The 71,405-nt window shown below is 41.7% G+C and overlaps 4 protein-coding genes, 1 long non-coding RNA gene and 1 pseudogene across 10 annotated transcripts; 2 read left to right on the plus strand and 4 right to left on the minus strand.

Annotated features, from left to right (window-relative positions):
• Positions 1-813: 813 nt before the first annotated feature.
• Positions 814-19,449, plus strand: LOC115673586 (protein HUA2-LIKE 3). The gene is made up of 17 exons (XM_056314519.1): positions 814-1,251; positions 2,020-2,096; positions 6,657-8,729; positions 9,497-9,956; positions 11,311-11,419; positions 11,533-11,645; positions 11,878-12,065; positions 12,154-12,643; positions 12,796-13,228; positions 13,326-13,489; positions 13,724-13,824; positions 16,778-16,871; positions 16,993-17,069; positions 17,188-17,249; positions 17,710-17,828; positions 18,832-18,999; positions 19,125-19,449. Exons 1-17 carry the CDS (start codon positions 1,126-1,128, stop codon positions 19,155-19,157), a joined length of 4,887 nt encoding a protein of 1,628 aa, XP_056170494.1. The 5' UTR covers positions 814-1,125; the 3' UTR covers positions 19,158-19,449.
• Positions 19,450-20,049: 600 nt separating this feature from the next.
• On the minus strand, positions 20,050-25,732 carry LOC115673566 (uncharacterized). Of its 5 annotated transcripts, none has more exons than XM_056314686.1 (9): positions 25,713-25,732; positions 24,900-24,965; positions 24,343-24,508; positions 23,315-24,087; positions 23,039-23,215; positions 22,840-22,956; positions 21,951-22,130; positions 21,805-21,851; positions 20,050-20,425 (listed from the first exon to the last, which is right to left on the minus strand). In XM_056314686.1, the coding sequence occupies exons 2-9, from the start codon at positions 24,945-24,947 to the stop codon at positions 20,161-20,163; spliced, it is 1,773 nt and encodes a 590-aa protein (XP_056170661.1). In that variant the 5' UTR covers positions 24,948-24,965; positions 25,713-25,732; the 3' UTR covers positions 20,050-20,160. The 5 variants fall into 5 exon arrangements, with proteins under 5 accessions (XP_056170661.1, XP_056170662.1, XP_056170663.1 ...); XM_056314687.1 differs by having other exon boundaries at positions 25,684-25,731; XM_056314688.1 differs by lacking the exon at positions 25,713-25,732 and adding an exon at positions 25,543-25,677 and having other exon boundaries at positions 23,042-23,215.
• An 11,648-nt stretch (positions 25,733-37,380) lies between these two features.
• On the minus strand, positions 37,381-37,773 carry LOC115673587 (1-aminocyclopropane-1-carboxylate oxidase homolog). Its single transcript, XM_030595799.2, has one exon. It carries the CDS (start codon positions 37,771-37,773, stop codon positions 37,381-37,383), a length of 393 nt encoding a protein of 130 aa, XP_030451659.2.
• A 1,117-nt stretch (positions 37,774-38,890) lies between these two features.
• LOC130138876 (1-aminocyclopropane-1-carboxylate oxidase homolog 1-like) lies at positions 38,891-41,423 on the minus strand. Its single transcript, XM_056314310.1, has 3 exons — positions 40,822-41,423; positions 40,376-40,697; positions 38,891-39,464 (listed from the first exon to the last, which is right to left on the minus strand). Exons 1-3 carry the CDS (start codon positions 41,406-41,408, stop codon positions 39,207-39,209), a joined length of 1,167 nt encoding a protein of 388 aa, XP_056170285.1. The 5' UTR covers positions 41,409-41,423; the 3' UTR covers positions 38,891-39,206.
• A 1,441-nt stretch (positions 41,424-42,864) lies between these two features.
• Positions 42,865-45,827, minus strand: LOC115669091 (1-aminocyclopropane-1-carboxylate oxidase homolog 1-like; annotated as a pseudogene).
• A 1,474-nt stretch (positions 45,828-47,301) lies between these two features.
• LOC130138999 (uncharacterized) lies at positions 47,302-48,064 on the plus strand. Of its 2 annotated transcripts, none has more exons than XR_008817242.1 (2): positions 47,302-47,359; positions 47,445-48,064. It is a non-coding gene; the product is annotated as an uncharacterized LOC130138999 (long non-coding RNA). The 2 variants fall into 2 exon arrangements; XR_008817243.1 differs by having other exon boundaries at positions 47,302-47,348.
• Positions 48,065-71,405: the final 23,341 nt, after the last annotated feature.

Here is a 71,405-nt window from a genome sequence, read left to right on the forward strand (position 1 = left end):
TACCCTTCCGGCTGTCGGCCGTGCGGGGGTTCCTGGGTCATAAAAAAAAAAAAAGCTAAAGCCATCCTAATTCTTTCATAAATTTTTTGTAAGTCTAATAACTTTTCAAATTTTAATAGGAAAATTTTAATTTAAACCTCAAACGAAGCGCTCACTTAAAGTATTTGATCATGCGAATTTTGGTATTTTTCAGTCCCTTCACAATGCAATAATTATCAAAATAAGATGCCTCCTACGCCTAGCTCGACCCCAACTGATCCACAATTATTTTTTGGGTTAGAATTCAAAATCACAATTGGTAGTAAGTAATTTTAAGAATGTTTGTCTTCGGAGTGATCATTACTTTTCACTCGTGAGCTTTTCGAGTGTCAAGACATACAACATTTTGCTTTTTCCGATGTAAAAACTTAATACCATTAAAAATTATCGTATATAATTATGTAAAATTTATATATAAATTGGGATTTATATAATATTTGGAATTGTGAGGGGAAAATAGGAAAAAGAGTTATTTTAACTGCTATCCTAACTAATTAACGTTAAAGATTCACTGCAATCGAACTTTTTTTGGTTTTTAGCATTTGAAGTTGAACTGATCGTTTAGATACGTAATCCTTAGTCGGTAGGTCACGTGCCATCGGTGCGCAGTATCTCTGACCACCTCCTGACCGTTCCATCAGCACCCGGGCGCACTTTAGCCGTCGCCCCCACGCGCCTTAACCTGCGCCCACCGGCGCACTCTAGCAACCACGGGAGAGCCGAACTCATATCTGTTCTTCCACTAATCCCATTCTCTCTCGTTTCTCCATCTCTCTCTCTCTCTCTCTCCCTCGCTCCTCGAGCTCTCGCTAGGGTTCCGAACGTACACAGTCACTCACTCTCTCTCTCTATCTCCTTCTCCCTCTTTCTCTCTCTTCGTGATTGTACAGTCCCTCGCCGCGGTGGCCGCGTCCTTCAATGCCTACAATCGGCGCCGCCGCATCGTCGCCCGGGGAATTCAGGCTTCGTCTCGGGGGCGGCTTGGCGGTGTCGGCGCGTTCGCGTGCGGGATTTCATGTGAATCGAAATTGCGTGGCTTAATTTTGGTTTTGGCGCCGCCGCCGCCGCCACGAGATTCTTCTTCCGATGGCACCGAGTCGCAGGAGGGGGGCGAGCAAGGCCGCCGCCGCCGCCGCCGCCGCTCGGCGGCAATGGAAGGTCGGCGATCTCGTGCTTGCGAAAGTAAAAGGTTTCCCCGCTTGGCCTGCCACGGTATGTGCGCTCCACTTTTGTGCATGTTTTTGTGGATATTTATCTGAGAATTTGTGGTTTTTTGATGATTGCGGAGCTGAGAAAAGATGCCATCTCTAGGGTTTTTAGGTGACTTTTGGCATGCATAAGTGTTGGGGAGCCTTTTTTCTCTTGTATGAGGTGTTCCGTAGCTGGCTAAGTTTGTTTAGGTACCTCAATAGTTTGAGAAATTGAGTTCGATCGATGGGATAGGTCAAAAGTGTGCTTGATTAATATCTCTGGCTTCAGCTGGTGTTCTTTAATCATCTCGCGATTGTTGACGATTTCCTTTCAGCTCATATGATGTGTTCAGTTCAAATTGTAGGAATCTGGAATAAGAAATTCTCATATCTGGGCTAACTTTATATTGTAATAGTAAGGTCAATTGCTAGGCTAGTAATTCTTCTCGGCTTATTTCATGTTGGAGGTCCATTTTCATGTTTACATCTGATGATGCATGTGGTTCCTGTTTCTAGCCTGAAATGTCTTGGAGAAGTATCCGTAACTTGTTTGTTTAGAAGTTGAGAATGTCTGTGCTATGTCTCTGAACTACCTCGTGTTATAGGCTAAATGGCCCTATTGATGTTATGCCCATACAGAGGATTCTCCTGCTTGTGCAAAGCATTTTTTTACCATAATAGATCTTCCCCCTGCCCTTCTGTCTTATCTCTTTTAACTGCCTTGCACTGTACATGTACAAGTAGTTCTTGTCTGGACTCCAGTTAACTAAATTTTACTTTCATTGCGCAGGTAAGTGAGCCAGAGAAATGGGGCTATTCAGCAGACTGGAAGAAAGTGCTTGTATATTTTTTTGGAACCCAACAAATGTAAGTTTGAATGGACCATGTCAGTGATCTCTATAAATTGGTTCACCATGTTTTATATATTCTCATCTTTCTGGCACATGTGCAAACATTTGTTCTAGTTTTCTGCATGATGCAACCTTTGCCCTGTGAAATAGGTCACAAATTTGGTCAAATAATTAACTAGACTGAGTGGTAGATTGAGAGTCTTCAGAATGAAAGTTACGCTATTTCTGATTGTTGGAAGATTATATTGTTTCACTTGAATTGCTATGTTGTGGTGTTGTATTGGCTAGAAGTTAACAAAGGGGAGAGTTTATGTAATTGACAATTATGGTTCCTGAGGAATCCCTTATCTTCATTTCACAATGTACTTCAGAAGGTGAATTGCCATTAAAAGCCACGTGTTGTCACTGACGTCCCGTCTATTGAGAAGATCTATCATTTTAGATAAAAATAAAACCTCCTACGTGCATGCGCATGCGCAGGTGTATGTGTGTGTGAGAGAGAGAGGCTCAGAGCTCTTGTTAATGAGTGCCACTGGCCATTTGTTTTCTATTGAGATGTTGGTGGATAGGGGAATGGATTGATATGTTAACTTTTTGAAGAAGCCTTATTTGGTTAATGGCTTTGAGCTGCTTAAATAAATCAGGCATGTTCTGGAGGCGGATGAGTCTCTAAGCATGCTATGACAATAGCGCATGGCTGCGTGTGCAGTTGGATATTTGTTTTTGTTTTTATTTTGGGGGGCAGGGCGGGTTGTTGTGCGGTGCCAATTGAAGGAATTGGTAAGTTGAGCATTTGAGAAGATGAGGAGTAATCTTAAGGTTTTCTGTTTGTATGGCTTTCTCTTTTGGCATCTAGAGCTCCTCTATTCCCCGCGATTTCTCACTTTGTTCTGTCTTAGTTTCTTTCAACGGGTTCTGTCATCTGTGTATTATGTACTTGATTGTTACTGACATTTCCCAGGAGGAATGTGGGTAAAGATTTCAGATGTTTTAATTAATGTCCAGTCTATGAAAAGTTGCATTATCTTCTCATACTTCCTTTTCATTTAGCTGCAAGATGTGAAAAGAAAAGTTAGCGCAATGATTCTTGTCTATATTAGAGCCATAGTCATTTAACGGTTTGGCCTAAGAATGCTATGCATGCTCCTTTCCGAACTTTATCCAACAAATGAAGACACCTTCTTTGTTCCTCAAATTAAGTGGAACAAAATTAAATTAGTTATGACTCTTGAGAGTAGTTGATGGGGATTTGGAGGTCTCAAATTTGTTGTTGGATGGTTGTGACTGGTGGCCTTGAGGGATCCTTTAGGCTGGCTGATCAAGCTGAAAGTTTGCATTTTGATTTGTTAGAGGCTAGGGAGAGCTGATTAGTGTCTAGTTAGGATTAACCACATAGATTGTTGGTTTGATTATGCAGATGAGAAGATACATTTGAGGTTGGAACTTTGGTTTTGGTTTTTCTTTCCTGTTTCTTCCTACTACTCTCGGCTGGGTTTTTTAATTGTTGGTATATTGGTAGAGCTTCTGCCGACATTGGCATCATACAATGTCCTTTTATGTGCCATTTGGCTCCTGGGTTAGAAATCATATGAGTACAGATTGGAGTTGGTAATTAGAGATGCCATGAAAAAGGTTGAAATGAGGCCGACTTTCTTGGGGTAGCCCCTTCACATCTTTGTTTCAGAGTGGATTTGGTTAGTCATTAAATGATGTTTGGATGTGTATTATTTGTATGTATTCCTCTCCTATATTGCTATAATTATGCAATTTGCTCTATATTTCTCTATCCCCTCCAAAAAAGTACTTTACAATGATGCTTGTGGTAATGGATGTAATATGCTTTTCAATATCTTTTTATCACAACTTTGACTCAATTTTTGGTAAACTTCGGGAAGATAGAAAGTTGTTAGTCTGTTTCTATTTAACAAACAAGAAGAAATCAATTTACTTGTTTACTTGAGGAATGGAAAGAATGGCGAGCTACGTAAATCTCACTACTTTATCCACAGATTTTCAGGGGAGATTAGAAGGGCAATGGAATTTTTCAGTAAGAAAATTATGTTTCTTGTCATATCTATTTTTGGTAGGATCTAAAGCTTCCATCCTTAAGTTGAAGAGAGAAGGAAAAATTCCTTATTTCTTTTGTCGTCTTATTGGGTAACTGGAAATTGGTTCATAAACTACTTAATTAAAAAATGGCATGTTCAACAAAACATACCGTAAGATCCTGCTATATATTCCATTTTTGGTAGGATTTAAAGCTTCCATTTCTTAAGTTGAAGAGAGAAGGATAAATTCCTTGTTTCTTTCGTCTTTCCTAATTCTATAACTGGAAAAATGGTATCCTAAACTACGTATACAAAAATGAATATCCTGTCAAAGCTTTTTTGAAAAGACCAGTGAAGGCACTATTTGACTTTTTTTTTATATATCTTCAGCCCCTCAAGTCTCAGTCACTTGATATAAAACAATGAGCATAGCTTCTGTTTCTAGGCGTAGAACCAAATTGTTTTCACCTTGTGTTATGAAAATATTATTATAGGTTCTTTGTCAAACATTCCTATTCTATTTTGATGAATTCTAGCACTTTGATTCCACTATTCATATCTCAATTTGACAAGTATGTACTTTTTGTGGGTAAAACTCCTGTAGAAGGATGAGTAGTAAGTTTTTCCATAATTCTACCTCAGCCTGCTCCTTCTTCCTGACTTGATGTATATGCATACTACTGCACTGAATTTTTCTTTGTGGACCATATGGGGTCTCAATTGCTTGTACTTAGTGAGCAAGTTATTTGAATGGATCAGCTTTGTTAGTCATAAAACCTTCTCCTAGTAGGGAAGTTTTGTGGGTGGTTGGAATTTTTCTGTGGGAGTGAAATTTTGATCTCCTTGTTTATAGTTTGCCATAGGCAACCTTTCAGTGGAGTGGTATTGATATAAAATTGACATTGTTTCTCACACTTTATATGCTGATTGATTCATCTGACGCGAGTATGGTACAGTCTTTCCAGTGCAATAAAACTTTTTTGACAACGGCAACTATTGTTACAGTTAGCTATTTAGAAGAACCCGGGAAAAGGATATCATGTCAGAAATTAGTCTGCGGTTATAATAACAGGGAAGGGAGGAATTAGAGGAACATGACCCTGGCAAATTGAAGGCTTGTAGGAATATATTCTAGACAAGGGAAAAGTTTCATTGAATCTAATTTGTATTGTGCTCTGCTTTATGTTCAGAGACACTGTTTTTAAATGGTGAACTGTGAATGAAAAGTTAGTTTGGTACAAAATCTGTGTTGTGGGAAATGCTCATGCATGGGTGGACCTAAAGATATGGATATATACAGAGATGGCAGACAAGAGGGAATGAAGTCATTTTGATTTAGATGAGAAGTTGGGGGGCCCAAGGCTTTGGCAATGGGGGTTTTGTCTAATGGGGAGCTAAGCATCAGTAAGCTATTGTGTATTGACTCCCTTGTTCCCTTTGGTGCAAAGGATGGGATGTTTCGGTCTTGGTTATGTAGAAGATTATTCCAAAAGCATTTTTTGGGTTCAATTCATATTGTCAAGTACCTCAAATTTCTCTTAAATGCATTTGGCAAAAGAGTGGATACACACCCCGAGTGATGATTACATTTTATGAGATTATCGAGAACATTGCCTTTTACTTGAATGATCGGCTCATTATCTACAGATATGCTTTATTTGCTGAACCAACCGTTTGTCTTACTTTGAGTGGTACCTGTGACCAGATTCCCTTTTCTCCAATGCAGCATTTTATTGGGATGTCCTTTTAGTAAATTTCCATAAAAATGATCTAGGCTATAGTTCGTCTGATTCTTAATGTCACATAGGACTTTTTTTTTAAGAGTGCTGCTACTAAAATGGTACCTTTTATTGGAAGACTCGTGGTTCCACTTCCACATCACTGATGGATGGTAAAATATTATTTTCTTCTGACTTGTGGTGGGACACGAATTTTGTGTCTTCTGCCTTGAAAAAAAAATTACCTGAACTTAGGGAAAAGTTTTCTAACTGTCTTAAGTTTGGCTATGCTTTATGGAACAAACCGTTGGAAGCTTACAATTGGCAAGGAGATGATGATTCAGGGTTCTACATGAAGAAACAGCATTAGAAATAAGTTGATTGAGGATATAGGTTTTAGTTCATTGTTCTTGGATAGAGTGAAAGATTAACATAGGCGGGACTTAAAAGTATGTTTTAAGGCTACTTTGAAAGCTCACGCTAGATTGTAACTTTTTGTGAGTGATCATGTCCTCTAAGGGGGCATTGTTATTATGAAAACTAGAAGCGCTAAAGAAGATTTAGTGTGAATCTTGTGGAGGGATATGGTACAAAATAGAGTGCGACTGTTTTTCTATTGTATCTTTTCTATGCCCTTTAGGTTTAGTTGGATTGTTTGGTCACCTGTTCTATCCAATACACACACACACACACACATATATTTTAAGAAAATAGCTTTGTATTTGTTCGTACTGAGTTTTGATTGTTTCTTTTTATTATTATACATTTGTTGTAGTTTATTGGGCTTTGAATTGGATTTTTTCCCTGTAGAGCATTCTGTAATCCTGCCGATGTGGAAGCGTTTACAGAAGAGAAAAAGCAATCTCTTCTTGTCAAACGTCAGGGCAAGGGTGCTGATTTTGTACGAGCAGTTCAGGAGATTATAGATAGTTATGAGAAGCTAAAGAAGCAGGAACAAGACAATGATTTAAAAACTGAAAATGAGTTTGATGCGACAAATGGAGGGAATACAGTGGCGTCCTCACCAGACTTGCCATTGAAGGATCTGACAGGAGCTGCTGCAGGAACTTCCAATTTTCAATCAAAATGTTCAAATGAAAAAGTGACAGTAGAAAATGAGCAGAATCCGTCTGGTAAGGATGACATAGGTGCAGAAGTAGATAATTTGAATGATACACGAGCATCAGAGGATCAAACTGATGATGGGGCAGTCACTGAAACTCGTCCTCTATCAACTTATACTTTGAGAAGGAAATCAGGGAGGTCGCGCTTGGAGAGTTCTATTGCACAAGGAAGAGCACCTTCGGCTAGAAGGTCTAGAAGTTCCGCAAGGTTGGAATCCTCTAAACATGACAATTCTGTGCCATGTGAAGACGGTGAAAAGATTGCTGGGGTTCTGTCGTCAACTACAGTCCATGAAGGTTCCATGAGAAAGAGTAGACGAACAAGGAGAACTCTAGATGTTTCTAAAGGGAGTGATATGGATTCTCCTACTTGTCCTCCAAATGGAAGCATAGATGACAACGGCTCTGAAATACTGAGTATGGACTCAGATTCTAATAGTAATGAAGGCAGTGCTGTTGATTCTAGTTGTAGACCTTTGCACTCTGAGACTCCGGTTGAATCCGTGGAGGGAGATGTTGAATTGAACAAAGGGCTTGACCTCAAGATAAAGGCTGTTGTGCTCAGAAAAAAAAGAAAACTAAACAGGAAGCGAGCACTCAATGATGGTACTGAACCCACTTTAAATGACACGGAACCTTCACATGTTGCAAGTAAGGGCACTGGTCAAAATTCAGAAAGTGCTCCTGATTGTGAATGTCCGAGGGAAGATGGAGATGAGCACTTACCCTTATTGAAACGAGCTAGGGTACGCATGGGCAAATTATCAACTGCAGAAGCTGTCATTAATACCTCTTCTCCTACAGAGGAGAAAGTATCAGCAGAAGGTACTGCAAATCCTCCGGTGCAGAGCAGCTCGTCTTTAGATTGTGACGATGTTGATCAACCAATGACAAAAGAAGCTTCAGATGATGTTTCACCATCAGACAATTGTATACAATCTCCGGAATTCAGACATCAACCATGGAAAGATACGACGAATCAGTCAAATGTTGGTTCGACAGATGTTGAAGCTGCTTTACCTCCCTCTAAGCGCCTTCACCGAGCTCTTGAAGCTATGTCAGCCAATGTTGCTCAAGAAAGTCCATCTTCTGATGGCGCATTATTAGCCACACAAAGTTGTTCATCTGTTCGGAGTTCTCCTCATTTAGCGATTGAAAGCAATGTTAGCAATGGTTCTAGAGTGCCTCCTTCAGATTCTTTGGGCAACCTTGCTCCTAAGGATCATGTTCCTTCATTTTCTATTACTTTAAGCCCCAAAGGTTTAGAAGAAACTGCAAAGCTTAGTCAAGAATCGGACAGTTTCCATCAAAATATTGAAATCCAAAAGCAGGAGGAAGTTGTTGCTAGTGATGGAAACTGTCTTGATGGAAGTGATGCTTGCATTTCACCGTCAGCTAATCTGGTTGCTGCATCTGCAAAGCAAATTCAATCTGTCGGGCACATACCCCTTCGAGCTGAGGTGAGTGCAGTTACACTGAGATCAGATAACGTCTTATCAGAACAACCATTGCATAGAGAAGATGAAGAGAATGTTGCCAAGTTTGATTTACTGAACACTGGGGCCAACAGTTGTGATAAGCTGTTCAGTATTTCGGGTACTTCTGGTAGTCTAGATCAGGCCATAGAGATTGAAAGAACTGCTGCAGTCTTGTCCAGTCATCGGGCTGAAGAGCTGCGGCAGAGCTCAGAAGACTTTAGTTGCAAGAATATGGAGCACACGAAGTCTGAAGATGGTGATAGCTGTCATGTTAATGGCATGTAAGTTCTGTAACTTTGTTTTCTGTCTTTTTTCGAAAGGTAGATAAGGGAAGGAAGCTTTTTTCTCTCATATCATATAATGATGATTATTTACCTGTCGAGACAAACCTTACTGGAGTGCTTGAAAAGCGTAAGATGTGGCTTCTCGAAGATAAAGTGAAAAAAGCAAATTAATTAGTTGAATTTAGTGCATGAACTTGGATGATTTGAGTGAAATGTGCTCATCATAGGATGCTTATGCTTGTCTGTCACCGGTATTTTTTGTCATGGTTATGAAATCTTTTAGAGAGGTAAACCTATTACAGATTATTAGTGCAGCGGAACAATCTCCTGGGGTTCCTCCCTACAGGGCCTGCCAAGAGGGTGCTTCTTTCTTTTTTTTTTCTTTGGGAGAAGAGGAGCTGAAAAGGAAAGAGAAAGAGAGAAGGGGGTGGGGGTGGGGGGGGGGGGGGGGGGGGGGTGGTTTGTTCTGCTGTTATGGTTCACATGCGCGCACACTTAGGTTTTAGTGCATGCATCTTTCTTTTGTCCAATCTGTAAGTCTTGCCTTCTGATCTGATCGTGCATGTCTCCTTGTCTCTTCTGCAACTTTAACTCTAGTTTTTCATCTGCTAACTGGTATGGCATGCTTGGGTGCAATGCTTACCTGCATGAATTTTGTTCATGCGAATGCATGTGCTTAATTCCTTATTACTGTCTTCCATAATCTGCTGGGCTCAATGTCCCTTTTGATATATTTGAATGTCTGTTGTTGCTTTATCTATTAGGTATATTGCATCTGAAGGCCGACATAAACAAGCTCCCAAGGACAAAAATAATGCCTCTTTTCCTAATGGTCACTTATCTGACAAAGAAAACTCAATTGCCTTTTCAAGCGCTTCTTCGACTGATAGACCTCAAACACCTCAGCGAGCATCTCCACCAAGTTCCGCATTGTGCAATATGTCCACCTCAGATAGCAGTAAATTTACCCTAAGTAATGGAAGTGCAAGCCCTGTGGTCAGTTTGCCTCAGAAAAAAGCTTTGCATGGTTTAGCTGATTGTGAAGGCAAACTTGAGTCCATGACTCAACAACCAAGATCTGTGGGTAAGGGGAGCTCTTCAGATGCCCACGCTTTGCTGTCATCTTTTGAGGCTGTGTTGCGAATCTTAACAAGAACAAAGGAGAGCATTGGCCGAGCAACACGTGTAGCTATTGACTGTGCAAAGTATGGTGCCACTACTAAGGTGAGTTCTGATATTGATCAACATTTCTTGGTTCTTTGTGTTAGCCTTTTGTTTTAAGAAATTTTCCTTCCCGCAAGTGTTGTAAAACTTCTCATTCTAATTAGACTTGTCAAGCCAATAGGCATGCGGCCCTGCTGGTAAAGGGATTGGGGGGGTGGGGACGCTAGTATCACAGATGCGGGGTTCGACTCCTACGCTCTGCAAGAGGCAGAGCAAAAGTCAGAGAGCGAGGAGAGTTAGAGATAGGATAGACCCAAAAAAAAAAAATTAGACCATTCAAAATGGGTTGTAGACCCATTGCATAACCCATATATGATGGGCTTAGTTGTTATATAGGTTAGTTATATTAAGTAAGTAGGTCATAAATGGGTTTAAACATAATATGGGTGTTGAATGAGTCATAAATGGGTTTTACAATTTACTTAGATCCAACCCACCTCTATGACTCTCTCTTCATTCTCTCTTGCCCTCATTCGATCTCGTGTTCACTTACTCCGTACTCTCACCAAAGTATGGGTATGAATTTTCCTAGATTGGGTTAAATGTGGAAGTGTTTTAATAATATTGGTTGGGTCGGGTATAGATCATTATATTTGCATTGCATGGAAATGGGTCAAAATGGGTTAAATTGGTCTATTTGGGTCGGACCATTTTTTGCCCAGCCCGCCCGCCCGCCCGCCCGTTTGATGGGTCTAATTTTAATATATTAGGTTTGTTGACCTTGATCACAATCAGACTAATATAATGTGACAATATTCAGGATTGAGCTTTGTCTGTATGAGTTTGAGCTCTTTATTGTCCCAAGCTCATTTTGTGGAGAAGATGTGTATGCTGGATTTTCCTTCTCTAGAGTTGTTTTGTCAAGGCCTTGTGTTCCTTTCCTGGTGGTTTTGTGGGTTGGCATTGAACGATCTTATTTTAGAGAGTTAGAAAGAAGAAAATGAACAGACCTTTTTGTCTGTCTTCCCTTTAAATATCATATCTATAGTCCGCTTTGGTGTAAGATTTACAAAATATCTTCTGGCCTTCCATTGTTGCAAAGTTTGGGAATCATTTCAAGAAATTTCACACAGTGCGGTCATTTTAGAGTGCTACTGATATAAATTGTCATTGTGATGATAAGGAAATTACTCCCTTCGTTTTGTGTAGCATATAATGTACGGTGAATTGACTAGTTGAAGCCGTACACAAGTATAAATATTTTGACCTATTTTTGATATAATTTGACAAAACTTTTGTTTGTCATGATTAATTTGTAGAGTTTTGTCTTAGAGTGAAAGAATGATGAAATGAATAATTTTAGTTGTTTTATAATTTTTAGGCGTATGAATATCTTACTTGACTTCTTTGTTAGGTGGTTGAAGTGCTAGCCCGTAACTTAGAGAGTGAATTGAGCTTACACCGAAGAGTAGACTTGTTTTTTCTGGTCGATTCTATAATGCAGTGCTCCCGAGGTTTGAAAGGTAATGCCTCTATTTTTGTCACAATTGAACTTCCACAGTTCATGCTTGAAAAGTCAACTCTGTTTCTTTGTAAAATGAACGTGGTGAAGATTGGGTTGATTTGAATTTCTTAGGTGAGGCGGGTGGTGCATATCCATCAGCTATCCAGGCACTGTTGTCACGATTGCTGGCAGCTGCTGCTCCACCTGGAAATACTTCACACGAAAATCGAAAACAGTGTCTTAAGGTACAGGATTCTTTCTTTACTTGTCTTCTTTCCCCTTATGATGAATCTGAGAAAGGCTTGTGAGTTTCCTTCTTTTTTGGTCTAATGGCTGGGGGCTTTGGGCAGATGACAGGGGGTGTCTCTCTTGTTCCTTTGCCCTGGCAACCCCTGCTGAAGATGGGATTTAGTGGCTGGTTTGTTCGTATAGCTGTTTTCTTTTTTATGTTCTACCTATGGGTTTTATGCATTCTAGGTTTTGAGACTTTGGCTAGAAAGAAAGATCTTGCCAGAATCCATCATACGTCATCACATGAGAGAGCTTGATATGATGAGTGGTTCGTCTTCAGCTGGTCCCTATTCTCGTCGCTCTTCAAGAACAGAAAGATCTTTTGATGATCCTATTAGAGAAATGGAGGGGATGCTAGTGGATGAATATGGCAGGTTCGTACCATTTTACTTGGGTGAATTCTGGTTATTCCATCGTCTTTGGTTGGAAAAATTGCTTAACAATATCACTTTATTGTCTCAGCAATTCAAGTTTTCAGCTTCCCGGATTCTGCATGCCTCGAATGCGGAAAGACGAAGATGAAGGAAGTGATTCTGATGAGAGTTTTGAAGCTGTCACCCCTGAGCACACTTCTGAAGCTCCCGAGCAGGAAATGACCTCTGCTATAGCAAAGCATAGACATATTCTGCAGGATGTTGATGTTGAACTCGAGATGGAAGATGTGGCTCCTTCTGAAGTTGAGATGAACTTGACAAATGGTATTGTGGGTTCAGCACAGAATCCACAGAATATTGAGCAACATATTCCGCCTGCCTTTGCTCCTCGAGACATGCTTCCAGCATCTCCACCTCTGCCTTCATCCCCTATTCAGCTTCCACCACCACCGCCACCACCACCACCTGCACTTCCACCACCGCCACCGCCACCGTCTCATCCACCATTCCACTCTGGCTCCACAATTTCAGATCGTCTTGCCGGTGCGGCCAATCATCATGTTAATGCAAATGCTCATGTGAGTCTATACCACTATACACTTTATCTTGCTAATTTTTTTACTAAGGGAACTGATAGGGTGTTTTCTTTTTTTGCTTATGCTGATTTATCTTTGGATAAAAGGTAATGCTTTAAAAGTATTCTTCCTGTTGGTTTTTGGCATCTGGGCAGAATCTTCAGGATAATATGGGACCACCAGTTTGTCACCAGCCTGTCCCACCGAGAGTTGACCCTAGAGTGTCTGGCGGAGTCCATCTTCATGCTCCCGAGTGCAGAGACAGACAGAAGCATATGCATATATCTGATTCTACAAGCTCTTATGGCAGGAGATCTGTGAGTAACAATAGTCACGATGCGGATGATGTTGCCTGGAACCATAAACCTTATCCTATGAGGCCACCTCATGCTGTTCCACCAAATCAGTTCTCTTATGTCCATTCAGACCAGCGGACCAGGTCTCGTAGGGAGGCTCCTCCACCTTCCCACAACAGGTTCCACTTTCCACATAACAGGGGCAGTGGGAATCACTACAATAATCATGAGAGAATGAAACCACCCCCATATGAGACCAGAGAGAACTGGAGATTTTCAGCACCTTTTTCTGGTTAGATTTCTCCCAGCATTGAAATCAGTTTTGTATAAAACTGCGTATTCCTTTTTGTTTCATTCTGTCTTAAAACAAATATTACTTTTTGCTTTAGGGTCACGGTATCATGATAAAGAAAAAAACTATGGACCTGATCAGTATGACTACCCGCCATGTGAGCCAACAAGGTTCCCAAACCATGGATGGGATTGTCCTCCTCGACCAATGAATCACAGAAATCATGTGCCATTTAGACCACCACCCTATGAAGGTGACTTAGTTTCAGATTTCCTTTTATTAAAGTCCGTTACTTGGATTATGTATTGACATTTCTCGAATATATTTGATATTTTGATCTGATTTTTCAGCTCCCAGCTTTTGGCGGCCTAGATGAATAGACGGTGGTTATGAAGACAAAATTGCAGGTATTTGTCATACTAATCCTGGTTTTGGGGGACGATTCTCCTTTCTATCAGTATGGTTTATAATAATTATTCGCCATCACTGATACAGGTACAACCCCCTTTTGATCAGGGTTTAGAGGGTCTGATCTTGGTTGTTCTCCAAGACCGTGCAAAGCAGGTATTTCCTGACAAGAGGCTGCAAAGGGTTGGGTATAGAATGGCATGCTTTTCATGTCAAACTGTATATAGCTATAATTGTTATCATGTCCTTTGGAAGAAGGCAGCGAGCGACGACACACTGTCACATGTGAGGTTGGGGGTGGAGGGTGAGAGAGGGGAGGGCTGTAACTAACTCTTCTTAGGTTGAAATGTACAAAAATTTTGTACCCTTTCAACTTTAATTGCAGGATAAAAAATCAATTGTTTCCTGGAGCGCCTGTGGCCCAGGGCATCATTCCATAACCTTTCTCTGTCATTCCATGTTGATGCAATTGAGATGGTCTCCGTCTTGGTTTGTAGTTAGTTTACCAAAAGGAGTGAGGTCATATTTATGTGCACATATGCCTCGGGCGTGAAACGACGGATGGAATCCTTGGGCGCATCCAAGAAATTGGCTGATCCATTTCTATCGTGCTTTTGTTGGTGCGTGCCCTCTTCACTGGTTCCTCATTCTGCTAGGGTCGGGTGAAGTGAGAGAGGGCTTCTAGTTTTAGTTGCTACTGAAGCGGTGCGTACAGCTGTTTCTCTCTGTTGTCTCTTTGTTAGCCACTGGCAATGGACCTGCTGGTTTCACGGTTTTCGCCACTTGGGGATTCGTAGACCATGTAAAACAATACAAAGAAGACCAATGTCTGTTCAAACGAATCAGATGAAGTTGTAAGTGGTTGCATGATCTGGATTTGCATGTCAGCGAATGTGGAATCACTATTTATTTTATGTTAGGCAATATTCAAATAAAAATATGTATAGGAAAAAATAATAACAACTGTAGCGATTTCGAGAACCCGTTGAAAATCTGGCGGGTACCCGATAACTAAAGCGGGACAGATTTAGAGTTTCTTTACAAAATCCTATATATAGTTTGGGGCGGGTTTGGGAAATATTCGGTTGCTGGTGGGGCGGGTTTGAGATAAACATCGGCCGTCCTAAATCTCTGTCTAGGTGCTATCCCTTTACATAGGCCAATTTGAAGTGTCGAAAGGACCAGACAGAGATCTCACATTAGTCTGTCTGCTGGAGATTTCCTTTTTTTTTTAATCTTTTTTGGGAGGGGGCCGTGGACATGTGATAGGATAACGGGACCATAATTCAATGGGGCGGTTGACAGAGATCTGAAGACAGTCAAGCTCAATCCGCCGTTCCCCACCCGGCTAGAAAGGCAACTGAAGCATCATTTTAATGCTAGACGTGCCTTCGTTGTCGTTCGATGAGACGCAGCTGGGGTGACAGCGAAAGCCCGAGACCACTGCCAACGACATTTACCCACGTTGAAACAAACAATAGAAGAGGGGAAAGATTTGCTCATCCTCTGCTCTGATGTTACGAAAAGGGCCCCTAAAGCATGGAGACAAGGATCATGGCATCGTTCCGGTCCGGCTTTGTCATATTAATTTAGAAAGATTAACGGGGTTTGAACTGTGTTTGACGGCATAATCACAATGAGGTATCCATTGAAATCACTCTTTTCTCCAAAAGGGTAAATTCTAGAGCGTGTATGTAAGGTCCGGGCCAAGCTGCATCCGAATAAACTCACCCCTCTCGGATGAGTCGAAAGTGCTCAAAATTTATCCTCATTCAAAGGTTTGAAATATTCATTTTCATAAGACCCTCAAGAGAATCATTTAAATCGGTAAAGCAGAAAAATTCCATGTGGTCCCAACAATAATCTGTCTTCATGAAACAAAAAATGTCGTAAGGCACACATGGAACCATGATGAATGAAATAGCAAGAAAACGCAAAATAGAAAAAAGGTATCGATGGAAGCCAAATCGCGCATAAAAACTTCACTAGATCTCTTTGTTTTAAATTTAGAAAATAACACAAATGATTCTCGAACTTTAGCCCAATATGCAATGTGGTCCCTAAAATTCTAATTTGTTCAATGTGTTGCTTGGACTGTAGCTCGATATTCAATGTAGTCCTTGAACTTTTAATTTGTTCAATACGATCCTTGGACTTTTGGTACATGTTCAACTTGACCTTGAACTATTAACATGTATCAAAAGTCCAAGGACCGCATTGCACATTAAGCTAAGTTTTAGAGACCGTATTGAACAAATTAAAAGTTTAAGAACGATATTACACATTGAAACTAATTTTGTCGTTGCCCCAAATGCGAATTAAGGAAAAAAAAGGTGTCGATGGAAGCCAAATCAAATCATGCATCAAAAACTTCACGAGAGAGAGATCCTTTTGCTCTCCAAATTTTTTTTTTTTGATTTGTCCCACTTTAACTCTCAATTCGGTGATATCTTGATAGGCCGGCGAGGGCGACCTCGCCTAGCCCAGGTGAGGGCGGCCCTCGCCCGACGCCGACGAGGGCGGCCTCGCCTGAGGCCGGCGACCTCCGCCGGCCCCGGCTATGGCCGGCGGAGGAAGAAAACGAAAAAAAAAAGAAAAAAAACACAAAAGGAAAAATAGAAAGAAAATAATAAAAAAATTAAAAAGTTATTGTTCCGGTGTCGGAACAGTAACTTTCTCGCCGGCCGGTAGGTATTTTGGCCGGCCAAGGACCCAGGTCCTTATTTGAGACTTTTTGGGCACTTTGAATCCTTATTTGAGACTGATTAAATACTTTATGTCCTTATTTGACACAATATTCACTTTGGACCCTTTTTTAAGAATTTGACCCCAAGTGAGTCCTTAATTGGAATTTTTCCTATCTTGATAAGGACATCATTATATACGGAATAAAAAAAAAAGAAACACAGAAGATGCAGCGGACCCCACGCGGGTTTCCTCTAATCAAGTCAAGAGCTTTGCCAGCGAGTATGACGAGGCAATTGGCCAACTCACAACAGTCTCCTCTTCTCGACGTTTTTCCTTCCTCTTCTTCTTCTTCTTCCTCCTCCGTTTGAACCCCCACCCCCCAAAAGGAGGAGGAAAGAAAAACCATCGCGCACGCACCTCGAACAAAATCTTCTCCACGAATAGATAAAAAAGCCCACCCCCAATCTTCGAGCTCCGTCCACACGAAGCGAGGATGGGCGCTTCGCAGTCGGTCCCTGAAAAATCAATCCACGAGTTCACCGTCAAGGTAAATACCGGAGAAACTCATTTTGACGAGGTGCCTTTCTCTGCACCCGCGGCGATGATGCAGATGAGGAGAAAAACTGACGGGGTTTTTGTGGGGTTGTGTTGTATTGTGGGTGGAGCAGGATAGTAGAGGGAAGGACGTTGACTTGAGCGCGTACAAAGGGAAGGTCCTTCTCGTCGTTAACGTTGCCTCCAAATGGTATGCCTCTTGCCAATCCCCTGTTTCAAGCCTCGATCGTGGGTTTTCCTTCTCAAAGTTTTAGTTTGTTCTTGTGGAATCGGTTTATATTTGGTGTTGTTGATTGGTTTGGAAACAGTGGATTCACGAACTCCAACTATACGCAGCTTACCCAGCTTCACAACAAGTACAAAGACCAAGGTTGGTTTTTTTTGGTCCCTTTTATTTCCTGTTCTTGTCCTTTTAAGCTTTTGGGTTTACGCTGTTTCGCAAAATTTATCTGTTTGGTGATGATACTTTGGGTGGTGTGCTGGTATCTGGGATTTTGCTTGCAAACGATTGCTTTGCTGATGAAAAGAGGTGTATCAGACGGAGGGAATTTTAGAAACTGGCATGAATTGGTTAAATTCAATGCTTTTTGTCTGTTGATGCTGAGGATTTTATCTAAATCTTTTTGAGACTTCATGGCTCGATAGGATTCTTTGATTTCTTGAGGTCCTTAATGAATGTCGAGGGAGTCATCACGTATCTTTTCTTTAAGGGGCCAAAGTTGTCGCGTTGTGAATTTTGCTGCGAATGAAAAGTTGAGATCTTGTTATTTCCTTTGCTTATCATAGAATTGCTTAAAGTTAGAGGACTTCGGTATTGTTGGGTGCCTCAGGTCTGGAGATCTTGGCTTTTCCATGCAATCAATTTTTGAAACAAGAGCCTGGAACAAGTCAGGTGGCACAAGAATTTGCATGCACAAGATACAAAGCTGAATACCCGATCTTCCACAAGGTAAGAATTGCTGCTCTGCGAGCTTACGCTTTTTGTAGCTTGGATTCGCAAGTGATGTGGATGATTGTTTCTATATTGTATCACAATAGGACTTTGGTGAAAAATAGTTAACCTTGCAAACTTATGATTGTCTGTCAGTTCATCCTGTACAGATGCATGAGTAAAACCTTATGACTGTTGTTGCTCCTACGATGTGGATTTTCTTGTTCGTATATGTTTGCCAAGGTTTACCATTGGCCTGAGAAAATTTATTTTTATTTAACTTGGTCTCCTTTGCATTTAACTGCAACTAACTATAATCTTTATATAGGTATGCTCTTAGTTAAATCTTAGTTAAGCATTCAAATCATGGTCCCTGACTTGGGTAACAATTTCAGGAGTTTGTTGGCCGGTCCATGACTCAAATTAATTGTTAGCTAGAAAAAACTATCTCCTTAACATAGCGATCATTGCTTCTTTGAATGTGAGCTTATAATAGAGACAAAGTTTATTAGATTGATTATACTTGCTCTCTTGAAATCTGTTATAGTAGGTAAACACATCAGGTTTGGGTTAGAATGTTTATTGACGATAGGTTAGAGTGCAAGAGCCGAAAGGAGTTGCACACTTCAATCCATCAGATGTAAGGTATCAAAAGGTTGGTGTCCTACTCAAATGCGACCCCGGAATATTGTCTTTGGGGGTAACATGTCCGTCCTTCGAGATGTTAGTTTTGTTGGGAAAAACCTCAGTCGATAGCTATTGGTACATGTCCATCAATTCTAGATTTGCCTTTCGTTTTTCCTTCTAATTTTCATATTGGCATCACTCGACTGCTGTTGAATTTTCCTTCTCATTTTGCTCTATTTACGACTATACTAGTTGACAATCTCTCTCAAGTGCACCTATTATATATATGATATGTTAATAGCTACGTAGCTCAATAGCCCTGACGCATCTGGTTGTCTGACAATAGTTACTTTCATCCAATTAGCCAATGTATTGAGTTGTTGCTTGATTCTAGGTACGAGTTAACGGACCCGACACAGCACCTGTCTATAAGTTCCTCAAAGCAAGTAAATCAGGATTTTTGGGTTCAGGAATAAAATGGAACTTCACGAAGTTCCTTGTTGATAAGGAGGGGCGTGTTATCAGTCGCTATAGCCCAACCACCTCTCCTTTGGCCATTGAGGTACTTTCTTTCTTTCTCACTTCACATAGATTCCCAGTTAGCAGATCATCCGCACACGCGCCTTCAGATAGTTTTTCCTAGAAGAATTTGTCATAGCCCCCTGTCAAATAATACATGTGACGCAGGCGGACGTAAAGAAGGCATTGGGAGAGGCATGATGTACCTTGCATTACAGGAGGAACCTGTTGGAAATGTAAAGAGGCGATATAAAAGTCTGAGGCAGCTGCTTTTTCAGTTTGTTTATATTTGTTCATGTGTTTAGCATACGAGTTTTTGTTGCAATATGTATGCATTTTATGGCCATCTTTTCTGGTGTCAGTTGTTAATAATGGTTGGGATGCTGTTTCGTTGTCGACTGTATGACTTGTATTTTGTCATCACTATGCTCCTGACGCTAGAATAGTCCGCTGTCGTTCACCAGTTCAGAAATGATGAGGTGGGTTTTGGGAATTGCTGATTGTATCATGCTGTTTGGTCTCGAGGGACTACTAATGAGTATTGTCGAGGACGGTGAGGAATGAAGAAAGGCACGTGTTAGTTTTGCTGATGCTTGGATTGAGTTCCCAGGGAGTTGCAATCAAACACTCTTTTTTTTAAGGAAAAAAATTGAACTGCACAATATGTACCCAAAAGTTAACCCAACTTGAATGGCAAAAACATGCCCAACCAAAGGTCCTAGAGTGATAGATGAGAGGGTTAATAATCTCATGTAATTCAACACATCTATTCTTCTGACAGAAAAGTTTGCTGTGTAATTTATCTTATGACATTTGAACGGGTTGAAAATCTCAGCTTGACATGAGCATCATTCTTGGTGAGTTACTAATCTGATCATTTAGCATCGAAAACTTCAATTAGATCTAATCCAATTTTGATGTTCACATTTCTATACGAGAAAAAAGGGAAAACTAGACCCCTGAATTCCATGAAGTCTAAAAATCCCATACTCCCAATGCATTTGCAAACTGTTCAATGACTACTAATACTTTCGGTACAGAGAAAGATGGACAAACCATTGTTTTAAGCCACAGAACAGGCAAAACATAGACCTTGGGCTGAAACTACAGGAGCCATATTATAAACAGCACAACATGAGGAGTAATATCAGTCAAATCTTCCATTCACATTACATGTCATATTTGCAAGTCGGGTTTACGATTCTCAGTTACCTTCGAACAATTCCCATGCTTCATCCTCCAGCCCAATGTCATCAATTGAGTTCAGAGGTCCTATCTTGTTTGGAATATTTAAAGTTTTGCCTCGTTCAGGTATCGTATCAGTGGAAATACTGCTTAAATTTGAGCTGGATGATGAAGATGTGATGTGACTCATCTTCCTCGAGGAAACGGATTTGCTCAACTGAACACCCCTATCGAAATTTTCTTTCAGTGACTTCACATCCTGGCAGATGATGGCGATCTCCCCTCTGCAGATGTGTCGTTAGAGGAATATAGCAAGAGGTCATTTGATATTTCGAAGTAAAAAAAAATTGCAGGCCATATAATATAATGCACATGAGAAACGCAATGCATCTTAAAGCCTTTGCTTCAATGACGTCCGAAGACAAAATTGCTTACAGATCTCCAAGACAAAATCACTTACTGACAGATCTCCTCAAGTTGGCACTCTCGTAACACTGGAAAGTCACCGGTGTGTTCAAGTTCGACCGTTAGGGAAACAACATAGAGCATATATCTAATGCGAAAAAAGAGTCCCTACAACTTTGTAAAGATATCTCTGAGATGAAAACAGCTTATCAGCGGTATGGTGCAGATGGGTGGTTTGGCTTCAGACTCTTTGTACTGGTTTACGAATCAATCTAGGAGATAAAGGGGGAAAAACTACTAATGAAAAAGGAAGGATTAATAAAAGCTTACAAATCAAGCATAACACATTGCTGATTACCCTAACAAATGATATTATAATAAGGTCATGTTTTCTTCAACCTAGGTTGGACGAAACTTCCTTTGACCAGACACATGGAGGGCTTTCATTAAAAGTTTAGTCACCCGCTTGTCGCTCTTACTCACATAAGACCGCTTTCCTTAGTGCTCTATTATATCTTTGGTTAATTTTCTTCTAAGCAGCAAAGTTCAATCATTTTCTTCAAGGAGACGGAACACAACAAAAGATGATATAAAGAGACTCAAAGCAGATACTCTAGTTTGCTACCTTTTTTTTTTGTTTGTTTTCTTCTTCTTTCTTCGCATATTCACTCAAGAGCAAGGGTGATAGATTAATTATCTTTGTGTCATAGTTTATTCAAATTTGTATCTTGAGTTCACTTCATCTCTCGGTGGCTTTTCACTTACCAAATTACTTGAGGTAATGATATTTACTTAACAAAAAATGTCCTCAGTTGCGTTTTTTTGTCATTCTTGATTGTAATTATGACAAGATATCGCTCAGACTACCATCATGCTACTTACAAGGACATGAGGACTTGATGTTTGGGAAATTATTATGTGTTTGGGTATACATTGCAACAGAGATGTTTCGGCCTTTTCAAACTTGAATTACATAGAGATTAAGAAAAACATATGTAGATTTTACTGGTATGTAACAATTTATGAATAAAATATGTATTTGCTTATGATAAATGTAATGAGACTTGCCAATATGTTGTTCACCGAGCGCCCAACTTATGGCTACAATGTAGTAGGAGTTTTAAGGGTGAAAACACCATGACATTCGTGGCACACATAATGGGAAACAAGTGCCTAGATTAATGTCACCTAGATTGGTTGGAGGAAATTCCCAGAAACATGACCCATAAAATAAATAACAGTAACAGAAAAAACTTACTGGAGTACATCAACAATACGGCCATGGTCCATGAGAAACATCCGCAGCTGTTCCAAACATATAATAAAATTGCATTTAGTTAAGATATTTCCATTGCATAGATGCATACAACTATAATGGTAAAGCTTTTTCTGCAAAGTTGCAACCTTGTTGTTCCGTTCTTCCTCTTCCTGTAATAACTTAGACTCATGATGCACCTTCTCCAGGAGAGCTTGCTGTTCAGCCAAAGCACGTTGAGCAGTGGCTTCCTTTTCAAGCTTTTCCTTCTTGGCAACTTTTTTCAAATCCTCTGCTGCAGAAAATCGAATTTCAAGTTCTTGGCGCATCTGCAGAAACATGGAAATGGCTATTAAAAGAAGAAAAGGTAAAAAAGGCTAATGTCAGAGTCAAACCTCTGAAACTCCATTTTCAATAATCTATTTATCAAAGTCATCCTTTCACATGGAAGACTGAAAAATAGAGGGTATGTTTGGAAAAACTACGAAAAGGGTCAATTCTTGCCTCAGAGAATGACAAACTTAATGCTGCGGAAAAACAACCAAAATACATGCTATGGCTGGGGGAATGTACACAAGACTTTCCACAACTAAAAAACTGAGTCTTCAGGTTTCACCACCCAAAGAACTTGCAAGAACTGAGAATGTGGTGCATTGATGACCAGACATCGAGAGAAAGAAGTTAACCACCAAAACTGAATGCTGAGGAAAAACAGCCATACATGCTTTGGCTGGGGGAAATGTACCCAAGACTTTTCACAACTCAAAAACTGAATCTTCAGATTTCACCAACCAAAGAACTTGCAAGATCTAAGAACGTGATGCTTTGATAACCAGATATCGAGACAAAGAAGGTAACTAACAAAATTATGTTGTCTAGCTGGAGTAATGATGAACAAAAAGAAGATACCATGATTACATTTAGATTGCATCTAAACCATTAAACGTGTCTGCATAATGGCAACATGAAAGAATGGAACGACTTCAAAGGAGGCAGCTCAAGGTCAACTGGATTAAACCAAAAAGAAAATTGAAGCACCTGAACAATAATTGCAAGAGATTTGTCCCTTTCATCCAACAACCTGAGTAAATGAGATTGAAGCTCCCTTGCTTCAGTCGATAAAATAGCTCTCTCTCCATAAACTTCACCTGCATGCTGCAAAAGTAGAAAATGAATCAGCTTTATGTTCACTTTAAAACAATTCAAAGGTTCAACAAGATGTAAATAAGAAACTAACAACCATATCATTTGCTTCCTTTGCATACGCTAACATCAGTTTGAGTTCCTCAATCCTAAAGTAAATATCATGTCCCTCCGAAGAAGCTTCCTCTTTAGCTTGTTTTGCAACTTTCTCTTTTTCTTCAACTTCTCTCATGAGGTTGACGACCAAATCCATCGCCGAGAAAAGGGTAGTCTGCAGCATTGAGCAATGATAAAACATTCTAGCTTGATAATAATAAATAAATAGTGGCATTAGTCCTTAACAAGTATCAAAGGTTTAACCAGATATTACTTTGTATGCTTGAGCATTCTCAATGATCTGCTTGAAAAATTCATCGCCAGAGTAGGTGGTTTTCAACTTCAAGGGCGACTCCTCTCCAAAATAGTGTTTCGAGGCAGCAGCATCTTCTTCTGCTTTTTCACCAGTATTGTTACTTACAAGATTGATGGTATCACCTTCCAAAAGATCCATTGGAGCTACCAAAGGATGCTCTAATGCTTGCTCACAACCAGAGTGCCCTGTCTTCATAGAAGTGCTAGTCAAAGTTGATTCTGATCGATAGCTACTTTCACTTTTACTCATGTTACAATCATCCGCCTGAGAGCCACGAGAACTTCTTTGACTAAACTTTGCATCTGCGATTGTTAAACTAGAGATGTCACTAGATTTAGCTGGTCCAACGTGCAAAGTCTTCCCAGGAATGGCAAGCGGCTGATTAATTGTCCCCAGCAAAATCACTTCTGCACTTTCAGTCAGGCTGTGTGGTTTCGGCTCAGCAGTTAATCGGACATCTGGAGCTTGATTAGCCTCAATGACTCTGGTTACTCGCACTCGATCTGTCTCCAATGCAATCAGTTCATCAGTCTCAAAAACTCGACCTCTCTTGTCATTGCTGCAGGAGGTAGATGCCTCCTGACCGGTTCTTGGATAATTTTCAAGCAGACTGCTATTGCTAGATATGGTATCGCCATTTCTGCTAGCTGCTTTTGATTCTGAAGAAGCTGCATTTGCTTTCCTAGGCATACTTTGGCGCCTCGATAAAGAGCTCGGTTGGTCAGATCGAACTTTACATTGGCATGACCGAATAATTAGTCAGACATCTAAGGTATCATTTTATCAACAATAGTACCTTTATTCATGAGAAAAGAAGTTATAAACAATGAAAAAAGAACAACATAGAACACCACTTATTGTATACTTCAGGGAAACTACCTTAAAAAATTGAATTAACTGTTGAAGGGAAGAAAATCACATGAAGCACAGAAATGACAATTAAAGATGGTTTGAACACTCTAAATGGAAACGAATCTAGCTATCACCTTCTCCATCAGATAGATTAAATGATCCCAGGTATTGAAAAGGGGCACTCTGGGGTTTTTCCTGCTCTGAAACATAAGGAAGAATTTCTGAAAGAACAACCTCAACAGCGGCATCCGCATCCTTAGAATTTTCAATTGCAACTGCCTTCAAAGCGCGAGCATCAAGCTGTATCAAATGAGAAATATGCGTTATACTATAAGAACATAAGGAAGAACTCGAAAGCGTCATCGATCAAACTCGAAAGGAAGTCTTTCAAAAACTCTACAAGTTTGAGGGAGCTGCGGAACCTCCTGATATACAAAGGCCACGAAAACTACACTAAGAGAAACCCTACTTGGACTTCTTAAACTCTCCATTCTCTACAAACACGACTTTAATTACTTTTCTGTTCCATCTTACACTTCACAGCGTAATTACCACAGTATGAACAAACACATGACATTAGTTGTTCCCCAATCCCCACCAGCTATAACACTGGACAGTATAATCATAAGTGATATGTCTTGACTGGACTGCCAAACACTGATCCTTCCACTAAAAGAGACTAAGTCCTCACCTGTGGAAATAGCTCCTGCAAGCACCGATATACAGTAGAGAAACCCATTATCCCAAAGCTCCAGACCTGCGTGATGGCAGAATGTCCAGAAAAATTTATCAAAACCAAGGACATACACCGGCAATCCAATCATCAATGATCAATTTTCTCGTTACAGCCCGACCAAATAGCAAATAAAAGGGCAATTCAATCGTCAATGATCATTTTTCTCGTTGCAGCCCGACCAAGTAGCGAACAAAAGAACTCTCGCTTTTTCTCTTACGATTCAAAAGGGTGCGGGGAAGGACGGCACAGGATCAGCAAATGCAAACCCGTTGATGCAACACCCACAGAGGAACGTTCGGTTTGATGGGTCGTCAGGGCATGAGGCTCCCGAGACCGATACACAAAGTAATCAACAAAACCGATGGAAAGTAACAACGCTACCCCTCAACAATAATTCATGGCCATGCCACAGAAACAGCAAATAAGAATCAACAGGTGGAAAACGAAAGAAAACAAAAAAAAAGGGTCGCAGCTTTAAAGTTCCTACAGAATCACAATCTCAAAATGGAAGTAATCACAGCAACCCAATTAAGCGACAGTGCCTGTGAGGCTGTGAGAAGCAACAGAGGAGACGCAGTCGCTCTTCCGATTCGCATACCTGGGAACATCAAATGAAAGAGAGAACGATGACACGACACGACATCCCACGAACGATTACAGATAGACAGCTAAAACTAAGCCGACGCTCGAATTCGTCAACCGCAGAAAGTGGGGAACAAAACGAAGCTTTATCACTCACGAGTGGAAACAACACGCCAAAGCTTTCACCTTTCTCGTTGAATTTCGCCTTTTTCTTTTACCCACCTTCTTTGAGGGGGCAAGAGTAAAGAAACAACTTGGTGAGGAAGGCAGGGAGGCTCGTGGGGTCGGAACGTCGGTTTATACGGTTACTTTTTTGGATTAATACTACGAAAAACCTTAAACTGATACATCTGTGATAATTTTATTCTAAATTTATTTTTTTACCACAAAAAATCCCAAACTGGTACACTTGTAACAAATCTACCCTTAGTTTGTTTCCGTTAAATTTTACTGTCAAATTATTTTGTTAAATGACATGCAACAGTTAAATAATGTATCGATTTTATATTTTGCCCTCCATTTATCACAGATGTACCAGTTTGTGATTTTTTTGGTTTTAATTCAATTTAACGGAAACTAACGAAGGGTAAATTTGTCACAAATGTACAAATTTAGGGTTTTTAGTGGTCAAAAAATTAGTTTGGAGTAAATTTGTCACAGATATACCAGTTTGGGGTTTTTTGTGGTAAAAAAATTAGTTTGTGGTAAAATTATCACAGATGTACCAGTTTAGGGTTTTTCATTGTATTAACCCTATTTTTTTTTTGCGGGAGAGACACTATGATGCTTAACATCGATCATTTCAAGCATAAATCATGTCGCAAAATTTCAATACTGAGGTATAAGGAGTGTAACTTGTAAGTACGCTGTGGCATCCTAAAATTTCATGGCCAAATATTAAAGGACCCTAATGAATTAGGGTGCTCGTCGACGGAAATTAAGAAAATGAAATTGGAAGTTTAGCATCGTGATTATCTTTTTTTTTTTTTTCTGAATCGCGAGTTTGGACTCTTGAGATCAATTACCATCGGGCCAACTAACCCGACGTCGCGTCGTCTGCGCGACCCGACTCCGTGTCAAATCCGTCGCCGTTATTTTTCTCCCCATTTTTCCCTTTGCTCACGGACGGGCCCCTCTTTTCCTCTTTTCCTCTTTTCCCTTCCTCTTCTTCCCTTTTCTTTTTCTTTCCCCTTTTTCTCGCCGGAAACCCCACGCATCACCAGCCCCTTCATTTCTCTTCTCTGTCTTCTTCTTGTTAAGAAATTCAAATCGGCATTAGCATAAATATTACAAACAATACAGAATTATAAAGAAACGAAATTGCAATAACAAAGTCGGAATCGATACAAACGAATACCGAGGCCTGTGTTTGACACAGTTTCCTTAAAACAGATTCGTTCCCTCCAGTACGCGATTGAGGTTTCGTGAACGTCTGTCTCCCAGGATACAACGGTTGACAGCGAAGAAGAGAGCACGGCACTTCCAAGCTTCCGGCGAACTTGAACAAACTCGGAATGAACACTACCGAAAAATAGTGCAAAAATGCAGAGAGAGTGTAAAACCAGAGGAAGAATGATTTCGATAAAAAGGAACAGAGGGGAGAGCAATTCGGGAATAATAATGGCCGATTAAATCTGTCGTTACAAAATCAATACGAATAATGGACGATTAAATCTGCCGTTATAAAATCAATACGAATAACGGACAATTAAATCTGCCGTTATATGATCAATACGAATGGGAATAACGGCTGATAATCTGTCGTACGTTATGAAATTCGTAACTGTTTGAGTTGAAAGAAAAATAAATCAGAAGGCAAAATTGGGCTCGTCGCGAGGCCCACTTTTCGGTCCTGCAATCGTGTACGCGGGATGTGCGCTCGCGCCCAAGTTTCAACTTGTCGGGCGTCGGATTTGCACCCCCCTTGCGCCTGCGCGCGAGGCAGAGAGTTTATGCTATGATAATTATCACTTCAAATAAGTGTAACTGTATATAAAGCACTCCATAGCCTTCTTTCATTTCCGATGTGGGAATAGTGATTTTCCACTTCCCACTTCCAACTCAAGGGTGTTCTTTGAGCATCAATTTCTCATTCATTCACCCATCAATTTATCCCATATTTCCAACAATCCCCCACATGAATGAAAATTGTTTTAGTTTTGACTCGTGATAGTGTTCAACAATTGAAACCGCATAGGATAGGTAGGTATTACCCTTTGAACCTTCCCTTGTGAAAGTATATTTACTTTACTAGTTGTCCAAGAGAGACATGATGTCCTTGAACCTGTCCAGCTTTCTTATGTAAATGAACCATACACTTCACACAGGAATCATCTAAACGTTTGTTCAGTTCTCATAGTTATGTTCATTTTGGCCATGAACATCAACCTGGTTCTGCAAGAGTTTCTAAAGAATTTAGCCCTAATAATTCTCCTTTGAAGCGGCCCCACTTCTCTCTTACATAGGTGATTACTTAATTTTGAGTAATTTGTTTACTCCACTTAAGAATCATTAAAGCAAAAATGCTATCCTTTCCTTTACAATATCACTGTTATTTTATATAGGAATGGTTTTAGGGATAACCCCCACAGTGACATCACTAAGTTTATATAATTAGGTTGTCCCTTTGAACCTAGATCTTGGGATCTCCAGTCAACTAGGTTGGGTTTCCTTTATATCAACTTATTCTTTCATGGGCTTCAGTCCCATTCCTCTTGTCGATTTCTCAACTAACTCTCTGTTTAACCCTTTGGTTAGCGGATCCGCAATATTATCCCTTGACTTTACGTAGTCAATAGAGATAATTCATGTTGAGAGTAATTGTCTAATGGTACTATGTCTACGACGTATATGTCTAGACTTACCATTATACATATTACTCTGTGCTCTTCCAATCGCAGATTGACTATCATAATGTATACTTATTGGTGACACAGGTTTTTGCCATTTTGGAATATCCTCTAAGAAATGGCGTAGCCATTCAGCCTCTTCACCACTTTTATCTAATGCTATAAATTCAGATTCCATTGTGGATCCGACTATAACAGCTTTGTTTACGGGATTTTCAAGATACGGGCTTCCCCGCTAGTGTGAATACATATCCACTAGTAGATTTTGAGTCTTTTATATCGATATCCAGGTTCGCATCACTATATCCTTCCGTAAGCATTGGGTATCCGGTATAATGCGTGCCATAATTCCAAGTATATCGTAAGTACCTGAATACTTTCACTATTGCTTTCCAATGGTCAGCACTCGGATTGCTTGTGTATCTACTTAACTTACCAACCGTATAGGCAATGTCTGGTCTAGTACAACTCATTAAGTACATTAGACTTCCAACAACTCTAGAGTACTCTACTTGAGAAATACCCTCTCATCTATTCTTGGAAAGATGAAAACTATTGTCTAATGGTGTTCTAGCAATACCAGAATCATTCATGTTGAATTTTCCAAGAATCTTGTCCACATAGCGTGACTGGTTTAAAATAAGACCTTCTGGTGTTCTTGTGATTTTAATTCCTAAAATCATATCAGTAGGTCCCATATCTTTCATGTCAAATCTTGAATTCAACATATACTTGGTAGATTTGATCATTTTATCATCACTACCAACAATTAGTATGTCATCTACGTAAAGACACAAAATGACATAGCCATTTGTTGTCTCTTTAATGTAGACACATTTATCACATTCATTGATCTTAAAACCATTGGTAATCATTGCATTATCAAACTTTTCATGCCACTGCTTTGGTGCTTGTTTTAGGCCATACAATGATTTCACCAATTTACAGACTTTCCTTTCTTGTCCTGGAACTATAAAACCCTCAGGTTGTTCCATGTAGATTTCTTCATCCAAATCACCATTTAGGAAAGCTGTTTTTACATCCATTTGATGTACTTCGAGATTTCGCAATGCTGCAATTGCAAGTATCATCCTAATGGAAGTTATTCTCGTCACAGGAGAATAAGTATCGAAGTAATCTAAGCCTTCTCGTTATTTGTATCCTTTGATCACAAGTCTGGCTTTGTACTTATCAACAGAGCCATCTGCTTTCATTTTCTTTTTAAAAATCCATTTGGACTTTAAAGGCTTACAACCAGGAGGAAGATTCACTAGCTCCCAAGTATGATTCTGCAAAATAGAATCAACTTCACTTTTTATTGCTTCTTTCCATTGAGGTCCCTCAGAGGAATTCACAGCTTCTGCATAATTTAATGGTTCCTTTTCTAACAAATAAGTTAGAAAATCATTTCCAAAAGATTTTTCCACTCTTGCTCTTTTGCTACGTCTCGGTTCTAGTTCATGATCTGAGTCATGAATTTCATGAGCCGAATCGTGACTTTCTTCATTCATAGTTTCATTCTTTCGTTTAGATGAACTTGATCCATCATTGGATTTACAAGGAAATACATTTTCAAAGAATGATGCATTCCTAGATTCCATTATCGTATTCTTGTGTATATCTAAAATTTTTGATTCATGTACAAGAAATCGATATGCATTACTGTTATGTGCATAGCCTATAAAGATACAGTCCACCGTTTTAGGACCTATCTTTGTCTTCTTTGGTGTTGGAACCGCCACTTTTGCAAGACACCCCCACACTCGTAAGTGTTTGTAGGATGGTCTCCTACCTTTCCATAACTCATAAGGGGTTTTATCCTCTTTCTTTCGAGGTACCTTATTTAAAAGGTAATTGCTTGACAATATAGCTTCTCCTCACATATTTTGAGGCAAACCTGAATTTAGTAATATCGCGTTCATCATTTCTTTCAATGTGCGATTTTTACGTTCAGCAACACCATTTGATTGAGGAGAGTAAGGCGCAGTTATTTCATGTATAATTCCGTGTTGTGCACAGAATTCATCAGTTGGTACTTCGTACTCGCCACCTCTATCACTTCTCAATCTTTTAATTCTCTTATTAAGTTGATTTTCAACTTCATTCTTATAGAGAATAAATTTCTCTAAGGCTTTATCTTTGCTTTTAAGCAAATACACATAACAATATTTAGTGTTATCATCGATAAAGGTAATAAAATATTTATTACCACCTCTCGTTTGTACGAATTTCAAATCGCGAACATCACTATGAATTAATTCAAGGGGTTCGGTGTTTCTTTCAATTGTTTGAAATGATGATCTCGTTAATTTTGCCTCAACACAAATTTCACATTTATGTTTTGAATCAATTTGAAATGAAGGTATATGTTCCAAGTTAATTAATCTACGCAATGTATCATAATTAACGTGTCCTAGTCTACCATGCCATAAATTGGAAGACTCAAGCAAATAAACGGAAGACTTATTATCTTTATTGATAATTGTCATTACATTGAGCTTAAAAAGCCCATCAGTTACATATCCCTTCCCCACATACATTCCGGATTTAGACAAAATAACTTTATCTGACTCAAATACCATACGAAATCCATGCTTGTTCAACAGAGACCCAGAAACCAGGTTCTTTCGGATTTCTGGCACATAAAGAACATTGTTTAGAGTCAGCTCTTTTCCTGAGGTCATCTTCAGCAACACCTTCCCTTGGCCTTCGACAGCAGAAGAGGCAGAGTTTCCCATAAAAACCTTTTCCCCATTAATTGGTTCAAGATTTGTGAACAGGTCCTTATTGGAGCATATGTGCCTAGTAGCACCAGTGTCAATCCACCATTCATTCGGATTGGACCCAACTAAGTTTATTTCAGAAACCATTGCAGAAAGGTTTATGTTTGACACGTCTTGAGCGATGCCACTCACCATATTTGTCTCATAATTCTTCTTCTTCGGAAGCCTGCATTCCATATACCTATGCCCCATTTTACCACAGTTGAAGCATTTTCCTTGAAACTTGTTCTTGGAAACTCCTCCTTTTGGTCCCAACTTTGGCTTGGCAATCTTCTTGTTCTTGTGGCCTTGTCTAAGCTCCACAACATTTGCCTTAGCTGTAGTAGGATTGAACCCTTTGCGTTCAAATCCTCTATTATCTTCTTCAATTCGAAGTCTAACAATTAGCTCTTCCAGGTTCATTTCCTTTCGCTTATGCTTGAGATAGTTCTTGAAATCCTTCCACCCAGGAGGTAGCTTTTCAATAATAGCAGCCACTTGGAAGGTTTCACTCAAGATCATTCCTTCAGCCTGAATTTCATGCAAGATCACTTGAATTTCTTGCACTTGACTGATCACAGTCTTAAAGTCCACCATCTTATAATCAAGGAATCGACCGACAACAAATTTCTTTGCTCCGGCATCCTCTGTTTTATATTTTCGGTCCAAGGCTTCCCATAACTCCTTTGCCGTCGTTTTTGCACAATAAACATTGTACAATGAATCATGTAGGCCATTCATGACATAGTTCCGACACAGGAAGTCAGAGTGCTTCCATGCTTCAACAGCGTTGAAGACTTGCTTATCCGTTTCTCCACTGGATAACTTAGGAGCTTCCTCAGTCAAGAATCTCGCAAGATTCAAGGTTGTTAAATAAAACAGCATCTTTTGCTGCCACCTTTTAAAGTTCGATCCGTCGAACTTTTCAGGTTTCTCACCATGGTGGACAGAAACAGCAGAAGGAATAGAGGATGAGCCAGGCAGTTGGACAGCTGAGGCATAGGCAGAGTTTTTGGCGATGTTGTCAGCAGCCACATCGACACCATCGTTTCCAGCAGCCACATCCACGACTTCTTTACCCGTAGCCATTTGAATTTCTAAAAGCACGAATTTGTTTTAAGATTGTTAAGAAATTCAAATCGGCATTAGCATAAATATTACAAACAATACAGAATTGTAAAGAAACGAAATTGCAATAACAAAGTCGGAATCGATACAAACGAATACCGAGGCCTGTGTTTGACACAGTTTCATAGTCTTCTTTCATTTCCGATGTGGGAATAGTGATTTTCCACTTCCCACTTCCAACTCAAGGGTGTTCTTTGAGCATCAATTTCTCATTCATTCACCCATCAATTTATCCCATATTTTCAACACTTCTTCCCCCTCTACATCTGGCAAGAGGAGGTGCCAAGTGTCACCCATGCATGCCCATGCATGCAAGGGAAGTTAAAGGGCCATTAGATAAATTTTCTCCCACAGTTCACTCTCACCAGCTCTCTCTCGCTCAGCTTTTTCCCCCACAGCTCACTCTCCTAGCTCTCACTCTCCCAGTTCTCTCTCGCTCAGCTCTCTCTCGCCCAGCTCACTCCCTCTCTTGTTTCTCTCTCTGTCCGCCCGGGAGTCCGCCTGTTCGACGACCAGCAGCTGCTGCTTCCTGTTCCGTCCGCAACCAGCAGCAGCAGCCAGCCCCTCGCCTCGGACACAAGCCCCTCGCCTCGGACACTACTCTCACCAGCAAGGCAAGTAATCTCTATGATGTTATACTAACATCGATAATGGTTGCATGTCGGTTTGGGTCTTGGATGAGCCCTTGAGGTGGCTGAAAGGGCGAAAGGAGAGGGCGATATGTGGCGTAGTTGTTGGTCTTGTGTATTCAAACCCCTAGAACGATTTTTGGTGGATCTAGATGGCTAGATTAAGTTGGAAATGATGTTGCATGTTGTTTTGGACTTTTGGTTTGATGTTTTCTTGGCTGGGAAGTGGCGGATCTGAAGTTGGAAAAACGTTTCTGGAAGTTGTGTCACGGATTCCAGATCGGACCTTTCTGGACGTTCCCGGTTTTCTATTTTTGTACCGCCTTGTGTGGACCGAATCTCGCGAAGTGTTCTTCATAAAAGTTGTTCATAAGATCTTGATGTATAACATACTTAAATTTCATATTTTTCTGAGTTCAAATGGATTTTACGAAGGCCCAATTCCTTACCGGGTCAGAACTGTTTTTACTAGGGGTGAGCATGGTCCGGGTTGGGCCGGTCCACCCCCTAACCCTAGGACCAACCCGCACAGTGTTGGTCCTCAATTTTGGGACCGAGGACGCTGCCGTCGGTTCCATGGACCCGCCGGGAACCGGACCGCCGTCCGGTCCGGTTCCGGGCGGGTCCATGGAACCGGTCCCACCAAGTTTTCCTTGACAAATAAAAAAATATGTGGACCAACATCGGATCAATGGAACAAAAGAAAAGAACATAACTTTCCATACAATTCCTATACTATGATCGGTTCTATTAACCACATCATCCATAAATCAAGTGGGTACCCATCAAATGAGTGTCTAGAGATAAGAGAGCAGAGAGAGTTATGAGTGTCTAGTTACGTTTTTTTTTTTTTTGGTCAGATTTTTTAATTAAAATTTTAAAAAATAAATATATTATTATTATATTACCGGTCCGGTCCGGGTGGGCGGGTGGCGGTTCCACACCGGGAACCGGGAACCGGACCGATACCCACCGGTTCCAAAAAATTGGAACCGGGAACCGGACTGTCCCCTTGGGAACCACCGGTTCCGGTCCGGTCCTGGCGGTCTGGCGGTCCCTGGGCGGTCCCGGGTTTTTGCACACCCCTAGTTTTTACCGTGGAAGCCGCGATCTCTATACATTCTCGAATTTTTATAAAAATACCCACTTCGAATTTGGTCACACTTCCTTCACAAAATTTGTTCATAGTCCCCTTTTGTATAACATATAAAAATTTCAAGGTGTTTAGACAGAATTTGATATATGAAAAGAGCATTCTTTGTAACTCGGTGTCACTGTTTCGACGGACCAGTTCTGGTCTGTTTTCGTGCCCTCAAAAGTTCCCCTTCCAGGAGGATTTTGGGATTGTGCTTTCTAGGAAAAATAAGTGTTAAGGTCTTGTTTATAACATGTTCAAATTTCAGAATTTTTGGAACTCATTTGCTATGCCTTTGAAATTGATTTCTCAAGTCATGCAAAACTGTCCAGTTTTGCCAGAATCCAAAGTCTCATTATTTCTTAGTTGGAAGCCTTGGAATATTGATTTGATGTCTTCGGGAGATGTAATGTACAGGCTCTGAACTTGTTGATGAGATGTTTTCCTTGCATTAGAAATTGTAAATGACATCTCTAAATTTGATGTACTGTATATATTGAAACGTGAGGGCTTGTAAGTGTAATTGTTCCGTCGGTCCCCATGACGACGATGCCCCGGAGTTGGGATGCCTGAGGGGGTAACTGGGTTCCCTCGGATGCTTGGGGGTGTAACACGGTTCCCTAGATGTCCTCGCGACACCGTGGTAGGTGCGAGATGCCTGAGGGGGTAACGGGGTTCCCTCGGTTGCCTGGGGGTGTAACACGGTTCCCCAGATGTCCTCGTGATGCCGTGATGGATGCGAGATGCTCGGGGGGCAACTAGGTTCCCCGGAGGTTGTTGTAGCTTGGGTTACTAAATCAAATGCAAATTAAAACTGCTTGTGATCACATAACGTATGCAATGTGTGCTCGTGTGAATGGCTGTTCTTGGATCGACGTTCTTTTGCCTGATAACGGTGGCTGAGTGAGAATGAGAATGAAAAAGGAAATCATGTATGCCATGGCTAGATGTGAATTGGTTTATTTGCTTATCGATTTGACTTTATTGAGATGCATATTGTTATCTGTTTAGTATGGCGTGATAGAGTTTACTTGGCTGAGTTTCAGCTCACCGTTTGTTGTTGACACCTTTTTAGATTAATAGTATGCCGATCCTCCCTACCTCTACCTCGATAAGCTACGGGGTGCCAGTTGATTTTGAGAGCCATCTATTTGAATTTGTGATCTCGGAGTTCCCTGAACTTGTTTTCATAAAATGCATTTTCATTATGATCGTAAATATTGGGTCCCCAGAGGGACTCGTTCTTTTGGGCTTCGTCGGGATTTATGCCCTCGATGGGGGACGGTTGGTGGGGCCCCTTCCATACCATGGGCTAGACGGAGATGATGGCGACGCTAGCAGCGGGGTCTTTTGAGGACAGCATCGAGGAGGAGGAAGGAGTAGTTTTTTGAAAACACGACTGTCAGTTAGTTTTTGAGGATAGAGTCGTGTAGGGATGGGTGATAGCTTGTTCGTTTTTTGCTAAGCTTGGTGGGTCGTAGTATGACCAGCAACTACGCCACATATCGCCCTCTTCTTTCGCCCTTTCAGCCACCTCAAGGGCTCATCCAAGACCCAAACCGACATTATCGAGGTTAGTATAACATCATAGAGATTACTTGCCTTGCTGGTGAGAGTAGTGGCTGCGGCGTGGGGCTTGTGTCCGAGGCGGGGAGAACGGCACGGCGGCAAGGCGAGGGGCTGGCTGCTGTTGCTGGTTGCGGACGGAACAAGGAGCAGCAGCTGCTGGTCCTCGAACAGGCAGGCTCCCGGGCAGATAGAAAGAGAAACAAGAGAGGGAGTGAGCTGGGCGAGAGAGAGCTTGATGAGAGTGAACAGTGGGGGAAAAAATTATCTGATGGCCCTGCAACTGCAACTTCCCTTGCATGCATGGGCATGCATGGGTGACACTTGGCACCTCCCTCTTGTCAAATGTAGAGGGGGAAGAACAAGACAAAGAAGAGAAATGAAGGGGCTACTGCTGCGTGGGGTTTCTGGCGGGAAAAAGGGGAAAGAAAAAAGAAAAGGGAAGAAATGGAAGGAAAAAGAGGAAAAAGAGGAAAAGAGGAAAAGAGGGGGCCGTCCGTGAGCAAGGGGAAAAAAGTGGGAATAAAAATAATTGCGACGGGTTTGACACGGAGTTGGGTCGCGCAGACGACGCGATGTCGCGTTAGTCGGCTCGACGGTAATTGTTCCCAAGAATCCAAACTCGCAATTCCAAAAAAAAAACGATAATCGCAAAGCTAAACTTCCAATTTCATTTTCCTAATTTCCGTCGACGAGCGCCCTAATCCATTAGGGTCCTTTAATCTTTGGCCATGAAATTCCAGGATGACACAACTCCGAGTCAAGCCGATGCATTGCCAAACTCAGTCTCGACCTAACTCTCATGTTCGGTGCTCAAAATTCAATTCAGACTTGATCGAGCATTGACTTTCCCGCATGAGCTCGACTCGACCGAAAAATCAAGATATTTAAGCTCGATGTTTACTGTCAACTTATAAATGAAATTTAAGTTCGCACTTAATATATCTCAAGTTCTATGTAATTCTAAAGATTTATTTATTTATTTATTTGTACTAGCGATATAATCAAGATAATACGTGGTCGACCTATAGTTTGAATTGACTAACATAATTGTGCTCGAAACTTGACTCGAACTTGATCGAGTATTAACTTTCCAACTTGAGTTCAACTCATCCAGGTTGGATTGCAACCGACCTGTAAATACGAACTCGAGAATAATCTCGAACACTATGTAATTTCTAGAAGCCCCAACATAAGTAATAACCGTGAAAAGCTCCCACTCCCACATGAGCTTCGCCCAAGATAGAGGATACTTTTTGCCAAAATGGTAAAGGGCACTCATCAGTCGCAAGTTTGAGTTCTAGAGGTCTCGATTTCAATAACATGAAGCTACAAAAGCCCCAACCGAGTGCCTTGCTGCAGGCAATCACTTGCTCCTGGGCTGGTAGACCAACAGGCGGAGCAGGTAAAGTTCAATTTCTTTTGTTTCTTTATGAAACTGACATGCTGCAGCTAAAATGGGTGGCAACCAGGTCAATCCTGGTTTTGACAGACTCCGGTTTGATGGTATCAACCAGAGAAACAGAACTACCTGGTCTAGTTTTTAAATCAGTATAAGAAGCACTTTGGTAGTAGAATTGCTCATGATTCAAGTTGAGACAAACTCATCCACTAAGTTAGCAGTAGAACAGGCTACCTGCAAACTCGAGGAAGCTCTTCCGGAGTCGGCGGGTGAGGAGCCAGAGCACAGTGCAGCGAATCCCTCCAATTCGCGACTGGTGCACTGTAGAAATCGAAGTTGGTGTTAAAAATCACCTTCTTCGACTGATCTCTAGAATACAACTCCTACTTCACCTCGCTATCCTGCTCGTGAAACCTCTTGACACCGTCGATGATTCCGCTCAGGACGCCATCTCCGACCCCATGATTCACCACCTGGAAGAAGCCCCAGTCCTCGCACGCCTGGCCAACTCTGCGGACTATCTCCCTGTGCTTGCTGGGATCTTCATGAACTCCTTCCAAGTCCACGATCGGGATGCTGAAGCTTGTCCCGGCAGGATCGGAGCAGCCTGGCGACCGAGGCCGGCGATCGGCGAAGATACGGGGGAGCTTGGAGATGCCAGCATCGACGAGGCCTTTCACGCCGGTCCTTGAGGCGTCAAAGGCTTTCAATTCACTCTCGCGATTGTATTCGGGCTCTGCTTGGATGGGGGCTTCGCCGGAGTTGCTCGCTGCCATGTTGATCGGCAAAAGTTCTGTGAGAGCTCGGTTTTCGGTTATAGGAGGTGGTGGAATGGAAGGGATTTGGATGCACAGGAGCGCAGAGGACGTTGGAGACGACGACGGAGACCGCCATTTTTTTAAAATGTGGTTAGCCCAACGGTCACGGTCATTGACGCGGCGATCATCACTGGGAGAAAATAAATTATATCATTTCCTCCTAAACCTGTAAACTCCAAAGCGGGAGTCTCTACTTCATTAACTTCCAATTTTACTCTTCAATATTTTATTTTCAAATCTTGCGAGTAAAAAAGAATGTCCCACACACTCGTATTATTAAAGTTTCTATCTCAATCTTTTATTCCATCGTCATACGTCGTTACTTCCATAGCGTTGGCACAATTATTGGAGTCCCACGCTGACCACCATTCTTAACCGCTTCTTTTTTCAGTCTCTTCAATTCTTGCCGAAACACTAATTCTGGAGATTGGAGCAGCTTTCGTTACAACAGCAATTCGCAAAGAAGGATTGAATGGCAATTTTATCAGCCCCAAACTACCGGTCGACATGAAACGTTATCGACGTTTAGATTGTTAATGGCACCGAGCAGTCGATATTAAATTACTTTGATTCAACTGTGCGATGCTGTGCGGCAACTTTGCCTGTTGCCCAGTATCATCGGTCACACGGCCACAGATGTGAAGCTAGAAGATCAAGCGCCACCAGATCGATTTCAAAAGAGTGGTCTTCCTTATGATTTGGGCATGTAAATTAGTCTGACCGTTTTTTTGACACTTAGGACAATTAATAGTCCATACCATGAAAACAAAGCTCGCCAATGACACACTTCCATGGAAAAATCAATTGACAGAACTGACTTGGCTCATTTAATGTTGCAAGAGCAACTGGAAGTTCCACAGTTCTAAACACGATATTCTACCATCCGTCTGTTAGACCTCAACACCAACTTAGGCAAGCACTTTAGCTAGCGTCTCTAACACACAATTAAACTGTTGGAATAATGAAGCTCCACTTTGCCGAAACTCTGTTCTAGTTTCGAATAATCAAGCTCGATTTAGCTCGAGCCAAGTATCCAGCCTTGATTATTTGAGTCAAGTTCGATGCTCGTATTGACTTTGTATCGACTTGATTATACCCCTAGATCAAACATTTATCAAATCCTACAAGAAAATATTATTTTTAACCCCACCCTTCTCCACTAATGCTGCCGCCGCCGCCACCCTGATCATCACCTGCCAAACATATGGTAATAGTGACAGTCGCGAAGTTGGGAGCGGTGAACAGTATTTACTGGATACAAGTTCAGCAGCTCTCTCTAAGCTGCAATTAAAAGACATCTGGCACTAAAGAAAACCATAGCTTGGGCATATGGTCTAATTTTTGTCATCCATGCCATTCTGCACAGGAACTAACTTCAAATCAATTCCTCTTCACAACTTTAAATGATCTATTGCAGGAACCCCGTCAAGACCTTTTGAGTATACGTATTTGACATGGTCTTTCACAGACGTTTCTCGATAGACTGGAGGGTTCTGTTCCAATAACAACTCCTTAATTGGCCCGTACTTTCTGGGAGAACCCTCTTGCCCAAAATGTGTTCTAAAGAAGCAGGCAACCGAGATTCTCTGTCCTACGTTCTTTGCCAATACTCTGTGATAGACGCTTTTGAACTTACCATTAGTGATTAGCTGCACAAAAGACAGCCAAATCTATGAGCTAATCAATCTTCTCTCTCTAAGAATTTCAAATGCACAGATACAGATAGTTTACTGAAGATTGCACTTTCAAGAACAATACTAGTAACTTGCACTAATGAGTCAAGCTAATGATATATCTTCATCATTCAAGCCATTAAGAAGATTGCATTAGTACAATCACCTTTTGTCACGGATTTGAAACCCTACTAGTTATCAGGAACTTGAGCTTGGATATACTGATCCAGTAAGTGACAAAATTGCCTGAACATTCCCTACTCTGACAAGCACAAGCAAGCTGTACAATACCAGTATGCCCACATCATTGAAAAGACCAATGTTGAACTCAAAACTTACTTTCAAGCAGGCAACAGAAAAATTCTTTTATCAGAAAAAAAGTGAAGAATGGACTGTTTTCTAGCATATCTCACATCGGCATGCTTCCTTCAGCAGAAAAACCAATTTTTTGAAGGGAGAGAACATTTTTGGGACCTCCATTATCCATATCTTTCGGAAGAAATACTTCTAAACCACTCTTCACACAAAGCACAAAGTCCTCTTACTCCTACCATTGTTACACATCAGAAAATTTTATGAAACACGATAAATGCCATGATTGGCACAAGCAGTGAACTATTCCAGTATTTCTCAGGTGTTTTTGGAAATATCAATCAATCCATATTCAGTTCTTGGATAACATAGTCCAAATAAATCTCATAAACGTGAAGGCCCAAAGATAGCGGTTTATCGCAGGTCATCGAATGCAACAAAAAGGGAATTGATCACGAGGGAGTTGAGTTCTTGTTGCTGAGCAGTCGCATCATGCTGAAATATTAGAAGGAATATATGCAAACAATCAAACACAGGAAGTCCATTAAGTAAAGAACCATGCCGAACCAGCTTACCTGTAACATGTCACCCAGGTTCACCACGAGCGCACCATGAATGGGGTCGACATCTACCCAGTGATTTTCATGGAGGACTCGAAGGCCACCAGTTTGGTCTTGCAACACCACCGTGAGGAAGGCGCTATCGGTGTGCTTGCTTAGACCTTGAGTCAAGTCTGGCTCAGGACATGTTGGATAGTAGTGTCCAATGAAGTACAGCCCTTCGGCACAGCCCATGTCTTCAAGATGCTTGGGATTCAGTCCCAGAGCTTCTGATAGCAGTTCGAAGATGGTAAGGCCCAGTCTCATTAGTTGATTTGAATATTCCATTATTACATCTCTGCAAGCAGAGCGCCGTGGAAAATTGATCAAACATCTTACACACACGAATAACTTTGTACGTATGACTTGATCATATTGATAGTCGCAATATGGAGCACTGGCATTTTCGCGAACAGGTTTACCTGCAAACCCGAGGAAGCTCTTCCGGACTCGGCGGGTGAGGAGCCACAGCACAGTACAGCGAATCCCTCCAATTCGCGACCGGTGCTCTGTAGAAATCGAAGTTGGTGTTGAAAAGCACCATCTTCGACTGATCTCTAGAATACAGCTCCATCTTCACCTCGCTCTCCTGCTCGTGAAACCTCCTGACGCCGTCGATGATACCGCTCAGGACGCCATCTCCGATCCCGTGATTCACCACCTGGAAGAATCCCCAGTCCTCGCACGCCCGGCCGACTCTGCGGATCATCTCCCCGCGCTTGCCGGGATCTTCGTGAGCTCCTTCCAAGTCCACGATCGGGATGCCGGAGCTCGTCCCGGCGGGATCAGAGCGGCCGGGCGACCGGGGCCGGCGATCATCGACGAAGATGCAGGGGAGCTTGGAGACGCCGGCGTCGACGAGGCCTTTCACGCCGGTCCTCGAGGCGTCGAAGGCCTTCAGTTCGCTCTCGCGGTCGTAGCTGGGATCTGCTCGGACGGGGGCTTCGCCGGAGTCGGTCGCTACCATGCTGAGCGGCGAAGGTTTCTGTGTGTAACTGTAATGGTGCATGTGGAAGAAGGTCGTGTAAGTCAAAGTAAAGAAAGATTTTAGTAAACAAAAAAATATTGCGAGTGGCACCGTTCACGGAGCCATAGTATTATGAAGTGAATTATTTGGCAACTCGTAGGGGTGTGCCAAACGGATCTCCCCGACTGAGCATCGCCCAGATCGAGAACCACCCGGACCGAACTAGATCAGCCGGTTTGGTCCGATTTCTCGGAATGTTGATCCGGTTTTCGGTTCCAAGGGGGAACCGGACCGACTACATATACATTTTTTTTTAAAAAAAAATTAGTAAAATGTGAACTAAACTCTCATACAATGCTTTCTCTTTATTGTTGCATTACAATGACTCTTCTGTAAATATGTTAAGATTTGTCACTATATCTCGTTGTGGTGGGAAAAAAATAAAAAAAGTGACCGATTCCATTGAATTGGTCCTATCTGGTTTTTGGTCCTAGGACCAACCGGTCCGGTTTATGGTTCTCAAACTTCGGAACTGGGAACCGATCACCCCTAGCAACTCAGGAGGGAAAAATCAAATTTGTGAATGATAAGAGGGCATATAATGACTTTTAAGGATCGAGTGGTTCATCGACCATTCAATTTACAAGAGTTGTGTATGGTGAAAACAAAAGTCATGAATAGAATAGTCAACAACTTCAAGAGAATCGACAACTTGGTAATAAAATCATCGATAACAGGCATAACAAGTTATTTATGAGAGCCTTAGCCAATTGACAAGGCCATTGACATCAACATATAGCCATCAAAGTAATAGAGTTAATGTAACCGTCAAATAGTTGGGTCAACAATTTCGGATGTAGCCATTTGTGGATACGTGCCGCTAAATAGGAAGAGCTACACATGGCATGTTTTATTTCTCAGTAACAAATTGTAACCATTGATTGTAGATCGTTTTGTAAATTTATCTTTTTCTCTACTTCCTTGCAATATATATCGCCGGCAACGATTATTCCCAAGTGTTCGTACTTTAAATTTCATATCATTTAGTTATCCGTCCAAAACCAACAAGAGACCCTACACACCCTTTGTTGAGTCACTCATTGGACCATCAACCTGTATATCACTTGTAACTTGTCCATCTTGCTCAATAACTGACCAAAGCAAGGTGTGAAAATGGAGGTCGCCGATGATTCAACTGACATCACTCCATCGACCTATGGCTGCTACCAAGAGCTCAGAGACTTTGACGAATCGAAATCAGGCATGAAAGGCCTCTCCGACTCCTTGGACTGAAATAGAGTAGGTCTCATCGTATCCAACCAATTCTCAAATTTTTGGTACCCACGACCTATCTCGGGATGCGATAACGGAATACTCTGAGCGAGCGGAAGCACTGGCGATCACTCCGCTTGAACAATGTCTAAGCAAATAGTGCGGAAAATGGACATTGTATCATACATTAATGAAGAAAATTTGTGTGTATGAAATAGACTACTCTTCACAACTTTAAATGATCTAATACAGGAACCCCATCAAGACCTTTAGAGAGTAAATATTTGAGAATGTCTTCCACAGACGTTTCCGATAGACTGGAGGGTTTTGTTCTGATAACAACTCCTTAATTGGCCCACATTTTCTAGGGGAATCCTCTTGTTCAAGATGTGTTCTGAAGAAACAGGCCACCGAGACTCTCGGTCCTACGCTCTTTGCCAATACTCTGTGGTAGACGCTTTTAAACTTACCATTGGTGATTGGCTGCACAAAAGATAGCCAAATCTATTAGCTAACCAATCTTCTCTCTCAAAGAATGTCAGATGCACAAATACAAATAGTTTACTGCACTTTCAAGAACAATACTAATAGCTTGCGATAATGAGTCACGGGAGTCATATTCTTCATCACTCAAGCCATTAAGAAGAATGAATTAGTACCAGCATCTTTCGTCGTAGATTTGAAACCCTACTTATCAGTAAAATGAGCTTGGATATTCTGATCCAGTAAGTGACAAAATTGCCAAACCAAAATGGCCTGAGAATAAGCAAGTTGTATGATACCAGCATGCCCACATCATCAAAAAGACCAATGTTGACCTCAAACTTAATTTCAAGCAGCCAACAGAAAGTTTATTTTTGTCAGAAAAATATGAAGAAATAGATAGTTTTCTAGCATATCTCACGCCCGCATGCCTCCTTCAGCATAAAAACCAATTTTTGAAGGGAGAGAACATTTTTTGGACCTCCATTGTCCATACTATGGTTTCCATATGCTTTCAGAAGAAATACTTCTACAACCACTCTTCAAGCAAACCCCGAAGTCCTCTTACTCCTACAATTGTCACACTTCAGAAAATTTTATGAAACATGACATTGGCACATGCATTGAACAATTCAAGTATTTCTTAAGTGTCTTTGGAAATATCTGTCAATCCATAATCAGTTCTTGGATAACATGGTCCAGCAGATTTCGTAGATGTGAAAGGCCAAACTATAGCGGATTATCGCAGGTCATCATATGCAATAAAAAAGGGAATTGAACCCAAGGGAGTTGAGGTTCTTATTGCCTAGAAGTCTCTTCATGCTGGAATATTGGAACGAGTATATGCAAGCAATCAAACATCGGAAGTCCATTAACTGAAGAACCAAGTCAAACCAGCTTACCTGTGACATGTCACCCAGGTTCACCATGAGAGCACCATGAATGGGGCTAACATCTACCCAGTGATTTTCATGGTTGTAGGCCACCGGTTTGGTCTTGCAATACCACCCCGAGGAAGGCGCTATCCGTGTGCTTGCTTAGACCTTGAGTCAAGTCTGGCTCAGGACATATTGGATAATAGTGTCCGACGAAGTACAGTCCATCAGCACAGCCCAAGTCTTCAAGATGCTTGGGATTCAGTCCCAGAGCTTCTGATAGCAGTTCGAAGATGGTAAGCCCCAGTCTCCTCAGTGGATTTGAATATTCCATTATTACATCTCTGCAAGCAGAGCACGTGGAAAATTAGTACTATATCTTACAATCATGAACAACTTTGTGTGTATGAACTGAAGCACTGTTCTCAATTGGTCCGTGGACACTACACTAAAATTACTTACTCTTGATTCCATTAGCTTGGCTAGGAGCACCAACATAAGTAATAACCAAATAAAAGCTCCTATTCCCATATTAGCTTTGCCCAAGATAGTGGATGCGTCTGCCAATATGGTAAAGGGCGCTCATTCAGTCCAAAATTTGAGTTCTTGAGGTCTCAATTTCATTGACATGTACCTACAGAAGCCAAAGCCGAGCGGCTTGCTGCAGGCAATCACTTGCTCATGGGGTGGGTTTGACCAAAAGGTGCAGCAGTAATTTTCATGAAACTAACATTCTCGTGCTAAAACAGCCGGTAACCAGGTCAACCCGGTTTTGACAGACTCCGGTTTAATAATATCAACCAGTCTGGAGCTCAAAATGATCCTTGGATAAACAGAACGACCTGGTCTAGTTTTTCAATCAGCATAAAAAGCACTTTGACAATAGAACTGCTCATGATTACAAGTTGGAGACAAACTCATGGTCTAAGTCAGTAGTAGAACAAGTTGAAAATAGAGGAAACTTAACTGTGCTGCGTCATCTTCTCTCTCTCTTTTTCCTGGGCTAGAATAGTTGATGAAATGACCTATTCGAATTCAGTGAGAATTATACAGATGGCAAAACAAACTTCTTCAAAATGAAGTTACTAATTCCAGCAAGAAAGACATCACCCTACGCTCTAGCCTCCTGATGGGAACTCCGACGGTGAAAACTAGAACCATTGTCGAAATTCGGGGCACTAGCATTTTCGCAAACAGGTTACCTGCAAACTTGAGGAAGCTCTTCCGGACTCGGCGGGTGAGGAGCCAGGGCACAGTACAGCGAATCTCTCCAATTCGCGACGGGTGCGCTGTAGAAATCGAAGTTGGTGTTAAAAAGCACCTTCTTCGACAGATCTCTAGAGTACAACTCCATCTTCGCCTTGCTCTCCTGCTGGTGAAACCTTCTCACGCCGTCGAGGATTCCACTCAGGACGCCATCTCCGATCCCATGATTCACCACTTGGAAGAAGCCCCAGTCCTCGCACGCCTGGCCAACTCTGCGGATCATCTCCCCGCGCTTGCCGGGATCTTCATGGACGCCTTCCAAGTCCACGACCAGGATGCCGAAGCTCGTGTCGGCGGGATAGGAGCGGTTGGGCGATTGGGGCCGGCGATCACCGACGAAGATACGAGGGAGCTTGGAGACTCCGGAGTCGACGAGGCCCTTCATGCCAGTCCTCGAGGCGTCGAAGGCTTTCAATTTGCTCTCGCGGTCGTACCTGGGCTCTGGTCGGACGGGGGCTTCACCGGAGTTGGTCGCTACCATGTTGAGCGGCGAAGAGGACATTGGAAACGACCAAAACCGCCAATTTTTTAAAATGTGGTTAGGCCAACGGCCACGGCCACTGTCACTGACACAGCGACTAGGACGGTCCACGGACCATTTGCCTCGATCATATTAAAAAAATAAATAATATATATTTCGTTTGTTTAGTAAAAAATAAATAAATTAAAAAATATTTTCTTAAAAATAATCACTTTTTTATTTCTTGAAATAATTAATTACTAAAAAGTATTCCCATTATTAAAATATTCAAACATTTTTATGGACGATGAAATTATTTTACGTTGATTCATTTTTATAAGCAATACAATACAATCAATCAATTTTAAAAAATTATTTTTCATGAAACAAACGCATCCATAAATTAGAAGCCTCGTCCTCTCAATTTGACCTCCATTTCTCTCTTGAGAATTCGTGCTGCTTAACAAATTCTCACTTTATAGACATGATTTCCCTCGTCATTTCGATTTTGACATGGACCATAACTGCCATGTCACCCCTTTTTGGAAAAAAAACTCGTCGTCTATGGCTTATGCTCGTGCTTTTCTTTCTTCTAGCGATGAAAAAAGAAAAGTGAAAAAGAAAATTTCTTAAACACATCGATTCATGTCAGCTTGGTTCGACATATTTGTTTATATCTTGTGAGTCTCATAGGTCAAAAAGATAGGACAAGGTTTGAGCCAGAATTCACACGTGTCAAGTAGGGTGTGTGCTTGTGAAGAGTGACAAGGAAATGGCAAAACTTTTTCCTAGCACTTGTGCGTCAAAATTAAGGGCACTTTAAAACGGCAAAAGTTTTCTTTTTTTTTGAAAATTTTAATATCTTAAAATAATAACAAAGAATTTGAAAAATTCGCCTTTTTCATGATGAATTATTTTTTCAGCCGACATTAAATGTTATATATGATAAGAAAGGTTCCTAATCAACATAATAATTTTTACTCATTTAAATTTAAAGTACACTTTAATATCGGGTATACCAACAAATTTATGTCGCAACAACATAATAAGTAAAATTATTACCAACTCTTTAATTTCATGCTATATAATAATATATTAGAAAGAGGCAACTAATTCCACACGAAAAAGCAATGTTAATTAGAGCTATAGTTTGTTATTAAATTTTCTAACGTAATCTGTTAGAGGTAACGGCTCTATTTCGAAATAAAGAATAATCCTTATTAAAAATATGACCGTTGGGAGGCCCATGTGACCGTCGGGAGACCGTTGGGACCGTTGCGGGACGGGAGACCGTTAGGACCGTTGGGAGCTCCCCTTCCTCTGTAAAACCCCACCCTCCTTCCTCTGCTCCTCATACGCTCATGTGACCGTTGGGAGACCGTTGGGAGGCCCATGTGACCGTCGGGAGACCGTTGGGACCGTCGCGGGAGACCGTTAGGACCGTTGGGAGCTCCCCTTCCTCTATAAAACCCCATCCTCCTTCCTCTGCTCCTCATACGCTCTCTCTCTCTCTCTCTCTCTCTCTCTCTCTCTCTCTCTCTCTCTCTCTCTCTCTCTCTCTCTCTCTCTCTCTCTCTCTCCGATCGGTCTTTGCGTTGTTATCGTTCTGAATTTTTCGGTTATTCGGTGACTTGGCAGTTGGCCTTTCTCCTATTCCTTTTTGGGGATGTCTTTGTTTTAGCTCCTTCTCTGAACGTTGATTTTTTTTTCCCGTTTTTTCAGTTTTGTGACCTGCTTCTGGACTTCGTTGTTTGGGGAAGTCGCGGTGGATTCTTTTCGCTTGGAGCGAACAGCTTGTCCGAGGATGTTATCTAAGGGCGATGAATGGCGACACAGGTCAGTTTGTTTCATAAAACGAAGCGTTTGGGCTTTTTGGAGGACTGAGGATCTGTTTTGCTGTCTTTTGTTGGTAGAGATGATGAACTCACATCTTAGACCGGCGATGGACTAAATTTTGATAACCTTCTGGGTATTTATCGGTTTTGATTGAAATTTGTTCTCCGGCTTTTTATCTTTGGGATATGATCATGGTCTAGTTCCAATTCTTTTACATGTCGCGATCTTGCCGGGCTTGAGAAGTGGTGATCTGTTGAGTTATCTTTGTGATGTCGAGTTGATGATCCCTGACAATCAGGTAAGCTCCGCTTTTCGAGGCAGTTAATGGTTTGAATGGAGTTTGTGTAAGTCTTGTTATTTTCCGATTGATGCGAGAACCAATTCTCTTTCTTGCCGAGGTCAGAGTTTGGTCGATGTAGGAACTGTCCTGGTTCTTTCCATGCCACGTGTACGCTCACTTCAGATCATTGCTATTGAAAATCTAAAGCCCGTGTCCTTCCTAGAAATTGTCCCTCCCTTGTGTCCTCATCCTTCGGTCTCGCGCTGCGTCTTTGACTGTGCATGCAATTCCTCTCTTGTGTTGCTCTCTGCTTGACAATCCTCTGCCGAGTACTCTTCAGAGGAGACATCATTCCTGAATCGCGCTCTTGATCCTTTTCCTTTTCTTTCTGTTTGTCATATTTTGTGTGTTTTTTAGTTGAGTGAAACTGTACTAGCAGACCATATATTTTGGTTCAAGTCTTCTTTTTGTAAGCTTTCCTATTTGCTGCAACTGGAAAAACATTCCCATTTACCCTTTTGATTCTTATCATATTTTGATCGGATGACCAACTTCTACGTCATTTCAACTGGAAAAGTCGAGCGGGAAGTTTCTACTTTTCCTTCTGATTTCGTATGATTGCAATATTTGGATGGTGATAATTCGTATGCATAATTTATTTTTACACGTCGAGCATATCTGTTGAATCTATTTATATGTAAGATCTCATTTGCAACATGATCCTTGGACGTTGTTGATTTGTCTGCCAGATATCCTAACTTATGGTTCTAAATGCATCTTTTTTTCAACCGCTGTACAAGGGGGAATATCGTTCATTTTCCTTCTAATTAAAATTATCAAACGGTCTCGTTTGATTTATTGCCTTTGAAGGCACGGAATTTGCAGCATCTGGGGTGGTCTATTGCGAGAACAGAGTTGGTTTAGGTCCTGATTAAGCCAATGACTGTGATATGGTGGAATTTACTTGGTCAAACCAAATGCTGCCTATGCTGGTCCATCTTGCTGCCTCAATGGTGTGATCACAACGGTGTAATCAGCAAAATGCGCTACATCGGTAGCATACTTGAAATGATAGTCATGTCCGGATGGCCTTCTCTTTTGAAAGTCAATGAGGATCGCTATTTAATCAATGCATGATTAAATAGCGAACTATGTCTTTAGAGAATTTAGAGAAGTGAACTGTGTGATCTTTTCTGCTGGTAGAGATTCCTGGATTGGAACATTGATCTGGCGACTGGACAGATTGCACTTTTCTTTGTTTCAGTGGTTCTTTACCAATTTCTAATCGGGAAATTTTTGTCACCTATACTGAACTTTTCGGGAGTGACAACTACTTCGGGATCCTGCTCAGATTGGATGGACTTGGTAGTATATTTGACATTTTGCTTCGATTAGAGGTTGAGTCTCGTCTCATTGGGTTCTCAGCTGTTTGGCAGAGTCCCTCTGTCGCTTTGATCATCTCCGAGGTGATGACAGTTTGCAGCCAAATGCTGGGATTGCATGTTTTAAAACATGCATGGATTCTACATTTTGCATTATCCGTTGGAATAGAATTTTATGGTGGCTTGTTTCTTCCCTTTTTTACATTTTTTATCGTAGAGAACATATATGGTGGAATAGAATGATAGTCGTGTAAAAGTGAATCATGCCTGTCGTAATGCAATAGTTGTATTGTCCTGACGTCAGCAAAACTGATGCTAACCTGTCGCGGGGTGCCAACGCGAGAAAATATTGGGTGAGTTTAACACTCCACGTAGGATTTACAAAAAAACCACCCACAAATTGACACGTGGCAATCAGGGCTCACATGTCAGGGAAAAAACTTGTCTCTCTCCTCTCTCTCACGCGCTCTGCTCCATCTCTCTGCAACCCCACGCTCAACCCCCTCTCTCTCTCTAACACCTTCGGTCATGTTCTGACAAGCCTTCTTCAGTTCATCTCTCCTTTGAACTCAAGTCCTTACAGCTTTCTAGCGAAAAAAAAAAGTATTTCAAGCTTGACTCCGCCATCTCCGCCCGCACCTTGTCCATGCCTAACCTCCCCGACCACCGCGCCTTCCCCCTCTTCCTCCGCGGCCGCAACCGGCGACCTCGACGACGGCGAAGAAGCACTCCCGAATCTCGTGGTCGATCCAGAAGCTGCTGCGTTCGGTCTTCAAGCCGAAGACGAGCTCTACCCCGGCGTTCGGCGTCGCCGGTCTGTACTCGCCCGTCATCGGCGAGGACTACGGGTTTTACGTTGGGTACGACAAGTCTGGCGCGTTGACCACGATTCCGGAGTCCCCGGAGTTTGAATATCTCGGGAAGTTGTCGCCGGATGGATCGGAGGCGATGGCGACTAGAAAGAGCAGAGCTGGTCGTGCATCGGGCATGAGCCAAGGTGTTAGAGAGAGAGGGGTTGAGCGTGGGGTTGCAGAGAGATGGAGAGCAGAGCGCGTGAGAGAGAGGAGAGAGTCAAGTTTTTTCCCTGAGATGTGGGCCCCGATTGCCACGTGTCAATTTGTGGGTGGTTTTCTGCAAATCCTACGTGGAGTGTTAAACTCACCTAATATTTTCGAACGACTGTGATATATGGTGGACTTGACCAAGTTGTCCTATTTTTATATATATTCATTAAAAGTGCTCCATTAGCACAAGAACTGTTTAAAATACTCGCTTATTTGGACTCTTTTTCACCAAGAACATTGAACTGGTGGCTTGACATTAACACTCTTAATAGAGGGGATCCCTGAGTCGTTCAGGGACGCAAAAAAATTTCGGGTGTTTTTGCATCTGTTGACATTCATGAAGGCTGTTTGGAATATCCTGGTGGGAAATTTGAGAATTTGAAATTTGGAGTCGTAGAAGAAGCAAGCGCCACTTGAGATTCTGTACAACGAGAAAAATAGGAAGTGTCAAGACAGAAAAAGGATCGATGACGATTACCGCATGGGGAAAGACAAGTGTCAAGAAGAAAAGAGATCAATGACCGAAGTCATCGAAGTTGTCAATGAGAAAAAAAGGAACGAAAAGTGTCAAGACAAGCGCCACTTGAGATTCTGTACCAAAGGTCATCGAAGCTATCAACGAGAAAAATAGGAAGTGTCAAGACAGAAAAAGGATCGATGACGATTACTGCATGGGGAAAGACAAGTGTCAAGAAGAAAAGAGATCAATGACCGAAGTCATCGAAGTTGTCAATGAGAAAAAAAGGAAGGAAAAATGTCAAGACAGAACAAGATCAATGACGGTTATCGCATAGGGAAGGACATGTGTCAAGATGGAAAAGAGATTGATGACGGTTATTGCATGGGGAAGGATAAGTATGCCAGGATGGAAAGAGATCGACGACGGTTACCGCATAAGAAAGGACATGTGTCAAGACGAAAAAGAGATCGATGACAGTTATCACATGGGGAAGGATAAGTATGTCAAGATGGAAAAAGATCGACGACGGTTATCGCATGGGAAGGACAGGTGTCAAGATGGAAAAAGAATTGACGATGGTTATCTCATAGGAAAGGACAGGTGTCCGAAATGAGGACAAAGTCAAATTAACGGTTAATAATAGGCATGAGGAAAATGGAGAAAAAGATAAGTCGATGGCAGTTAATGGACATGTGTCATAATGAATGGTGAAGATGAGATCAACGGTAGTTATTGAATATGGTATCATAAGGCGGTTATCAGACTCATTGTATACATATTACCCGACAACCAGAAAAACCTCCCGCGAGCACACATCAAAATGCTGTCTTTAAATTATCTTTACTTTTCCAATACTGCACTTTTAATTTCCATAGCTATAGTCATCTACGTTGTAAGCACAATAGCTTTGTAATGTTGCATTGATGGAGTTCGGATGCTGCTAGTCAGTAGCTAGATGGATTTGTCTGAATTGTTTATAAAGTTTGAAGCTCCTATTAGCCAAATTTCGTCGCGGTACAAACCCGTGTTACTGATCAAAATAAACAAGCTTTTTGTTCATGCCTGGATATCTCTGTCCGGAGTTAGCCACAGAACTCGGTCTCCTTTCATTAAGAATCGAAGAACAATTTTCGGTGAATTATATTTCGTCGCAGGAGCATTTCTGGCGAAACATCATCAATCAGTAGAATCCTGATCATATTGGCTAGACTTGGAAGTATTTTTGGTAGCATGGTTATCGGAAATGCCATTACTTTTGGAAGTGATTTACTTACGTCCTATTTCTGGTACTTTGACAACCTATAGTAATGCCGAGCATTCTTGTTTAAAAATGAATGTTCTGGATTAAGTTTGTGTTGACACCAAAATAATCCCGGCATTGATAAGCACGTGCCTTGTGCGTGAGTAAGAACAGACACGTGTATGGCATATGAGTGTCACTGCACATATACCGACTCATCGATAGACATAGAGTACCATGTGTTAATCGACATTGGTACTCTTCAATGCCACGTTTCCTGTTGTCGAAATACGGTGATGGATAATCGATGGCCACTGATATGAGCCTCGGCAGTAAATGATTAAAACACCATTTCGAAACTTGAAATTGATGGGTAATTGGGTCACAGACATGCATTTTGGAGGGGACAGTTATCACTTGAAAACAACCATCGCAGAACAACTCACATACAACAAAGGCAACCATTCAAGAACATGGATGCGAAGTTGGTTGAGATTATAGGAAACCGTCAAAAGACAGTTACCTCAAATGGACCCCCTACACAAATCAAACATAAAGTTTTCTTTATTTATAGCTTTCCTATATTGCACTTTATCTTTCCTTAGCTCACTTTCCAATTTGTGTCGTTGATTGAATTTCGATGTGTATCTCTATCCTAGGTACTACATCGTCGATTAAACTTTGGCATAGTGTCTTTATGTTCTCAAGTTGTGATGTCGATTAAATTTCGGTATGGTTTCAATTTGTATGATTCAATTTGAATTCGATGGTGTTGATTCCTTCACTTGCGCCTATGATATTTTCTATCCAGCGTTGGCACAAAATCCTGATTTTCTTAATTAAAAACCGAAGAATGACTTTGAGTGAAAGGTATTTCGTCGCAGAAGAAATTTCGATGAAACATCTTTTTGGCCCATTTGGTGGGACTAGTGTAGTAGATTTGAGAAAGTACCATGGCACGGATCAGGAGTTAGCCTAACCTTGATAATGTTAGTGGGAACAATTTGCTGCCGCTGCCACCACTTATTAGCGAGAGAGTAGGACGCACTAAATCATCAACAGCACCTCTGGTGTTAAATCAATTGAAGGGTGAAGATGTGGATGTTCCGAGGAAACTTACTCAATAACAGAGAAGGCAAATGGAGTCAAGTCTAGTAATGTTAGCTAACTGGGTATGTTCCCTCACCTGCTACTACTCAAATTACCTTTGTTGTGTTATACCACCTCCACCACCACTTAGGATGTCACGCCCCGAACCCCATCGAGCACGCAACACACTTCTCTGGTCGAATATTGCAATGTCCCAGGGTATCGCCGACCCAATTAAACTTATTAGAGAATTTAAAACGATCAGTGAAAGCCACCAATACCCGGACAATTATAATTGGGTTAAACAGGGAGAATAAACATATTCATTGCTCATTCAAACTTATATAATATTCACAATTTATACGCCACCATATATACAAGCACACCGAACCTCTACTCTATAAACTACCGATATCCAAAATGATCGATAGCCTGGGTACCCTATCGCCCAAAAATGGAACACCTCAACAAGCCTATTCTCAACCCCTACGCTAGCACCCTACGCTAGTACCCTGTCTGCTCCTCTGAGGACTGCGGCTCGGTCTCGATCTCGATCGGGTTGTTTATGTCACCTGACTCCGCTGGAACTTCGACTCGCTCCTCCTCGACTGGCTCCTCATCGGACTCATCCTTTGGCACAAACTCGGGGTCGAGCCATTGCTCATACGCGGGTATATGCACCGGTTCTTCTTCAGGCTCATTCTTGGGCTCATCTTCTGGGGCCTCTTCAGGTTCTGCCTCGGGTTCTTCCTCTTCTAGTTCTTCCTCTGGGATCGCCTCGAGATCCACATCCATCGGATTGTACCCCGCCTGCGATTCTTCAGGCTCTGGTTCATGCTCGGCCCCTGAAGGCTCAGGTGCTGCAGGCGCTTGCTGTAGTCCGGACTGTGCCAAGCTAGTCTCTAGACTCGTCATCTCACCATCGGGAGGGGGTATGACTGACGGGTCCCAATCTCCAACTCCGTCAAAAGGGACATCAAATCCGCGGACAGGGCCAAACTCATCTACCTCGTCTTAAAAGAACCACGCGGTATAGGTATGGGCTTGCCAAATGGATAATCCTGCGTCTACCCAAACTACCGTGGTATGCTTTATCCAAGTAATATGATCATCTATAGGGTACTCTATAACGTCGTGGTCGGCGCACATCGGTACTCCAAAACGCTCAGGTGGCGGCGACGAGAGATTCATTGCTCAGGCCGGGGTTCTGAAATTTTTGGTTGAAACAATCATGAGATTACATCTCAATAAGTACACCCCTAAACCCCACCTAGGCTATCACGTACCTCCAGACAATCACAAACACCATCACACTCAGTCACAACATCGCAGGCACACGATTTATACTTACCTGGGCCTTTCCTGCGTACAACTTGCACGTTAGCTACAATAGTATAATTTCCAATCACATGCACGTTCTAATTTCATTTCATACTTTCGTTCTCGCCTTATCACATTCTTTTCACCACACTCGCCAGTGACCCGCGTAATGGTATCGCCTCAGGTTCACTGCGACTATCTCACACTTGACTCGCCAGTGACCCGCGTAATGGTACCGCCTCAGGCTCAACACCCACCACCTACGACACAACCCGCGTAATGGTACCGCCTCAGGTTGGCCGTCCTCCGATAACACCGGGCATCGTCCCGCGTAATGGTACCACCTTAGGACGGATCAATTCCCCGCGTAGTGGTACCGCCTCAGGGATTCCCATTATCACACGTATCACACCACACTCACTTTCTCATTCGTTCACACATTCAATACTCACATGCCAATATATTAGCCAATCACACTTGGCCCGTGCACGCATCAAACCATGCATTTCTCAAGCTCAATAAGCATCCAACACGGCCAATTGACAATTAATTCAATTTGGCCCAAGCGTGCACATAACGATTCACATTTCAATCAACCAAAACACAATCCAACAAACACACAAGGCCACTAACGGGCCCACAATTACAGCCACATAACAAGTACAATTTCAATATTTCCCTACTCAATTCAAGTCATAACGAACATCACATTCCATCCACCATACCGTGCACCAAACCGGCACCATTTGCTCTTAAATCGAGCCAAATACTCATCACTATGAGTCCCAATTTCCAGCATTCAACCCGGCACCAATTCAGCCTCGAAACATCATCATTTCCCCATCTAAAATCAATCAATATCCATCCTCAAATCGATCCACTAAATTAATCCCAAAACAGCCCCTAATTTAGCCAAAACATCGTCTAATTAAATCCGATTCCACCCCTAATTTGTCTGTCGATACCTGAAGTCCTAAATAGAGTTTAGGGCGTGACTTACCCGAACTCTAGACTAACTTAGCTAGAGTGGAAAGGGGGCGGCTGATCGGTGGCAAGTGGCGGCATGCGGCGGCGACGAGCAGCTCGGCGATTGGCTGGACGGCGGGCGGTGGCGACGGCTTCCTTGCCGCGGTTCATGGCCACGGGAGAGGAAGAGAAAGAGAGAGAGAGAGAGACGGCGTGAGGGTGATGGTGCGGCTCGATGACGGGCGGCGGCAATCGGGTGGACGGTGGCTGGCGAGCGGCGGCGCGGCAAGGGGGGCGGTCGGTTCGGTGAGGGGAGAGGAGGGAGCCGAGAGATAGAGAGAGAATGAGGAGAGAGAGAGAGAGAGAGGATTTGGGTTTAAATAATCAAGGTCAATAATTGAGGGGCCAAATGACCATCATGCCCCTCTTTCACAATCCAAATCGACCGTCCAAATTTGATCTTATCTTGAAATCAACGGCCCGGATTGAATCTTTTTCAAAATATCCAAGGGCAATTTGGGAATTTCTTAAAAAGTCCAAGGGCAAAATTGTCCAAAATTCTCTAATTCTAAGGCTAGGCGAAATTACCAAAATGCCCTTCCCAAATTACATTGGCCTTAACAAATCTCCAGGGGTAAAATGGTCATTTGCCATTTCTCGCCAAAATTCAGTTTTTCTGAAGGATTCGGACAAATCCGAGGATACCCGGGCAAATGACAACATCGTCCAAATGTCCTGTCGTGACTTTCTAAATTTTCAATGCCCAACTCGGTCTCTAATTTAATGACTAAGTTTTGAACAACGTAACTTGTATGTATCTCATACTAACGGGCGGCTTTTGGGGAAATTCGCATTATTGACCCTTGGCCGATACTGAATCATGCCACGTACAAGTTTACTCGGGTCGTGACGACCTCGATTGTCACTTAATCGTGAGGATCGATCACTAGACCCGACGGGCACGATCATTTGGTATAGGTTTAGGGTCATTCGTCAATTCATTTCATGGTCCAGCAGAATCACCCGCGATCCACTTCTTTGACAGTGGCGAACTGATCCCTGGTTATCCTTGGATAGTGGCTCAAAATGTCACCTCGACGATTTTCATGGTCGAAAGTCGGTTCACGATCGAGTTCTTTGGTCGCGCGACTTTAAATCCCTAATTAGCCTTTCCTTAACGGTTAGTATTCCCGAAGTGATCAATTCCGGGCGAGATCTAACTACAAGCACGTCCATAAACTATTCATCTCATAAATCCCAAGTGGGTCGGATTTCAGAATGTCACAACTCTTTCCCCCTTATAAAAATTTCGTCCTCGAAATTTACAAATCAACTACTACTCAAACAAGTGGGGGTATTGACGTTGCATTTGCTCTTCGCTTTTCCACATCGCGCCTTCTATCCCGTGGTGTTCCCAAACAACCTTGACCATCGGGATCGTCTTGTTCCTTAGAACCCGTTCTTTTCGATCTTCAATCCTTACTGGTCTCTCGACATATGACACTCTGTCATTGACTTCTATCTCTTCATAATTTAACACATAAGTTGGGTCCGGTTAATATTTTCTCAACATTGATACGTGGAACACATTATGCACTTGCGATAGATTTGGTGGAAGTGCAAGGCGATAAGCTAAATCTCCAATCCGTTCTAAAACCTCAAAAGGTCCCACGTACCTAGGACTCAATTTTCCTTTCTTACCGAATCTAGACAGTCCTCTCATGGGCGATACCTTAAGGAATACGTGATCCCCTACTTGAAACTCCAAAGGTCTTCACCTTCTGTCTGCATAACTTTTTTGACGTCTTTGAGCTGTTTTCAGTCTTTCACGAATCACCTTAACAGCCTCAATTGACTGTTGAACTAACTCTGGTCCGATTATACTTCTTTCTCCTACTTCGTCCCAACACACGGGCATCCTACAAGCCATGCCATATAGCGCTTCAAAGGGCGCCATTTCGATACTCTGCTGAAAACTATTATTATAGGCAAATTCTGCTAAAGGTAACTGCTCTTCCCACTTACCCTGAAAATCCAATATGCATGCCCTAAGCATATCCTCTAAAGTCTGAATCGTCCTCTCAGACTGACCATCCGTTTGCGGATGATAAGCTGTACTGAATTGCAGCTTCGATCCTAATGCCGTCTGCAGACTTTTTCAAAAATTGGCAGTAAATCTAGGATCACGATCTGAGGTAATCGTCACTGGTACCCCATGCAGCCGAACTATCTATTGCACATACAACTCAGCATATCGATCTAATGCGAAGTCCTTTCGCATAGCCAAGAAGTGTGCCGACTTTGTCAATCTGTTGATAATTATCCAAATAGTATCATGGCCCCTTTGGCTCCTTGGTAATCCCGTCACAAAGTCCATAGTTATATGTTCCCATTTCCATTCTGGGATTTCCAAAGGTTACAATAATCCCCCGGGCATATAATGTTGTGCCTTCACTTGCTGGCACGTCAGGCACTTAGCCACATGCCTAGCTATGTCTACTTTCATACCATTTCACTAATAGTACTGCCTCAAGCTCTGATACATTTTGGTACTACCTGGGTGGATACTATAACTGATACGATGCGCTTTTGACAAAATTTCTTCCTTAAGCTCCGCATCGTCAGGTACACATAATCGTCCACGGAACTTCAGTATCCCGTCTTCGGATATCTGGAAGTCCGGCTTTCTCTTGGTATCATCCATCTCTAGAATCCTTTGGATTTCTTGATCCGTGGACTGCAAAGTCTTAATCTTAGCCTGGATCTCCGGTTCAATCCTTAGTGTGGCCAACAAACTCGAGACTTGACTTACTTCGAAACTAAACTCCGAGTCTCGTACTTTTTCCAACAAAGCCCATTCCTTGACCATCAAATGTGCGATGCTTGACTTCCGACTCAATGCATTGGCTACCCAGTTGGCCTTCCCGGGATGATATAATATATCACAATCGTAGTCCTTTAACAACTCCATCCATCGACGCTGTCTCATATTTAATTCCTTTTAAGAAAATAAATATCTGAGGCTCTAATAGTCAGTATAAATTTGAAATTTCTCTCCGTATAGATAATGTCGCCAAATCTTCGAGGCGAATACTATTGCAGCTAATTCCAAATCGTACGTCGGATAGTTCAACTCATGCGGTCTTAACTGCCTTGACGCGTAGGCCACTACTTGCCCATTTTGCATGAGTACACACCCTAATCCTTTCAACGACGCATCGCTATAAATTTCATATCCTCCGGGTCCTAATGGAATAGTCAACACCGGTGCCGTTGTCAATCTATACTTTAATTCCTGAAAATTCCTTTCACATTTATCAGTCCACTCAAACTTCGTTTCCTTTTTCAATAAATGGGTCAACGATGTTGCTATTGCCGAAAATCTTTCTACGAAACGACAATAATATCTTGCCAAACTCAGAAAACTTCGAACCTCTGTTACCGTTGTCGGTCTCGGCCATTTCATTACCGCCTCAATTTTCGTTGGATCCAATGAAATTCCTTCCCCCGAAATCACATGTCCGAGAAATGCTACTCGATTGAGCCAAAACTCGCACTTGCTAAACTTAGCATACAATGCGTTCTCTCTTAAAGTCTGCAAAACTCTACTCAAGTGAAATTCATGCTCCTTTAGGCTCTTCGAGTACACCAATATGTCGTCTATGAAAACGATCACAAATTGATCTAAGAACTCCTTAAACACCAGATTCATTAGATCCATAAAGGCAGCAGGAGCGTTCGTCAATCCGAACGGCATTACTGCAAATTCATAATGTCCATATCTCGTCCTAAATGCCGTCTTCGATATATCCTCCTTCCTAATCCTCAATTGATGATATCCTGTTCTCAAATCGATTTTAGAAAACACCGAAGCCCCTTGTAATTGATCAAACAAATCATCAATCCTCGATAAGGGATATTTATTTTTTATCGTCACCTGATTTAGCTACCTGTAGTCAATACATAATCTCAACGATCCATCTTTCTTTCTCACAAATAAAACTGGCGCTCTCCACGGAGATGCACTCGGACGGATAAATCCTTCGTCTAATAAATCTTGCATTTGCACCTTTAACTCCTTTAACTCCGACAACGACATTCTATAAGGTGCCTTCGAGATTGGCTCAGTTCCAGGTGCCAACTCGATTACAAACTCTACTTCTCTTTCTAGTGGCAATCCCGGCAATTCCTGAGGAAAAACATCGGGATAATTGCACACCACGGCTATGTCCTCTAGCCTTAGCTCCTCAATCGTCAAATCAATTACAACCGCTAGAAATCCTTGACACCCTTCATTCAATAACTTAGTCATTTCTAGCGACGAAATCCATGGAATCGAGAGTCCTCCTCGATTTCCCACAAATTTGAATTCCGGATGTCCAACGGGATTAAATTGGATCACCATGCTATTGCAATCCATTACGGCCCTCTGCTTAGACAGTCAGTCCATACCCACTATCACATCAAAATCGTATATGGCTAAAACCGCTAAATCAATCCTTTCCTCCCTATCATCAATCACAATTTTACAATTCGGGCACCCCAACGAAACTAGCATCTTATCATTCAAGGGAGTTGTAACGCATAACACAAAATCAAGCAACTGCGGTTCTATATCAATCAACTCAACAAATTGCGCAGATATAAAGAAATGTGACGCCCCAGGGTCAAATAAAGCATAAGCAGCATGGTTACACAGAGATACCGTACCTGTGACAACCCCTGGCGCGTTCTCAATCTCCCTTCTGGCCAAGGCGTATACCCGTCCTTGCGCCTGTGGCCTAGTCTGATTAGCTGTCTGGGCCGCTCCAGTCTGGTTCCCATTTCGAGGTGGTGGCAACGTAGGCGACCTATTCTGCCTGAGATTGGGGCAAAATCTTATGTGATGACCAAATCCACCACATCCAAAACATGCTCCGCCCCTGATTGGACAATGTCCATTTCCATGTCTTTCCCCACACACTCGACATGGACCGTTCTGATTACGGTCCGGCTTCCCTATATTCCTTCTAGCAGGAGGGACAAAACGTCTATTACCCGTCATTGGCCTCTTTCCTAACTGACGGTTGTCCCTACTTTGAGCAAATCTCGACCCAGAAGCGGCGGCCCTATCCGCCAAATCTCGCTCAATAGCTTGAGCCCTATCATAAATCTCGTTATATCCTCTCAAATTCAATGAAATCATTTGGCTGCGAAGGTCCGGTTTCAAGCCATCTCGAAACCTTCGATCCCTATCTAACAGGTCCTCAACCATCTTCGGGGCGAACTTAGACAATCGAGCAAATTCGACCTCATACTGATCTACCGTTCTCTGCCCCTGATGCAACCTCATGAACTCAGATAATTTTTGTTCCCGGACACTCTCAGAAAAATATTTACCATTAAAGGCTTCCACAAACATTGCCCAAGTCTGGGCTGTGCCAGCCGGGAATATCATTCCTCTGGTGGCTTTCCACCAATCATTTGCATTTCCCTGCAATTGATATACTGCCAATGTCACTTTCTCCTCGTCTGAACACCCCAAGACTTCAAAAGCTTTTTCTAATTCCTCCACCCACAACGATGCACCGTCAATATCGCCTCTATCGTCAAACTTAGGAGGCTTCAATTTCAGAAACTGCTCCACTAATTGATGCATTTGCCTATTGACATTCACCTGCCCCTACCCTTGATTCCCATTATTATTATTGGCGGCAGCGGCCTCGGCAGCTTGGGCAATTGTGGCAGCTCGTTCCTGAGTCTGTTGACCTATTAGATTACCGATCTATTCTAGGGTCCTCAGGACCGCTTCCATCCTAGGATCTTCTGCAGGTCGAGCTCTGGCTCGCGAGCTGGATGAACCCCCAGTTCCTCTACCTCGCGTACTCATCCTCACGATTCCTACCACTCGACTACCTGCTATAATTCCACTCAGGAATTAGAAACCTAGGCCAACTATGCCAGTCTAGTCCCCAGGCAGTGAATTAACGCAATAATTCACTCAGTAGGCAATCAATCACCACAGGCACAAGGCCACAATCAATAGGATCTGTACACTTACCTCAGGTCCAGACGCACCTGCATTTCAATCGTTATAACACTCAATTCACCCAACAATCACGACAAACAATCTGGAGGCACGTGTAGCTCATACCACCCTATGACTTGCTAAGGTCTCCCTAAATTACTATCCCAGGGTCTCTGCTCCTTGTCACTCTAGACTTCGGCCAACTTAGATCGAGCTGTCCTCGCTCTGATACCAAACCAACACGTGATGTCACGCCCCGAACCCCATCGAGCACGCAACACACTTCTCTGGCCGAATATTGCGATGTCCCAGGGTATTGCCGACCCAATTAAACTTATCAGAGAATTTAAAACGATAAGCGAAAGCCACCAATACCCGGACAATTATAACTGGGGTAAGCAGGGAGAATAAACATATTCATTGCTCATTCAAACTTATATAATATTCACAATTTACACGCCACCATATATACAAGCACACCGAACCTCTACTCTATAAATCACCGATATCCAAAATGATCGATAGACTGGGTACCCTATCGCCCAAAAATGGAACACCTCAACGAGCCTATTCTCAACCCCTACGCTAGACCCTACGCCCTCTGCTTGGTGTCAACTCCGAGTCTGATTCTTCATCATCTGAATCTGAATTCCCCTGAACTATCTGCTCCTCTGAGGACTCCGGCTCGGCCTCGATCTTGATCGGGTTGTTTATGTCACCCGACTCTGCTGGAACTTCGACCCGCTTCTCCTCGACTGGCTCCTTATCGAACTCATCCTCTGGCACAAACTCGGGGTCGAGCCATTGCTCATACGCGGGTATATGCACCGGTTCTTCTTCAGGCTCATTCTCGAGCTCATCTTCTGGGGCATCTTCAGGTTCTGCCTTGGGTTCTTCCTCTAGGATCGCCTCGAGATCCACATCCATCGGATCGTACCTCGCCTATGATTCTTCAGGCTCTGGTTCATGCTCGGCCCCCGAAGGCTCAGGTGCTGTAGGCGCTTGCTGTAGTCCGGACCGTGCCAGGCTAGTCTCTAAACTCGTCATCTCACTGTTGGGAGGGGGTATGGCTGACGGGTCCCAATCTCCAACTCCGTCAAAGGGGACATCAAATCCACGGACAGGGCCAAACTCATCTACCTCGTCTCGAATGAACCACGCGGTATAGGTATGGGCTTGCCAAAGGGGTAATCCTACGTCTACCCAAACTACCGTGGTATGCTTTATCCAAATCATATGATCATCTATAGGGAACTCTATAACGTCGTGGTCGGTGTGCATCGGTACTCCAAAACGCTCAGGTGGCAGCGGCGGGAGATTCATTACTCAGAATTTTTGGTTGAAATAACCATGAGATTACATCTCAATAAGTACACCTCTAAACCCCACCTAGGCTATCACGTACCTCCAGACAATCACAAATACCATCATACTCAGTCACAACATAGCAGGCACACAGTTTATACTTACCTGGGCCTTTCCTGCATGCAACCTGCACGTTAGCCACAATAGTATAATTTCCAATCACATACACGTTCTAATTTCATTTGACAGTTTCATTCTCGCCTCATCACATTCTTTTCACCACACTCGCCAGTGACCCGCGTAATGGTACCGCTTCAGGTTCACTGCGACTATCACACACTTGACTCGCCAGTGACCCGCGTAATGGTACCGCCTCAAGTTCACTGCGACTATCTCACACTTGACTCGCTAGTGACCCGCGTAATGGTATTGCCTCAGGCTCAACACCCACCACCTACGACACAACCCGCGTAATGGTGCCGCCTCAGGTTGGCCGTCTCCGGTAACACCGGGCATCGTCCCGCATAATGGTACCACCTCAGGATGGATCAATTCCCCGCGTAGTGGTACCGCCTCAAGGATTCCCATTATTACACGTATCACACCACACTCGCTTTCTCATTCGTTCACACATTCAATACTCACATGCCAATATATTAGCCAATCACACTTGGCCCATGCACGCATCAAACCATGCATTTCTCAAGCTCAATAAGCATCCAACACGGCCAATTGACAATTAATTCAAGTCGGCCCAAGTGTGCACATAACGATTCACATTTCAATCAACCAAAACACAATCCAACAAACACACAAGGCCACTAACGGGCCCACAATCACAGCCACATAATAAGCACAATTTCAACATTTCCCCACTCAATTCAAGCCATAACGAACATCACATTCCAGCCACCATACTGTGCACCAAACCGGCACCATTTGCTCTTATTTTTGGATATTTTTGGAATCCGAAATAAATCCGTCGGAAATTTGGGAAGGAAAAATAATTCCGTCGCAAATTTGTGACGGAAAAAAAATCCGCTGCAGATTTGCGACGGAAAAATATTGTCCGTCGCAAATTTGCGACAGAATTTTTATCGGTCGAAAATTTCTGACGGAAAAAAAATTCCGTCCCAAATTTACGACGGATTTATATTGTCCGTCGCAAATTTGCAACGGAAAAAAAAATCCATATTGTCCGTCGCAAATTGAGACGGAATTTTTAAACGTCGCAAATTTGGGACGGAAAAAAAATTCCGTCGCAAATTTGCGATGGAAAAATATTTCAGTCACAAATTTGGGACGGAAAAAAAATTTCGTCCCAAATTTGCAATGGATTTATATTGTCCGTCACAATTTTGCCACGGATTCCAAAAAATAAAGTGTATTTTTGGAATCCGTCGCAAATTTGCGACGGATCCTTTATTTTTGAAATCCGTCGTAAATTTGCAATGGATTTATTTTTTCGTCGCAAAATCCGTCGCAACCACATTCGCGCACGTTTCAAATTTTTGTGCCCGTCTCTCTCTCTCTCTCTCCCCCCTGCCCACGCATGTGCCCCCTGGTCACGTGCACTCTTCTTTTTCAGACTTTTCCCCCCTTCTTTTTCTTTTTCTTTTCCTCTTTCTCTTCTTCTTCTTCTTCTTCTTCTTCCCGTTGTCGTCACCGAGTACCCTGTAACAACTTGCCCCCGCCGTCGCCATCATCGCCTGCGCGCCCGACAGCTCGCAGCTACCGTCGCCGTCGTCGCCTGCTCGCGCGTTTGTTCGTCGCTCGCCTGGCCGAGCTCGCCGCCGCCGCCCGCCTCGCCTCGAAGCTCGTAGCCGTCGCCGTTGCAGCCCGGCCCCCGCCCTGACGCCGTTGCCGCCGGCAAGCTCGCCGGAGCTTCGTAGCCGTCGCCGCCAACAGCTCGCCCGTCCACGGTCGTCGCTCGCTCGCACTGCCTAGTGCTTGATCGATGCCGTCGCCACCCGGCCTCACCTCACCCGAGCTCGTCGCAGCCCGAGCGGTCGCCGACGCCGTCGCCGCCCACCCGACGCCGCCCGTCACCATCGCCGCCCAGCTATCGCCGCCCAACCACCACCCGACGCCGTCGCCGCCCAGCCGCCGCCCGACGCCGTCGCCGCCCAGCTCCACTGTCATTTGCTCGGCCGTGGCCGAGCGCCTGGCCGACTAGCCACCACTTAGGCCCGCGCTAGCGCCGAGCCCGACACTGACCGACCAGCCAAAATATTATTATTGTTTGGTTTTTCTTGGCCTTGAACTAAGTAATCGACTCCCTAAACCCTACCTAATATAATGAGTATTAATCGGACTTGTTTAGGAATTGTTTAGTGTCGGATTGGTTGGCTAAATTAGGGGCCGATTTCAGGATTTCATGTGGCATTGATCGATGTTCGCCTGGTTAATTTGTCGATTATGTCGCCGATTAAGCGTTCAATGACGATCGTGTGATTGATTAAGCGTTTTTTCAGAAAATGCATTAAAATTGAAAAATTCTGGAAAAATTCATAAAAATTTCCAGAAAATTTAAAAAAAAAGTCATAATTTGGGAAAACATGAAATTTGGTGAATTTTTTTTTCAAAATATCACAAAATGGCTTAAAATAACTGTGGCCACCCACTTTGAGTGAATTTAAATTTTTTTAGGTGTCCAAAAAAAAGAATAATAATAAAAAAAAATCAAAATTTTCAAAACTTTAGAAAATGGCTTAAAATACCTGTGGTCACCCACTTTGAGTGAAATTTAAATTTGTTTTAGGTGCACAAAAAATTTAAAAATAATAATAAAATAAAAAATTTCAAAATTTCACAGAATGTCTTAGAATACCTGTGGCCACCCACTTTGAGTGAAATTTAAATTTTTTTAGGTGCCCAAAAAAATTAAAGAATAAAAAAAATAAAAAATTTTAAAACTTCACAAAATGGCTTACAATACCTGTGGCCACCCACTTTGAGTGAAATTTAAATTTTTTAGGTCCCCAAAAATATTAAAAAATAAAAAACTTCAAAACTTCACAAAATGGCTTATAATACCTGTGGCCACCCACTTTGAGTGAAATTTAATTAATTTAATTTTTTTTAGGTGCCCAAAAAAAATTAAAAATTTCAAAAATTTCAAAATTTCATAGAATTGCTTAGAATACTTGTGGCCACTCATTTTTAGGCAGAAAATATTTTTTTAGGTGCCAAAAAAAATTAAAAAAATCTAAAATTTCAAAACTTTAGAGAATGGCTTATAATACATGTGGCCACCCAGTTTGAGTAAAATTTAAATTTTTTTAAGTGCAAAAAAATTCAACAAATCAAAACAGAGTTATGTTCCAGAAATCAATTTCGGGAGCAGAATTAGTCATGTTTTACCAAATAGATTTCTCCTTCAAAAGTCAATTTCTGGTAAGAACGAAGATCATGTGGGTTGATTGATGATCGTGTGGCCGAGAACGAAGATCATGTGGCTGAAATTGATGTTTCATGGTTGATCTTGTACTTGATGAATTATCGTGTGGTTTGAAAGTGGATCATGTGGTTAATTATGGCTATTGTCGGCTTAGCATGGCATATCGTGCTCATATATTGATGTTTGATATCAAAATGAGTGCGATTCATAGTATATTTGTTCGTAAGAAATTGCACGTCATAAACACTCGACATTGGCTAATTAAGAGGGAACATTTTCTGCTTCTGAACCAAAATGGTAAGCTTCGTCATGTACATCATTATGTATCCGTAATACATGTTCATATTTTTTTATATATTTATCTAACCTTCCTACTTGTCAGTATAAACGTGGAGGTCACATGCATAGAAGACTAGCCCCTTCCTCGTCCTCGTCCCCATCCCCATCCCTTTCCTCTTTCCCTGTCCTTTCATCTAACCCTCAACCACTATATGCTGATGGACAATATGGACACATTGGCCCTCCTCCAACACTCAAGAACATGTTAGGGGACTTGGCCACATGCGAACTGAATCTCCTCCAGTTCCATCTCCTGTAGATCCATCTCCTTCCGTTCCACCTTATTATTCAGCGCAACAATCGAATAATGAGGGAAACACAGGTGAAGAAGATAATCGATTCATGATATGTCCATTTGGAGATTCGTAAGTACTTCATTTTTTTAAGTATATGTAATATTTATGGTTTTAGATATGGATGTCAACTGAATTGTCGATGTTACACAATATTCGTATGTTTGCAGATTCACTGATGCTACGTTTGTTATGAGGGAACTGAATAAAATAGTCAAAAACTATTGGATGGGGCAGTATATTAATTACAGAAGTGCTCCACAAGAAGTGAAAAATTTGTTGTGGAATGAGTTCAAGGTAAATTTTAGATATTCTATTTTCTCACCAACTAAATTTGGTGTAGTATATTGATGGTCAAGAATAATGTAAAGAGACCAGAACAACTCTTTAATTTTAGGTACTAAAGGGACCAGATATTTTCCCCGAGATGAACTTTACAAAATCTATCGCCGAATTGTTTGGTGCATGGTAATGGATATGTGACCATCATAATAACTTTCAATTTTTTTTGTATTGATTGCAGCGGAAGTTCAGGTGGGATGAAGAGGAAGAGAATGAAGTGAGAAGAATTTTTCAGAAGAAAGTCAGTGATCACATACGAAATGTGATGAATAGAGCGAAGATCAAGCAAGTGAAGCCGGCTTTCATTACAACTAACAATTGGACGGAAATTAACAGAATTTAGGAAACTGAAAAGAGTCAGAAAATCAGTGAGCAAAATAAAAAGAATCGATCTTCTAGTTCTAGTGAAGGGTCTGCCACATATGCTGGGGGCTCTATCAACATTGGGGAGCATCGAAAACGAATGGTAAGTTTTTTAAATAAGTTATAAGTTAATTTAATTCAATTACTCATGTTTACATTTTGTAGGCACATGAATTGAGGACGGAACCGACATTTGTAGCTACATTTGAATGCACATTTCAAAAAAAAGATAAGATATTGACTGGCGATCAAGCAAAAGCTGTTAAGGTATGTAAGGTTATACTTTGGACTTTATGGAAACTAGAATGAAAACCATGAATGCTTTTAATATTTATGGTAGTTATATATATGAAGTTATTTTATTTTCATCTATATTGTTAATGTAGGAAAAATATGATGAACTTTTAATAAGCAATGCTAGTGGTGTTGATGGTGTTGTTGCGTATGAGCCATCAGTTGACAGTACGGCATTATGGGTGGAGGTAACGAGTGGGATGAAAAAAGGAAAAATATTTGGGATGGAATCCTTGTCAAGGGTATACATGAAGAATCATGCTGCAACTTCATCATCCAATGCGGCTGTTCGAAGGAGGACACGACATGACGAGCAATTGACCCAAGAATTGAACCAACGAAAAAATATACTTGTAGAGAAGGATGAAGAAATAAATGACTTGAAACAATAAATGCAAATCGTTATGCGATACCTCAACATCAATCGCAATGAGGTTCCTCCTGTACCTCCCGCCAATCTAATAGGTGATGGGCACAATGATGAGCGACACAATGATGCTGAGATTGCTGATGATGATGATGATTTTCCCGATCCTTTCTAGTTAAAATTCCCAAAATCGGGGGTAAGCTTGCTTCACAATCTTTTGTGCCATACGTGCAGTTTGCCCAATATGTTCCTGCCCTACAATTACTTTATGTGCACAACTCTCTTACAACTAGGTTCTTTACTTGCAAAAAACTGAAAATTTAAAGATCCCAGGATGATATTCTTGTTACAAAAAATCATGATATTTGAACATTGTAGAAATACATGCCTTAATTGACTTTGAGTCCTCTCTTCCTGGGAATTGGTGTTGGTAATTCACTTCTCTAAGTCATTAAACTGTCGAATGCTGTTTGGAGAATGATCTAATTTTTCGTAGGTGATAGAAATACGGTTTACAAGGGTGAAAAAATTACAGTGGATGTCAAAGTTGACTCATATTTATATATATGTAAGAACAATGATGTTCGTTCTGAAACGTTTTTTTGTTAACCGTCTTACTTGTTTTTTTATACCTAGTTCCACATCCATGCATAAACGCTTCTTTTATATTCTGGACTGATTGAATATCTTTATTTATGTATCCACATTTCATTAGGTATCGACAAAAGTGACTGCTTCTGGTGTCCTGCCGAGTACCAAAGCTGCCCAATCTTGTGTCTGGTTTGTTAATTTTTCATTTTTTAAGCAGAATTTATGATTGTCCTACCTCCTATGAATGTTTTGAATGTATTATACGATTGGATATCAAATAGCATCATGCCAGACTTTGCAACTTTGCATATATCATTATTTTTTGTGGACTAGCATCTTTCCTTCAGTTATATTTTTCAATTATATGGCATTGTGTCTAGTTTATTCGTTTTCTGTTTCTGAAGCGGAATCTATGGTTGTCTCGTGTACTTTGATTGTTTTGAATGTATTACATGATGTTCATTAATGCGTAGCTATTGCTATGGACAAGATTTGATGGCCCAAATGGTGTAAAATTTGCGACGAATATTTAGAGACTAATTTTGCGACCATTACAGTTCGTGGCTAATTTGCGACGAATAAGTAGCGACGAATCAAGTTCGTGGCTAATTTGCGATGAATAAGTAGCGACGAATCAAGTTTGTGGCTAATTTGCGACGAATAAATTTTGCGATGAATTTTGCGACGAATAAAGTTCATGGCTAATTTTGCGACGAATTTTGCGACGAATAAAGTTCGTGGCTAATTTGCGACGAATTATTTGCGATGAATTTTGCGATGGATAAAGTTTGTGGCTAATTTGCGACGAATTTTGCGACGAAATTTGCGACTAAATTTGCGATGAATTTTGCGACGAAATTTCCGACGAATTTTGCGACGAATAAAGTTCGTGGCTAATTTGCGACGAATTTTGCGACGGATAGTGTTCGTGGCTAATTTGCGACAAATTTTGCGACGGATAGTGTTCGTGGCTAATTTGCGACGAATTTTGCGACGCCCTATTAGCGATGGAATTTTTTCCGTCGCAAATTTGATTTGCGATGGATTTTGCCAAATTTTTCGTCATAAAATTCGTCGCTAATCCCTTATTTTTTTGTAGTGTCTGAAGAAACAATTCACCTAAATTTTCGGTCCTACACTCTTTGCCAATACTTTGTGATAGATGCTTTTGAACTTACCATTGGTGATTAGCCACAAAAGATAGCCAAATCTATTAGCTAATCAATCTTCTCTCTAAGAATGTTAGATGCATAGATACAGATAGTTTGCTGTAAACTGCACTTTCAATAACATTACTATAACTTGCAATAACAAGTCACGGGAATCATATATCTTCATCATTCAAGCCATTAAGAAGAATGAAATAGTACTAGCATCTTTTGTCGCAAATTTAAAACCCTACTGATTGATAGGAAAAGTACTCCAAAAACATGTCAACTAATAGGTTGTATGTTAGTTTCCTAGTGCTCCAAAAAGCAGAATATTGTTGCTCTTTCAATAGTTGAAGTAGAATATGTAGCTCTTGAAAGTTGTTGTGCACAGATTCTATGGATAGAGCAGTAGCAAAGTGACTTTGGAGTTGCAGATTACGACGTTACAATCAAGTGTGACAACACCAATGCTATCAACCTAACAAATAATCCAATTCTTCATTCCAGAGCTCATCATAAGTATCATTTTATTGGTGATCATGTGCATAATGGTGATGTTAATATTCGGTTTGTTGATTATAAACATCAATTAGCTGATATATCTACAAAACTCTTAGAAAAGAACTCATTTTAACATATATTCAAATGAACTGGGTATTACTAATCCATTTGTGTAAGTATGATCAAAGAGACACAGATGATCGTATCCAAAGAGACGGGTGATCAAACCCAAAGAGACAAGTGATCATATACAAATAAAATCCTTTGTCAAGCGATCACACTCAAAGGCTACTCACAAATAAGTGATTATATTCAAAGTCAAATGAACAAGGATCGGATTTTTACCTCAGAGAGGATCTTAGACTCGAGGAAATGGCTAGGCTCTCATCTTCATTGTCCAAAGTCGACATGGAGCAGGGTCTTTGATTGGATAGCGATCAAGTCACAATTTTTTAGCATGCCGATGATGAATCTGATCGATTGAAGTCCCCACTAAGATTTAGTTCTTGGGGATTCTTGCCGCTTTGGAGGGGAATAGTGATTTTGGGGTGAAATCGAATTAGGGTTTTGAATTTGGGGCAAAACATGTAAATGACGTTGTTTAGGGGTATATATGTTGACTGGGCACGTCGGTCAGAGAAATTAATAAAATATGGTCACATCAGATTTCCAATGATCGAAATTGGAGTTGACACTTAAGTAATTATTTTTTTTTAAGTGACACTTAAGTGATCCGAAAGAACTTTTGGCACCAAAGCGACGCACTAAACTTTTGGCACTTCTAATGTTCTTATCCTAGAGTAGATACATTATGAGTTATGAAATGGCAAATTCGTTACATAAAAGTCTGGATTGAGCATTTACTACTTTTAGCATTTGTGAATGATTTGAGAAGCGTTATCTATATATAAACATTGCTTTGCAAATATGGTTGATGAAATGAATTCTCAATTGATTTGATATATGTTTGTACGAAAGTTATTCTAACTGATAAACTAAGTTGTGACTATATATTGGATTATGAAAGGAACTGCGAAAGATCATTCATATTGATTTGAGAAACACTTTATGAAAAGTATTATACTTGATGGAA

This window comes from Syzygium oleosum, unplaced genomic scaffold (assembly GCF_021117445.2).
Source record: "Syzygium oleosum isolate NSW1041296 unplaced genomic scaffold, Sole_v2.1 Sole_v2.09, whole genome shotgun sequence".
Lineage (NCBI taxonomy): Eukaryota > Viridiplantae > Streptophyta > Magnoliopsida > Myrtales > Myrtaceae > Syzygium > Syzygium oleosum.

Coding starts and splice junctions, on each gene's coding strand:
- LOC115673586 (XM_056314519.1), top strand. CDS start 1,126: ATGGCACCGAGTCGCAGGAGGGGGGCGAGCAAGGCCGCCGCCGCCGCC. Junction 12,066..12,153: donor CTAGTGGATGAATATGGCAG/GTTCGTACCATT, acceptor TTATTGTCTCAG/CAATTCAAGTTTTCAGCTTC. Junction 17,070..17,187: donor GTTAACGTTGCCTCCAAATG/GTATGCCTCTTG, acceptor GTTTGGAAACAG/TGGATTCACGAACTCCAACT.
- LOC115673566 (XM_056314686.1), bottom strand. CDS start 24,947: ATGGGTTTCTCTACTGTATATCGGTGCTTGCAGGAGCTATTTCCACAG. Junction 24,509..24,899: donor TGCAGGAGCTATTTCCACAG/GTGAGGACTTAG, acceptor CATTTGATACAG/CTTGATGCTCGCGCTTTGAA. Junction 22,131..22,839: donor CTCTTGCAATTATTGTTCAG/GTGCTTCAATTT, acceptor ATGTTTCTGCAG/ATGCGCCAAGAACTTGAAAT.
- LOC115673587 (XM_030595799.2), bottom strand. CDS start 37,773: ATGGCAGCGAGCAACTCCGGCGAAGCCCCCATCCAAGCAGAGCCCGAA.
- LOC130138876 (XM_056314310.1), bottom strand. CDS start 41,408: ATGCACCATTACAGTTACACACAGAAACCTTCGCCGCTCAGCATGGTA. Junction 40,698..40,821: donor GAGCTTCCTCGGGTTTGCAG/GTAAACCTGTTC, acceptor CTCTGCTTGCAG/AGATGTAATAATGGAATATT. Junction 39,465..40,375: donor ACCTGGGTGACATGTTACAG/GTAAGCTGGTTC, acceptor TCTTTTGTGCAG/CTAATCACTAATGGTAAGTT.